At 46.5% G+C, this 72,089-nt stretch overlaps 1 protein-coding gene, 1 long non-coding RNA gene and 1 pseudogene across 2 annotated transcripts; 1 reads left to right on the top strand and 2 right to left on the bottom strand.

The window, feature by feature from the left end:
- Positions 1 to 18,282: 18,282 nt before the first annotated feature.
- Positions 18,283 to 23,057, bottom strand: LOC118654071. The gene is made up of 3 exons (XR_004966963.1): positions 22,722 to 23,057; positions 18,966 to 19,704; positions 18,283 to 18,858 (listed from the first exon to the last, which is right to left on the bottom strand). It is a non-coding gene; the product is annotated as an uncharacterized LOC118654071 (long non-coding RNA).
- A 22,326-nt stretch (positions 23,058 to 45,383) lies between these two features.
- LOC118654070 lies at positions 45,384 to 45,971 on the top strand (annotated as a pseudogene).
- Positions 45,972 to 63,870: 17,899 nt separating this feature from the next.
- On the bottom strand, positions 63,871 to 64,660 carry LOC118654182 (ER membrane protein complex subunit 10-like). Its single transcript, XM_036305489.1, has one exon. The coding sequence runs from the start codon at positions 64,654 to 64,656 to the stop codon at positions 63,871 to 63,873; it is 786 nt and encodes a 261-aa protein (XP_036161382.1). The 5' UTR covers positions 64,657 to 64,660.
- Positions 64,661 to 72,089: the final 7,429 nt, after the last annotated feature.

Below are 72,089 nucleotides of genomic sequence, written 5' to 3'. Positions count from 1 at the left end.
CAAAGAACCAACCCAAATATGAAAGAAAAACAGGCATCATCAGAAAAGGAAGTAAACGAAATGGAGGCAATGGAGGCAAGCAACCTGTCAGAGAAAGAATTCCGAGTAATGGCCAAAAGGTGGATGAAAAGAATGGAAGACCAATTCAACAATATGTGTAGGAACCAAGAGGAAATGAAGAAGAACCAAGAGGAAATGAAGAGAAACCAAGAAGAAATGAAAAACGACATCACTGCCATAAAGAACTCAATAGAGAGAAACCAAGATGGCGGCATAGGTTAACGCCGGAGATCGCTGCCTCAAACAACCACTTCAGAGATATAACTAAAGGACAGAACGGACATCACCCAGAACCACGGGAAGGCTGGCTGAGTGGAAATTCTACAACTAGGAGGAAAGAGAATATCATACCCAGACTCAGAGGAGGCGCAGTGCTGAAGTGAAATACTCAGGTGCGGAGTGTGCGCGCGGAGCGTGCTGGCGGCGGAGGGCGCGGTTGTTGTTTTCAATCGGGAGGGAGTTTCAGACTCTGAGCTCCAGATCCGGGCGAGTCTCTGGGGACCGAGACTCAAACGGGAGAAACGGGACTGTCTGGCTTCGGTCGGAACTCGAAGGCAGCTTTCTCTCCGAGGTTTGCAGCCATTGCTGGGGCTCTGAGAGGCAGAGCCCCTGGGGAAGGAACTGAGAGTCGCCATAACTGCTTGTTCCGCCCGCCCTGTAGATCCCCGGGGACCCGCCCCGCCCAAGCCCTGCTCAGAGCCATTTGCCGGATAGCCTCAGGCAAATGCTAGATTAGCACCGGCCTAGAGATCCAGCACAGAAGCCCTCCCACTACAGACACAGCCGACTCTCATAGCCAGTTAGCCTGGAGGCCAAATCACCCCGGTATTGCCGACATCAATCAAGGCTTAAAGGCAACAAGACTGCGGACAAAGACCACTAGGGGGTGCACCAAGAAAACATAAAAAATGCGGAGACAAAGAAACAGGACAAAACTGTCAATGGAGGATATTGAGTTCAGAACCACACTTTTAAGGTCTCTTAAGAACTGTCTAGAAGCTGCCGATAAACTTAGTAAGGCCCTCGAAAAGACTGGTGAGACCGCCGATAAATGTAGTGAGATCCTCAAGAAATCTAATGAGACCCTCGATGTTGTGATAAAGAACCAACTAGAAATTAAGCATACACTGACTGAAATAAAGAATATTATACAGACACCCAACAGCAGACTAGAGGAGCGCAAGAATCAAGTAAAAGATTCGAAATGCGAAGAAGCAAAAAACACCCAACTGGAAAAGCAAAATGAAAAAAGAATCCGAAAATATGAAGATAGTGTAAGGAGCCTCTGGGACAGCTTCAAGCGCACCAACATCAGAATTATAGGGGTGCCAGAGGATGAGAGAGAGCAAGATATTGAAAACCTATTTAAAGAAATAATGACAGAAAACGTCCCCCACCTGGTGAAAGAAATAGACCTACAGGTCCAGGAAGCGCAGAGAACCCCAAACAAAAGGAATCCAAAGAGGATCACACCAAGACACATCATAATTAAAATGCCAAGAGCAAAAGACAAAGAGAGAATCTTAAAAGCAGCAAGAGAAAGAAACCCAGTTACCTACAAGGGAATACCCATCTGACTGTCAGCTGATTTCTCAACAGAAACTTTGCAGGCCAGAAGGGAATGGCAAGAAATATTCAAAGTGATGAATACCAAGAACCTACAACCAAGATTACTTTATCCAGCAAAGCTATCATTCAGAACTGAAGGTCAGATAAAGAGCTTCACAGATAAGGAAAAGCTAAAGGAGTTCATCACCACCAAACCAGTATTATATGAAATGCTGAAAGGTATCCTTTAAGAAGAGGAAGAAGAAAAAAAAAAGGTAAAGATACAAATTATGAACAACAAATATGCATCTATCAACAAGTGAATCTAAGAATCAAGTGAATAAATAATCTGGTGATCATAATAGAATCAGGGACATAGAAAGGGAATGGACTGACTATTCTTGGGGGGGAAAGGGGTGTGGGAGATGCGGGAAGAGACTGGACAAAAATCGTGCACCTATGGAAGAGGACAGTGGGTGGGGAGTGAGGGCGGAGGGTGGGGCGGGAGCTGGGAGGAGGGGAGTTATGGGGGGAAAAAAAGAGGAACAAATGTAATAATTTGAACAATAAAGATTTAATTAAAAAAAAATTAAATGAAACCAACAAGGAGGAAAAAATCTAAATACAAACAAAAAAGTGAAACCATCTGCAATCACACACACACACACACACACACACACACACAAAAAGAACTCAATAGAAAGCATCAACAGTAGACTAGAAGAAGCAGAGGAACGCATCAGCGAGCTAGAAGACAAGGTAGAAAAAAATACCCAAACAGAACAGCTTCTAGAAAAAAAAATTAAAAAGCAGGAGGAGAGCCTAAGAGAACTATGGGACAATGCTAAACGAAACAACATCCGAATAATAGGGGTGCCAGAAGGAGAGGAAACTGAGCAAGGAATAGAAAACCTGTTTGAAAAAATAGTAACAGAAAATTTCCCTGATATAGGGAGGAAAAAACTCACACAAATCCAAGAAGCTCACAGAGTCCCAAACAAAATGAACCCGAAAAGACCGACACCAAGGCACATAATAATTAAACTGGCAAACACCAATGACAAAGCAAGAATCTTAAAAGCAGCTAGAGAGAGTCAGAAAGTTACCTACAAAGGATCCCCCATCAGACTAGCGACCGATTTCTCAACAGAAACACATCAGGCAAGAAGGGAATGGAATGAAATATACAAAGTCATGCAAAGGAAGGGTCTGAATCCAAGAATACTATACCCAGCGAGGCTATCAATCAAAATTGAGGGTCAAATCAGGAGCTTCACAGGCAAAAACGGTCTACGGGAGTTTATTACAACCAAACCAGCAATGCAAGAAATGCTAAAGGGTCTGCTGTAAATAGAAAAAACAGGAAACAAAGAAGGAACGCAGCGGTAAAGAACAAAAATGGCGACTAACAAGTTTCTATCAATAATAACTTTAAATGTAAATGGATTAAATTCCCCAGTCAAAAGGCATAGGGTAAATGAGTGGATAAGAAAACATGACCCATATATCTGCTGTCTACAGAAAACCCACCTCAGAAAAAAAGACGCACACAGACTGATGGTGAAGGGAAGGAAAAAGGTTTTTCAGGCCAATGGAAGTGAAAAAAAAGCCGGGGTAGCAATACTTATATCTGACAAATTAGATCTCAAAGTGAAGGACATAAAAAGAGATCAAGAAGGCCACTTCATAGTACTAAAGGGAGCAGTCCAACAAGAAGAAATAACTCTGGTAAATATATATGCACCCAATATAGGAGCACCCAAATATGTAAGAAATCTTCTGGAGAAGATCAAGGAAGAGATTGACAGCAATACAATCATAGTAGGGGATCTTAACACCCCATTATCTCCACTGGACAAATCCTCTAAACAGAAACTCAGCAAAGAAACAACAATCCTAAATAACTCACTAGATCAGATGGAATTAATTGACATCTTCAGAACATTTCACCCCAAAGTCACAGAATATACATTCTCCTCGGGTGCACATTTGTCATCTTCAAAGATAGACCATATATTGGGTCACAGGCAAAGTCTCTTCAAATTCAAGAAAATTGAAATCATATCAAGTATTTTCTCAGACCACAAAGGCATAAAATTGGAAATCAACTACAACAAAAACAATCCAAAAAAATCAAACACATGGAGACTAAATAGCATGCTATTAAACAACGACTGGGTCACCAGTGAGATCAAAGAAGAAATAAAAAACATCATGGCAACAAATGACAACGAAAACACAACAATCCAAAACCTATGGGACACAGCAAAAGCAGTCTTGAGAGGGAAGTTCATAGCTCTACAAACCTATTGCAAGAAACAAGAAACAATGAGAATAAATGACCTAACTCTACAACTCGAAGAATTAGAAAGAGAGCAACAAAAAAAGCCCACTGTAAGCAGAAGGAAGGAAATAACAATGATCAGAGCGGAGATGAACGACATAGAGTCCAAAAAAACAATACAAAAGATCAACAAAACCAAGAGCTGGTTCTTTGAAAGGATAAACAAGATTGATACACCTCTAGCCAGGCTCACCAAGAAACAAAGAGAGAGGACCCAAATAAACAAAATCAGAAATGAAAGAGGAGAAATAACAACAGACCCCATAGAAATACAAAGGATTGTTAGAAAATACTATGAACAACTCTACTCCAACACACTAGACAACCTGGAGGAAATGGACATATTCCTAGATAAATCCAACCTTCCAAAACTTAACCAGGAAGAATCTAAAAATCTCAATAGGCCAATAACTATGGAGGAAATCGAAGCAGTAATCAAAAAGCTTCCAGCAAACAAAAGCCCGGAGCCAGATGGCTTCACAGGGGAGTTTTACCAAACATTCAAGGAAGACCTAAAACCTATCCTCCTCAGACTATGTCAAAAGATCCAAGAGGAAGGAGCACTTCCCAGCTCATTCTATGAAGCCAACATCACCCTAATCCCAAAACCAGATAAAGACGATACAATGAAAGAGATTATAGGCCAATATCTCTCATGAACATAGATGCCAAAATCCTCAACAAAATCCTAGCAAATCGGATCCAGCAGTACATCAAAAAGATCATACACCATAACCAAGTAGGATTTATCCCAGGGATGCAAGGATGGTACAATATCCGCAAATCAATAAATGTGATACATCACATAAACAAATTGAGAGAGAAAAACCACATAGTCATATCAATTGATGCGGAAAAAGCATTTGACAAAATCCAACACCCTTTCTTGATAAAAACTCTCAGCAAGATAGGAATTGAGGGATCATACCTCAACATAATAAAAGCCATATATGACAAACCCACAGCCAACATCATAATCAATGGGCAAAAACTAAAACCATTCCCCCTAAAAACAGGAACAAGACAGGGATGCCCCCTCTCACCACTCCTGTTCAACATAGTACTGGAAGTACTAGCCATTGCGATCAGACACGAAGAAGAAATAAAAGGCATCCAGATTGGAAAAGAAGAAGTAAAACTGTCCTTATTTGCAGATGACATGATACTGTACATACAGAACCCTAAAGACTCCATCAAAAAATTATTAGACTTAATAAATGAATTCGGCAATGTAGCAGGATACAAAATTAATGCTAAGAAATCCATGGCATTTCTTTACACCAATAGTGAACTTACAGAAAGTGAAACTACAGAAGCAATCCCATTTACCATTGCACCAAAAAAATGAAAATACCTAGGAATAAACTTAACTGAGGAGGTAAAAGACTTATATGCTGAAAACTACAGGACACTGAAAAAAGAGATAGAGGAAGACATAAACAGATGGAAGACCATACCGTGTTCATGGATTGATAGAATCAACATCATCAAAATGTCCATACTACCCAAAGCAATTTATAGATTTAAGGCAATCCCCATTAAATTACCAACAGCATATTTCACGGATCTAGAACGAACGTTCCAAAAATTCATCTGGAATAAAAAAAGACCCCAAATAGCTGCAGCAATCCTGAGAAAGAACAAAGTAGGTGGGATCTCAATACCAGATATCAAACTGTATTACAAAGCCACTGTTCTTAAAACAGCTTGGTACTGGCACAAGAACAGACATATAGATCAATGGAATAGAATAGAGACCCCAGAAATCAACCCAAACCACTATGCCCAATTAATATTCGACAAAGGAGGCAAGAGCATACAATGGAGTCAAGACAGTCTTTTCAATAAATGGTGTTGGGAAAATTGGACAGATACATGCAAAAGGATGAAACTAGATCACCAACTCACACCATACACAAAAATAAACTCAAAATGGATAAAAGACTTAAACGTAAGACGGGAAACCATAAAAATACTAGAGGAATCCACAGGCATAGAAATCGCAAACATATGCCGAAGAAATTTCTTCTCTGATAATGCTCCTAGGGCAATGGAAACTAAAGAGAAAATAAACAAATGGGACTACATCAAAATAAAAAGCTTTTGCACAGCAAAGGAAACCATCAACAAAACAACAAGAAGACCCACTACATGGGAGAACATATTTGCCAATGATACCACCGATAAGGGTTTAATTTCCAACATTTACAGGGAACTCATGAAACTTAACAAAAGGAAGATAAACAATCCAATAAAAAAATGGGCAACGGACCTAGATAGACACTTTTCGAAAGAGGACATACAGAAGGCCGAAAGACATATGAAAACTTGCTCAAAGTCACTACTTATACGAGAGATGCAAATCAAAACGACAATGCGTTATCATCTCACACCTGTCAGAATGGCTATCATCAACAAATCAACAAACAACAAGTGTTGGAGAGGATGTGGAGAAAAAGGAACCCTTCTGCACTGCTGGTGGGAATGCAGACTGGTGCAGCCACTGTGGAGAACAGTATGGAGCTACCTCAGAAGACTAAAAATGGAACTCCCATTTGACCCAGTGATTCCACTACTAGGAATATATCCCAAGAAACCAGAAACGCCAATAAGAAAGGATATATGCACCCCCATGTTCATAGCAGCACAATTCACCATAGCTAAGATTTGGAAACAGCCTAAGTGCCCATCAGCAGATGAGTGGATTAGAAAACTGTGGTACATATACACAATGGAATACTATGCTGCGGTAAAAAAAAAAAAAGGAACTCTTGCCTTTTGCAACAGCATGGATGGAACTGGAGAGCATTATGCTAAGTGAAATAAGCCAGTCAGAGAGATAAATACCACATGATCTCACTCATTTGTGGATTATAGAGAACAACATAGACTGATGAAAAGGGACAGACCCAAAGACTGAGAAACAGCAATCAGGCTATCAATCCCCAGAAGGAAAGTAGGGGAGGGCGGGGGTAAGGGGAAGAGATCAACTGAAGGACTTGTATACATGTATATAAGCCAAACCAATGGACATGGACAACAGGGGGATGGGAGCATGAGTTTGTGTGTGTGGGGGGAGGTTGGGGGTTAATGGGGGGGGATGAGGACACATTTGTAATACCTTAACTAATAATAAAAAATAATAAAAAATAAAAAAAATAAATAAAAATAAAAATAAAAAATAAAAATAAAAATAAAACAGACATTGCCTATACCTCTACAGACTTTAAAAACTTATGCTCTGCATTTGGCATCACACATACTACAGGAATATCCTACAATCCTCAAGGCCAAGCAATAGTAGAAAAGGGCTCACCAAACTTTAAAAACACAACTTAAAAAATTACAAGAAAATGAGTTTAAATATTCCTTTCCTCATCATGTTCTACAACATACTCTATTTGTAATTAATAAACTAAATGTAGATTCTGAGGGAAATTCCCCGATGTATAGACAGTGGAACACTGATGTAACTAAACCTAAAGCCCTTGTCAAATGGAGAGACTTACTTACAGGAGCCTGGAAGGGTCCTGATGTACTTTTAACCTGGGGGAGAGGATATGCTTGTATATTTCCACAGGATGCAGACTCACCTGTGTGGATTCCAGACCATCTAGTCCGACCTTATGTCACACCACCCTCTGTCTCCGCCTCCTCCTCCTCCTCCCTGGTATCATCCATATCAGCCGACCCAGAGGGGACAGCTGACTCCTCCCCGGAAGCCGACACCACCATCAAGCACGGCCCTGATGGACCAGTTGATCCAGCCGTTCAATGCGTTGACGCTTCAGGAAGCCCGTCGCCAGCGACGCCACCCACTAGCCAGATCAAAGAGGACAACCAAACCACTGACTTGGGGACAGTTGAAACCCTTGACTGAAGAGGCCAGCAACCTTCTACAGGAACAAGGCTCCGTGTGCACTCCATCCACTATGTTTATTGCTATGCTCGCTATCATTGCTTGTCAGGTACCTTTAACTTTCGCTTTACCGCAAACTCATTGGGCTTATATACCATAGCCTCCAATATTAGAGCTAGTATACTCAGCATCACTTGTGGAGAGCAATTGCCGCCACGGCGCCTATAACTCTTTATAGACCCCAGTCCCCGCCTAATGGCAAAAACCTTATCATATTAGAGCTTGTCTACCATCCCCATATGTCTTTCTACGAAAAGATTCTCACAGTAACCTAGGTATGACCACAATGAAACCATCTTCACTGTTTCCTGTCACAAGTGTATTTTGACCACATGTATTGATTCTAGCTTATCTATTCAGACAATTTTATTGTAAAGCAGCCTCTTTATCTAATGTTACCTGTACAATTGCATACGCCATGGTATGATGATTCTGGGTTACAAGCTATTAGAAAAATTACTGCTTTAACATGCTCAAAAAAAATTGTAGAATTAGTCTTAGGCATAACTGCACTCATTACAATTAGAGGATCACTTGCTATTGCAACAACAGCCTTAGTACAGGAAGTCCATACAGCTCAGCATGTAGATCAATTAGCAAAGAATATTTTTCTCACTCTAACTACCCAAGAAATAATAGACAAAAAATTAGAAGCCAAGGTTAATGCTCTTGAAGAAGCCCTTACAAGGATACATCTCTAAACAAAGCATTATCCCCATGCTTTTAAGCGCAGGGCTATTTTTATTCATAACTTTAATAATTATTTGTCTTTTTTCCCAGTCTTCTTCCGAGTCTTTTTTTTTAGTTTCTTTTTTTTAAAAAAAATCTTTATTTTTCTGATTATTACAGTTGTTCCTTTTTTTCCCCCCATAGCTCCCCTCCACCCAGTTCCCACCCCACCCTCTGTCATTACCCCCATCCCCACTGTCCTCATCCATAGGTGTACGATTTTTGTCCAGTCTCTTCCCGCACCCCCACACCCCTTTCCACCCGAGAATTGCCAATCCACTCCCTTTCTATGCCCTGATTCTATTATATTCACCAGTTTATTCTGTTCATCAGATTTTTAAAAAATATATTTCTTTATTGATTTCAGAGAGGAAGGGAGAGGGAGAGAGAGATAGAAACACCAATGATGAGAGAGCATCATTGATCGGCTGCCTCCTGCACACCCCCTACTGGGGATCGAGCCCACAACCCAGGCATGTGCCCTTGGCCAGAATCAAACCTGGGACCCTTCAGTCTTCAGGCTGACACTCTACCCACTGAGCCAAGCCGGCTAGGGCTGTTCATCAGATTTTTTATTCACTTGATTTTTAGATTCACTTGTTGATAGATGTGTATTTGTTGTTCATAATTTTTATCTTTACCTTTTTCTTCTTCCTCCTCTTCTTTTTTTCTTTATTGAATAAGATATTACAAATGTGTCCTTGTCCCCCCCAATGTCCCCTCATCCCCCCAATCCTGCCTTCCCCCTCCACCCTGTTGTCCACATCCATCACTTGTGCTTATATGCATGCATACAAGTCCTTTGGTTGATCTCTCCCCCTCACCCCACCCTCCCCTGCCTTACCTCTGAGTTTTGAGCATCTGATCGATGCTTCTCTGTCTCTACATCTGTTTTTGTTCATCAGTTTATGTTGTTCATTATAATCCACAAATGAGTGAGAGCATGTGATATTTATCTTTCTCTGACTGACTTATTTCACTTAGCATAATGCTCTCCAGCTCCATCCATGCTGTTGCAAATGGTAGGAGTTCCTTCCTTTTTACAGCTGCATAGTATTCCATAGTGTAGATGTGCCAGGGTTTTTTTAATCCACTCATGATGGGCACTTAGGCTGATTCCAAATCTTAGCTATGGTGAATTGTGCTGCTATGAACATAAGGATGCATATATATCCTTTCTGATTGGTGTTTCTGGTTTCTTGGGATATATTCCCAGAAGTGAGATCACTGGGACAAACAGAAGTTCTATTTTTAGTTTTTTGAGGAAACTCCATACTGTTCTCCACAGTGGCTGCACCAGTCTGCATTCCCACCAGCAGTACAGAAGGGTGCCTTTGTCTCCGCATCCTCGCCAGCATTTGTCATTTGTTGATTTGTTGATGATAGCCATTCTGATAGGTGTGAGATGGTACCTCATTGTCATTTTGATTTGCATCTCTCGGATGATAAGTGACTTTGAGCATGTTTTCATATGTCTCTTAGCCTTATGTCCTCTTTCAAAAAGTGTCTATTTAGGTCCGTTGCCCATTTTTTGATTGGGTTGTTTATCTTCCTTTTGTTGAGTTGTATGAGTTCCCTATAAATGTTGGAGATTAAACCTTTATCGGAGATATCACTGTCAAATATGTTCTCCCATGCTGTGGGTCTTCTTGTTGTTTTGTTGATGGTTTGTTTTGCTGTGCAGAAGCTTTTTATTTTGATATAGTCCCATTTGTATATTTTCCCTTTAGTTTCCATTGCCCTAGGAGCTGTGTCAGTGAAGAAATTCCTGCGGCATATGTCTGAGATTTTGCTGCCTGTGGAGTCCTCTAATAATCTTATGGTTTCCCATCTTACGTTTAAGTCCTTTATCCATTTTGAGTTTATTTTTGTGTATGGTGTAAGTTGGTGGTCTAGTTTCATTTTTTGCATGTATCTGTCCAATTTTCCCAACACCATTTATTGAAGAGACTGTCTTGAGTCCATTGTATGTTCTTGCCTCCATTGTCAAATATTAATTGAGCATATAGGTTCAGGTTGATTTCTGGGCTCTCTATTCTATTCCATTGATCTATATGTCTGTTCTTGTGCCAGTACCAGGTTGTTTTGAGAACAGTGGCATTGTAATACAGCTTGATATATGGTACTGAGATCCCACCTACTTTGTTCTTTCTCAGGATTGCTGCAGTTATTTGGCGTCTTTTTTTTTTTAATTGCAGATGAATTTTTGGAGAGTTCGTTCTTGGTCTGTGAAATATGCAGTTGGTATTTTAACGGGAATTGCATTGAATCTATAGATTGCTTTGGGTATTATGGACATTTTGATGATGTTGATTCTACCAATCCATGAACATGGTATGTTCTTCTATCTGTTTATGTCTTCCTAAATCTTATTTTTTCAGTGTCCTGTTGTTTCCTGCGTATAGTTCTTTTAACTCCTTAGTTAAGTTTATTCATAGGTATCTTAATTTTTTGTCGCAAAGGTAAATGAGATTGCTTTTTAAGTCTTTCTGTAAGTTTACTATTGGTGTATAGAAATGCCATAGATTTCTTGGCGTTAATTATGTATCCTATTACATTGCCGAATGCATTTATTAAGTCTAATAATTTTTGATGGCGACTTTGGGGTTTTCAATGTACAATATCATGTCATCTGTGAATAAGGGCAACTTTACTTGTCCTTTTCCAATTTGGTTGATTTTATTTCTTCTTCTCTGATCCCAGTGGCTAGTACTTCCAGTACTATGTCGAACAGGAGTGCTGACAGTGGGCATGCCTGTCTTGTTCCTGTCCTTAAGAGAAATGGTTTTAGTTTTTCCCATTGAGTATGATGTTGGCTGTGGTTTGTCATATATGGCTTTTAATATGTTAAAGTATGATTCTTCTATTCCCACCTTGCTGAGAGTTTTTATCAAGAAAGGGTATTGTATTTTGTCAAATGTTTTTTCTGCATCAATGGATATGATTATATGGTTTTTTATCTCTGTTTGTTTATATGGCGTATCACATTTATTGATTTGTGGATACTGTACCATCCTTGCATCTCTGGAATAAATCCCACTTGGTCATGGTATATTATCTTTCTAATGTAATGCTTGATTTGAGTCGCTAGAATTTTGTTGAGAAATTTTGCATCTATGTCCATGACGGATATTGGCCTGTAATTCTCTTTCTTTGTGTCGTATTTATCTGGTTTTGGGATTAGGGTAATGTTGGCTTCGTAGAAAGAGCTTGGAAGTGTGCCTTCCCATTGAATGTTTTTGGAATAGTCTGAGGAAGAGAGGTTTTATTTCTTCTTTAAATGTTTGATAAAACTCCCCTGTGAAGCTGTTTGGTCCCAGACTTTTGTTTGTTGGAATTTTTTTGATTACTGCTTCAATGTCCTCCATACTTACCAGCCTATTCAGATTTTCAGATTTTTTGATTCCTCTTGGTTGAGTTTTGGAAGGTTGTATTTTTCTAAGAATATGTCCATTTCTTATAGGTTGAGCAGTTTGTTGGAGTAGAGTTGCTCATAGTATTTTTTTTTTTTTCATGATTCATCATATTTCTCTGGGGTCTGATGTTATTTCACCTCTTTTGTTTCTGATTTTGTTTATTTGGGTTCTCTCTCTTTGCTTCTTGGTGAGCCTGGCTAGAGGTTCATCAATCTTGTTTATCCTTTCAAAGAATCAGCTCTCGGTTTCATTGACTTTTGTATTGTTTTTTGGTCTCTATGTCATTTATTTCTGCTCTTTATTATTTCCTTCCTTCTGCTCACACTGGGCTTTTCTTTTTTTAAAAAAAATAAATATTATTGATTTTTTACAGAGAGGAAGGGAGACGGATAGAGAGTTAGAAACATCAATGAGGGAGAAACATCGATCAGCTGCCTCCTGCACACCTCCTACTGGGGATGTGCCCGCAACCAAAGTACATGCCCTTGACTGGAATCGAACCTGGGACCTTTCAGTCTGCAGGCCTATGCTCTATCCACTGAGCCAAACTGGTCAGGGCTTGTTGCTCTCTTTCTAATTCAAGTGGCAGAGTTAGTTTATTACCAGTTTTTCTTTTTTTTTGAGATAGACCTGTAATGCTATGAACTTTCCTCTCAGGATTGCTTTCACTGTGTCCCAAAGATTTTGGACTGTTGTGTTTTCATTGTCGTTTGTTTCCAGGATATTTTTAATTTCTTCTTTAATCTCTTTGGTAACCCACTCATTGTTTAATAGCATGCTATTCAACCTCCAAGTGTTTGAACTTTTGTGAATCTTTTTACGGTAGTTGATTTCTAATTTTATGCCATTGTGGTCTGAGAAGATTCTTGATATGATTTCAATCTTTTTTAATTTGGCGAGACTTTGCCATTGACCCAATATGTGGTCTTTCTTTGAAAATGTCCCATGTGCACTTGAGAAGAATGTATATTCTATAGTTTTGGGGTGGAATGTTCTGACAATTTTGATTAAGTCCATCTGATCTAGTGAGTCGTTTAAGATTGAAGTTTCCTTGCTAATTTTTTGTCTAGAGGATTTATCCAGTGATGTTACTGGGATATCAAAGTCTCCTACTATGACTGTGTTGCTGTCAATCTCTTCCCTGATATCTTCTAGAAGCATTTTTATGTATTTGGGTGCTCCTGCATTGGGCACATAAAAGTTTACTAGAGCTATATCCTCTTGATGTATTGATCCCTATAGAATTATGAAGTGGCCTTTCTTGGCTTCTGTTGTGGTCTTCACCTTGAGGTCTATTTTGTCAGATATAAGTATTACTACCCCTGCTTTTTTTTCATTTCTATTTGTCTGATTAAATATTTTTCTATGCCTTCACTTTCAGTCTGTGTGAGTCCCTTGTTCTGAGGTGAGTCTCCTGTGCAGAGCATATAAACTGAGTGGCCAGATTATCATGACGTTTGTAGGCAAATTAGCTGTAAACTGCATTGTATGGGATATGGAAGCTGAAGGCCTGTTCGAATACCTTTGCTGTCTGCAGTTACCAAGATAAAACGTCTCCAATTTACATAGGATCACAAGGATTGGACAGTCAAGCATTGGAAAAAAAGTCATGTGGTCCAATGAATCACATTTCCAGTTGCATCATGCAGATGGCAGAGTGAGAATTTGGCAGAAACAGCATGAAAGCATGCACCCCACATGCATGAGTACCACCCTTCAAGCTGGTGGGAGCAGTATTATGGTTTGGGGCATGTTTTCCTGGCATAATTTGGGCCCTTTAATTTGTGTGGAACAACGTCTCAATAGCACAACATACCTAAGTATTGTTGCTGATCAAGTTCATCCTATCATGTTGATGGCATATCCCAATGGAGATGGCTTCTTCCAACAAGACAATGCGCCATGCCACGGTGCTTGTATTGTGCAGGAGTGGTTTCAAGAACATGAGGGAGACTTTCTCTTGCTTAGGTGGCCCCCGCAATCACCAGATCTCAATCCAATTGAGCATTTGTGGGACGGAAGTTAAAGAGCCATCAGGCAGCTGGTTCCACAACCATAAAATCTCACAGAACTGGACAGTGCTATTCATCAGGCATGGTGTCAAATTCCTCGCATCACCTTTCAACATCTCGTGGAATCAATGCCAAGAAGGATCGCCACAGTATTGAAGGCAAAAGGTGGCCCAATGAAGTCCTGATGGGGTGGTCATAATAACCTGGCCACTCAGTGTATATGAGTCATGTCTTCTTTTTTCTTTTTCTATTTTCTTTATCTTGCTCTTTTTTTTTAAATTTAATTTTTCTACCTAGATTATACATTGATATGATTTAAAAATTGAAATAAAATAATAAGCCATGCAGAATACATACATATAGCTAAACAGAATTCTGTTTCAAGAGCCAATGCACAAAATCTCATTCACAGCCACTCACCCTGGGCTCTGGCAGAGGGAAGGCAAAGTGGACTAGAGTCATGTGAGGAGAGACTGGGGTTTGTGGCTCTGGAGAGAGAGCTGAAGTGCTGGGGTCCAACCCCAGCAGGTCCAGGGGTCCCCAAAGGTGTGGATGGAGTCAGTGAAGAAGGAATGACATGGAGACAATGTTCAGTTGATCAGCAGCCTAGCCAGGATCTCCAGCCAAGTTCTGCCCGGTCATATTTTCTTATCCATTCAGTCACTCGATGTCTTTTGATTGGAACATTAATCCATTTATGTTTAATGTTATTATTGATAGGTACTTGTTTGTAGCCATTTCTGTACTTTATGCCTATGATCCTTCCTCCCTTTCTATTTTTTCTTTTTACAGCATTCCCTTTAGCATTTCCTGCATAGCTGGCTTGGTACTGATATACTCCCCTAGCACGTTTTTGTCTGTGAAGCTCCTGATTCCTCTTCAATTTTGATTGATAGTCTTGCTGGATAGAGTATTCTTGGATTCAGTCCTTTGCTTTGCATCACTTTGTATACTTCATTCCATTATTTTCTGGCTTGGTGTGTTTCTGGTACAGTGTTTCCTTGAACAACTTGGGCTAGAACCAAATTGTTTGATATTAGAGATATTAGAGAATTGAGGTTGGATTGCAACTGTTTCCCTGGTGGTTCACTACATGTTACAATTACACCATAACAATGTAAGATATTAATAATAAGGGAAATTGGATATAGGGCATACGGCTACAATCTTCACAATTTTTCTGTAAATCTAAAACTATTCTAAAATAAAACACCCATTAAAACAACACACAAAATACTAGGTAATGATAATATCTGGGGGATAATAGAATGGACCACTGAATGAATGGGGGCAGGGGAGGGTATGGGAAATGGCATAGAGAAAACACCACCTCCCTGCCAAATGCTGGACAATCATTGAACTAGAGGAAATGAGGGAGTGAGAGGTACGTTTGGGAAACATTTTAGGAGGTATTGTGGAAGCTCCCCTTTCTCTCACCAGAGCACCTGAGTCTTCTGTGTCCTCTACCAGCTACCCCTCCTGGATGGTCAAGCTGAGACTTTGTGATGTCAAGCCACACTGTGAAGACCACTGACTGTTGGCCAATCAGAGCTCAAGGGTGTAGCTTCTCATTTTTCTGCAGGGTATATATAGAGGCCAGGAGCCTTGGAATAGGGTCTGTTGCTACAACAAAGCCAAAGTTACTAAGAAAATACTGTGGCCTAGTTTAGATAAGGAATCAGACCCCAACTGCAAGGATGGACCAAGAAACTTCAAGTACTAAAGTGAATTGGAAGACCGTTTCCCAACTCTATGACAAAGAAAAGGATAAGGTCAGGCTACCCTACTCATATGCTTCCTCTTATTCCCCAATAATCCCTCACCCAAGACACTGGCCTTGTTCTTTTTTGGCACAGAAACTTCCTCAATCAATCCATTCTCATTCTATTACATGCCCCCTTTCCAACCATTGTCCAATTTCTGTCAAAGGCACATGTCTGGGTTGTGCTCTCAATCTGAGTAGGGGTCGTGTAGGAGGCAGCCGATCAAGTTTTCTCTAACATCACTGATGTTTCTATCTTTCTTTCCCTCTGCCTTCACTTTTTAAAATCTATAGAAATATAAAAAAAAAAAAACAAAGGATTTTTACCATTAGATATATACTGAGTGGCCAGATTATTATGACTACCTGATGTTTGTAAGCAAATTAGCTATAATTTCACGCTGAAGTTGCTAGAGGGCCAGACCGTTATAAACGTCTGAATAGCACAACATACCTAAGTATTGTTGCTGATCAACTTCATCGTATCATGTTGATGGCCTATCCCAATGGAGATGGCTTCTTCCAACAAGACAATGAGCCATGCCTCGTTGTCGTATTGTGCAGGAGTGGATTCAAGAACATGAGGGAGACTTTACCTTGCTTAGATGGCCCCCACAATCACCAGATATTAATGCAATTGAGCATTTGTGGGACGAAGTTAAAAGAGCCATCAGGCAGCCAGTTCCACAACCATCAAATCTCACAGAACTGGACAGTGCTATTCATCAGGCATGGTGTCAGATTCCTCGCATCACCTTTCAACATCTTGTGGAATCAATGCCAAGAAGAATCTTTGCAGTACTGAAGGCAAAAGGTGGCCCAACGAAGTACTGATGTGGTGGTCATAATAATCTGGCCACTCACGGTCAACATATCCCATGTTCAAAGGCTGTTAAGTCACGTTGTTTACCCATATCTTCAGAAAAAAATCACTTCTACTGTCGTAATAAACAACCTGCTTCCCTATTTATAATGGTTTGGCCCTCTAGCAACTTTAGCACGAAACTATAGCTAATTTCTACAAACGTCATGTGGTCATAATAATCTGACCACTCAGTGTATATATCTGCACTAATACAAGAGCAAGATGCAAATTGACCATACCTCAGTGATAACCACCAGCCAATCAGGAGTGAGCATGCAAATCAATACAACAAAGATGGTGGGTTAATTTGCATATGCAGGTGGCAAGTGGCCCAGGGCCAGGCAGGATGCTTGCATCATCGCCATGGCAATGACGCAGGCATTCCACACCACCCCTGCCGCTCTAGGCCTTTGGGCAGCATGGGAAGGAGGAAAGGTGGCTCTGGGCCAGAACGAAGGCAGAAAGGAGGCTCCAGCCATAGCAAAGGTGGTGCCAGCAGCCAGAGGAAGGAAGACACATTCTTACACGAATCTTCCTGCATCATGCCTCTCTCTCTCTCTCTCTCTATATATATATATATATATTTGACATGATATATTTGACAAAGCTTGATATATTTGACAAAGCTTCCCACATGATTTCAAGCAAGTACATTAGACTAATAAATGCTTGAATCATTCCAGGGTCCTTGAAATGTCCCAAAACTATCTCTCAGTTAAAGTCTTGAAATTTAACGTGGAAAGTCTATCAAATATACATAACCCAAAGATTATATTACACATTTTTTGTAATTACTCTAAAAGCCATTAATTGAATTTAAACTGGTTTTAATATTAAAAATTTGGTTCAGACCACAGATTTAATCCTTTTTATTAATCAGGCCAATAATATTATATCCTAGTTTAAAATTTTACCACACATAGTATACAGACACACATATGCCTAAAGGCTATAATGTACTTCAAGCTACTAATTTTTCAGAGAAAATCAAGAATTATTTTTCTCAAAAATGAATTTCCATATTTCATGTATTCTATTATCACAACTATATAATTTCTCCCAACTTAATTTGAACTTCTAACTCTTAGAAGCCTCAAATTTTAGGTGGCAAGTTAAATACTTAGCATTTCTCAGATTAGTAATATATTCATATTTTAAGAGATATTTCAGGGATAAAGGGAGAGATACACAGGGATAAAGGGAGAGATTAAGAGATATTTCAAATAAAATATAAGACATATTTAATTAATAGATTCAAATCTATCCTCTAGATTTTTTATGAGGCAACTCAGCAGTATCTTGTTATTTCAAAATATCTAGATATTTAATAATTTTTATTATTTAATTCAGCAAACTCCAAAGTTTTTTTTTATCCCCCCAAAGTTTTAAGTTATCAAAGACTTTGGAAAACTACATTTAGGCATATATACTAGGCAATTATCACTGAAAAAGATTTACCAGATACCCTTTATTTTAGATATATATTTTTTGCCTTAACAACTTTGAGACTTTAAAGCCAATTATTATTACCCAAGGCATTTTTTCGGGGGGCAAATTCTGTAACAGAGATAACTCACTGGCTTTCAGTGGCTTTAATGTTAAAGTATTATTTTATTTCATTTTCCTTTATAAAACAAGAGTGCCCCCAGGACCTGGGAGGCAACCTTGGAATGTGGTTCATCGTTATTCAAGAACTGCCCATTATCATGGAAACATTAATTTTGTTTCCAAAACCCAGCCTGTATATTTTCCTTGTGTCATTTTTGCCATCCAAAGAAAAAAAAAAAAGACTAGTCTTGGGCTTAGGCCAAGAGGCCACCCAAAATCAGGTGGCACGCACCTTCTCTTGAGCTAGCCCTTTTCTGTTCATGGGTATAGAAGTCCCGGATGTGTCCCCAGATTGTGAGAAATGACTCATCTTACTTAAATTTCAAATGATGGACTGGGAAACAAAAACATGGTGAAAATGAGACTTTTAATAACACTCCCGAGAGCGGGTGTCCATTTTACAGGATCACCAAGAGACCTAGTAATTAATGTGCTGGGGCCATTTTTAGTTAACTTTACCTACCTTTATCTAGGGGAATTATCCTAGGGCCTGTGTTATCAGCCATGTGTACTGCTCGTATTCTTTCTCCCCACCACCACATCCTGTTTGGTCTGGGGAAAGTCAGTAATGGTCTGGCTAGCTACTGATTCTTTTCTATGAAGATAAATCAGAGGCATACTTAATAGACTAACAATAAACAAATTAAACCAAACAACAAGGACAGATAAAACAACAACCAACACACAAGCATCATAACTCACAGGCAAGACTGAATAAATCAGAGTTCTTTTCATGGATCTTTCAGATGTTTTATAGTGCCCAGGAATTACAGCCAGAATGAGGCCCAGAGGGCTCTCAGGTGGTTTCCAGTGAACACCCACAAAGAGCCTGTTTACAGGTCTTATCATATTCTGCTCTCCATAGCATTGACTGGCATCTGAAGTCATTTTAGCTAAAATCTGCCAGTCCCAAGGAGTCATGTGGTATTTTCAGACAAAGAATTAAAGAGTGCTTTTATAAAAGGACTGTTGGCCCCATTTTCTCTAGTTGATGAGCCTTCCCACACCAGAGGTGGAGGATCCAGGGCCTTAGGTTTTGTAGGCTTTTGATCCTCAATACGAAGTGGCCATGTAGTAGTTCAAACAAGAGCCCACATAGTTAAAGATGACAAAGGCACTCATTAACCTTGAGCCTGATTTAAGACAGTATCTTTTGACACCTCAATTCTTTTATCCTTGAGCATGCAAGCTAAAAACTTACAATGATGTTTTTGCCTTTTACTCGAATTCTTCCCCATTATAACTTGGCTGATTACTGAAATGTCCCCATCCCACTTATGGTTGCGACTCTGAAGCTGGACTGGGCTTTGTGCACAGTGAATTTCCACCTTTCTGGTGAGTTTTCACTTTTTCTTTTTCACTCTGTTTTTCACTCAGGAGAATCTTCTCTTGTTGCTGTTCGAACATCAATTACTGTGACCTTCGCAGCTGTGTTCCGAATCTGAAGGAGGGGCCAACACACAAATGAAAATGCTATACAAGAAATATGAATTTAGAGAGAAACCAAGATGGCCGCATAGGTAAACAATGGAAATTGCTGCCTCGCACAACCACTTCAAAAATACAAATAAAGACAAAACGGATATCATACAGAACCACAGGAAGGCTAGCTGAGTGGAAATTCTACAACTAGAAGGAAAGAGAAAAGCACACTGAGACTCAGAGGAGGTGCGGAAGTAAAGTGCAGAGGTACCAAGGTGCACGTGGAAAGGGCTGGCAACTGAGGATGCGGTTGTCTTTTTCAAATGGGAGGGAGTCTCAAGCTCCCGACTGCTCCAAACTCCACTTCCGGGCAAGTCTCTGGGGACCCAGAGTCATACAGGGAGAAACTGGACTTTCTGACATCAGTCGGAACTCGAGGGCGGCTTTCTCTCAGAGGTGCTTGCAGTGATTACCGTGGAACACTGAGACCCAGGGCCTCTTAGGGCTGGACTGAGGATCAACCATAGCTGCTTGCTCCGCCCTGTTGATTCCCTGAGACCCTCTCCCCACCCAAGCTGTGAGCAGAGGCTTCTGCATATGAATGGCCTGGTCCTTTGCAATCTAAAATAACCTAACAAACTGCAGCTGGGTCAGAGAGACCCAGAACATCCAAAATAAGGCCCAAGGCCCCACAGCAGCTTGCATTGCTTCACAGCTGGACGTCAACTGGGCACTTCCAAACCCCAAACAAAGAAGAGGAATCTGAAGATCTCTACCTAGCTCCTGGTGGACAGCCTCAGGCAGAGGCTAAATTAGCACCTCCTTAAATATCCAAGAGCCAGTGTACCCAGTGGTCAGAGTGGGACCATCCAGATTACAACTCCTCAGATCCATAAGGGACACACTCAGTGAGCACCAAAGCCCCACTGAAGCAAGTCTTGCCCCAGAAGGGTGTCTCCAGCACAGAAGTTCTCCCACTGCAGACACAGCTGATTCTCACAGCCAATTGATCTGGAGGTCAATTCCTCCCAGTGATACCAACAACAGTCAAAGCTTAACTACAACAAGACTGTGAACACAGCCCACAAAGGGGAGCACTAAGAGTGTCCACCTCAGGTAATTGGGGAGGCTGAGCCACTGGGCCCTATAGGACACCTAGCACACAAAGCCACTCTATCAACACAGGGAAGCAGCCAAAATGTGGAGACAAAGAAACAGATCACAAATGACAGAATTGGAGGACAGCAAACTACTGGATATAGAGTTCAAAACCACGATTATAAGTTTTTCCAAGAATTTTCTAGAAACCGCTGATAAATTTAGTGAGACCCTTGAGGATATGAAAAAGGACCAACTAGAAATTAAGCATACACTGACTGAAATAAAGAATAATATACAGAGATCCAACAGCAGACAAAAGGATCCCAAGAATCAAGTGAAAGATTTGAAATATGAAGAAGCAAAAAATACCCAACCAAAAAAGCAAAAAAAACCCTAGAATCCAAAAATATCAAGATAGTGTAAGGAGCCTCTGGGACAACTTCAAGCGTACCAACATCTGAATTATAGGGGTGCCAGAAGAAGAGAGAGATCAAGATATTGAAAACCTATTTGAAGAAATAATGACAGAAAACTTCCCCTACCTGGTGAAAGAAATAGACTTACAAGTCCAGGAAGCGCAGAGAACCCCAAACAAAAGGAATCCAAAGAGGACCACACATCATAATTAAAATGCCAAGAGCAAAAGACAAAGAGAGAATCTTAAAAGCAGCAAGAGAAAAACAGTCTATTACCTACAAGGGAGTACCCATATGACTTCCAGCTGATTTCTCAACAGAAACTATGCAGGCCAGAAGGGAGTGGCAAGAAATATTCAAAGTGATGAATAGCAAGAATCTACAACCAAGATTACTTTACCCAGCAAAGCTATCATTCAGAATTGAAGGTCAGATAAAGAGCTTCACAGATAAGAAAAAGCTAAAGGAGTTCATCACCACCAATCCAGTATTATATGAAATGCTGAAAGAGAAAAGAAAGAAGGAAAGCGAAAAGCACACTGAAAAGGTAAATATACAAATTATGAACAACAAATACACATCTATCAACAACTGAATCTAAAAATCAAGTGAATAAATAATCTGATGAACAGAATAAACTGGTGAATATAATAGAATCAGGGGCATAGAAAAGGAGTCGACTGACTATTCTCGCGGGGAAAGGGGTGTGGGGGGTGCGGGAAGAAACTGGACAAAAATTGTACACCTATGGATGAGGACAGTGGGGGGGGGGTAAGGGCAGAGGGTGGGGTGGGAACCGGGTGGAGGGGAGCTATGGGGGGGAAAAAGGAACCTCTTTGATAATCTGGACAATAAAGATTTAAAAAAAGTCAGTATGGCCCATGGACACAGAAAATGGGGTGGTGAGATCCAGGGAGTTGTGTGGGGACGGGCTAGAGGGGGTCAATGGGGGGAAAAGGAGACATAAGTAATACTTTCAACAATAAAGAATTTTTTTTTTAAAAAAAGTGAGGCAGTCTGGTCACATGAAACAACATGGATGAACTTGAGGACAATATGCAAGTGAAATAGGCCAGTCACATAAAAAATACTATTAGTATTCCACATACATATGGTTATGTCAAGTGGCCAAATTAATAATAAAAAAACTAAATAAAATGTCGAATACCAGTAACTGGGATGATTGAAAACAGGGACTTGTTGTTTAAACTATATAGAGATCACTTTTGAAAGATGGAAACTGTCCCATGTACATCCTGGGAAAGGATCTGGGGTGTTTATCTAAGGCATCCCTTGAGATGAACTTGAACTGTGCAGGTGTGGGACATTCAAGTAGTTGCTAGCGAAGAGGCTACTCTACGTAAGCAGGACCAAGGGCAGGCCTAGGACCGAAAAGACCAGAAGCTTTAATTTAAACTTTAAGCATACACAAAACAATTTAATTAACTGCCGGATTTACAGTTAATTACAGCACATGAAACACATGCAGTTGCAAATCACACAGCACTTTATTACTTACACAAGTTCCTGATGCTACGGGTGCAGGCTTAATGGGGGATCCCGGTGGTGCCGTCCCAGTCCGGATGTACAGGGCCAGCCTTCCTCACCCGAGAGCTTGGTCGCGTCTCAATCAGGAGGTACTGGCCATTCTTCTGTCCTCTGGCAGGAAGAGGAGCGTGGAGTGGCATCGCTTGCCCGACTGACAAGAGGACGTGCCTTTGTGGCTGTCTCAACACAGGAGCATTTGGTTGGTCAGGATCCCCATTTTTAAAGCGTGTACCACACCCGCAGCAGTTCAGGTGGCTATCAATGAATTAAGCCAATGCACATATGTTAATCTCAAACAGGACGAGGGGCTACATATGGTTATCTAGGTAGAGTACATCACTCACTCAAGTGGTTATCTTGATAAATCACTCTGAATCAGTTACTGAAGTTCAAATCATTATCTATGAGGGACACACGCTTCAGGGCAGTGGGGAATGTGTCCTTAATATCATGCTTTAAGTTTCAAGGAAAGTTACCTCAAACATTTAAAAACATTCTTAGACATTTTCAAAGCATTTTTAAACATTTCTATATATTACTACAACAGAAACATTTTAGAGATCTATAGCATAACAGATACTTAACACTATTGACCAGTACAGTAAAACCTGGTTATATGGTAAGTTGTATTTTCCAATATTATTTTTAAAATGTCTGAGTAGATTTTCCACATAATACTAATTAAGTTTCAGGGGCGGGGGGATCCAGAAAGAGAAAACACAATAACGGTATTTATTTCTAACTGCCAAGATTAAGGTACAAGTATAACTATATGGGCTTTCTTTAAACTTACTCCTAATAAGAACTTTGGATTTTTGTTGTAAAATATAAAAATACAAATAAAATTTTCTGTGGTTATGATTTAATGGTGTTTGGGAGCAATAGCACATGTGTCGCAAATTTGGATAAAACAAACTGATCCTTAAGTACACTGTGATAAGTAATATTTTAAAGAAAGGGAAAAATGAATGGCCCTTGTTCCTCTACAAATCATTGGACTATGACACAGCAATTCCTACACCACATTATATTCACCTTGACCACATGGAACTATATAGCCAGGCTCCCTACTCTATGGATAAAGACAACAGACCCAATTACTGTAATGGAATTACCATTAAATTCACCATAGACTAGAACAAGTATTAGGAACACTGCCCATCAAAGATGAACCTACTTCTGCTCCTAGAGGAAGTGACTCAACAAAATGCCTAAAGTCTGAGACCAGGACTCCTTTGGCAACACAAGGCAGCCATGAGGGTCCTAAGCACATGAACTGGCACTTATACTATACCAACCAGTTAGGCCTAGGTTCTTTCTGGCATCTTTCTCTAGTACTACCCAGACATGGTGACAGCCATGGTCCTGAGTCTTGGCTTTCTGTGAGGAGGTGGACATGTACCCCCACCATGCGTCTTTCCACATGACACCCGGTGATTGACTCTACAGCTACTTTGACACAGCCAGGACCTGGACAATCTCTTGAACGACAGATTCATAGCCCCTGTTCATGACTTCACGTCCTTTTAGGTCTCCTATGCTGGAAAGGATAGTGCAAGATTGGTGGGAGGAACAAATCTATACTGTTTGATGGCAGTACTGCACCTCTAAAGTGAATCAGGCACTTCCCTGGCACCGTCCAAATACTCTCACTCTGACCATCACTACCAAATAAAAGGTACATAGGTATCATATCTGAACAACAGTTGAAGACTCACCAAACTGGCCACTCTGAGATGATCAGGAAGAATACAGACACTGCCAAGTGAACTTTCCTGAAAGGGCTACTGAACAAATGACCTTTACGGAGAGCTTCTGAATCAACTGTCTGCCGGTCCACTGGATTTGCTGATGACAAACAAAGTGCTGCCACCAAGATTGGACTGACCACATGAAACCGGTGTATGTGGGTAGAGGCTGGCCGCCTGAGCCCTGAAACTTGACTCAGGCCACCTGATGAGATTAGGAGACAGGCCAGGGTGCCAGGAGAAGAGGGGACCCCCAATGTCCCTCTGCCCATAGCCAGCTGTGACTCCATGTCGCATGGGACTGGAGCGCTTGGGCATGGTTGGAGAAGACCCGGAGCATACCCAGAGAAGACCCCTGACCATACCGTTCATGAGTGGGTAGAGAGGACAAGGTTCCGGCTCCTTCGATGGGGGAATTTGGTGGCCCAGAGAGATGAGGAGAGGGATACGAGATGCCAGGTCTGCTTTGGTGGCCTTTCAAGGCCCTTTCCTGCTGGGAAAAAGACCCCAAATGCTCCCCAACACCCCAAGAAAAGCAGAGGGGCTGGGTAGACTTGTAAGGCTCTGGCGCCTCCTTGCACCCTCTTCTTTTAAAAAATATAATTTTATTGATTTTTTACAGAGAGGAAGGGAGAGGCATAGAGAGTTAGAAACATCGATGAGAGAAACATCAACCAGCTGCCTCCTGCACACCTCCTATTGGGGATGTGCCCATAACCAAGGTACATGCCCTTGACCAGAATCGAACCTGAGACCTCTCAGTCCGCAGGCCAATGCTCCATCCACTTAGCCAAACCAGTCAGGGCTCCTTGCACCTTTTTTGATCCACAAAAAGCAGAGGGAGAGGCCAGGCTCCCGGAAGGATAGATCTGTGGAACCACAGTGCCATCCAGCGGAACACTTTTCCAGCCGCACCTGCAGCACAGGGACCCTGTGCCAGAGGACCCCCTTGAGAAGGCCTGTGGCGGTCCCCAGGCGGGCTGGGTTTGGGGACCACAGAGCATTGTGGGGCTGGTATGGGTCCCCAGCACACCTGCACAGTGGACAAGGAAGCCACAGGGTGGGCTCTAGAGGCAGCCATTCCAGCCCAGCTGGGATCCTGGGCTTCCCTAGCCTGAAGGGGCATGGCCTCAGGGGCAGCCATGTTCTCAGCTCAGCAGCTCCAGCACCTACTGAGGCCTGGGGCTTGGGGGATTGTGCTGGTTCCGGGAGCCAGGTCTACCTGTGGGCTCCATGTTGGGAGCGCCCTCCAGAGGCCTGGGACCCGACCAACAGGGATTCCGGGAAAGGAGAGGAGGCGGGATCCCACTGAGGACTCCCTGTTCTTGACCCTCTGGAGCATTTCCCCTAGGCTGTTGCGCGTGTGCGCACTCACAGGGGTGCTGGTCCCAGACAAGGCAGAGTCCAGATGAGCAACGCAGGTTAGAGTGAAGAGGTGTGTGTGGCATCCTTGGGCTCGCGCCTAAAAGTGATTCTGCATCCCTGGCCACACAGTGTCCAACACGGGCCCGTTCCCTGGGACAAAGAGTTCCCACACCCATTCTGCACTGTCTGCTTACCCTCGGATCAGGTCATAGGCGGCAAAGATGCCTATTTGGATAGGAAATCATCCTCTGGATTAAGGTGATAGACATCAGGTCCCTCACTTCACCACCAGAACGCCCCGTGCCTAAGCGCTCCATGCACTGCCCCCCTCGGAAGACACCCCTCCTCCAAGAGCGCCCTTGGACATCCCCCCCCCCCCCACACACACACAGAGGCTCATGCGCTCAGCAGGTTCTTGAACTACAATGGTGTGCCCTGACTAGAGGGTTAGTCTGAGACCACTTGGGGCTGAGGTCCAATCCGAATCTCCAGCTCAGAACCTGGCTGTAGGACTTGGTAATGACTCTGACACGGACCTCAGGAAGGACTCAGAGCACTTGAAGGGGCACCAGTACCAAATCCACAAGACAGGCCAATGGTCTTTCTGGCAGCTTTCTCTAATCCCGCCCAGATATGGCGGCCGCCAGGGTTCTGAGTCTTGGGGGACAGGTGCCCGAGAGCCCTATACCTTGTGGTCAGAAGCCCGTCTCTACATCTTCCTAGGTTGGCCAGCACCTGGCCAACGTCTTCACCTTCGGGACCCGGACTCAAAGACTCTGTGCATGTCTTCACGCCTCTGTCGATCTCCTAGGCTGTAAAGGAGCTTGCAGTGTTCCCGATGAGCAAAGCGAGACCACTTGATGGCAGTATGGTACCGCTGATGTGACTCTCAGGATTTCCGGACACCATCCCCTTGTACTCCCTCCGCCCTTCGCTACCACAAAAAAAGATACACAGGTATCACATCTGAACCACAGGCCAGGGCTCACCCAATTGGCTACTCTGAGGGTGATTGGGAAGAGTACACACACTGCCGAGTGAACTTTCCTTGAATGGGCTACTGAACAAATGAACGTCACAGAGTCGTTGTGAACAGCCTTTCGCGGGTCCACTGGATTTCGTGCTGCACACGATAATTAAAGTGCTGCGTCAAGGTTGGCCTGAGCGCCCGAAAGCCCTGGATGTAGCGGGGCCGGCCCTCTGAGCCCTGAAAGCCAACGAAGTCACCTGAGGAGAGCAGAAGACAGGCCAGGGTGCCAGGAGAAGAGGGGACCTCCAGATCCCTCTGCCCAGAACGAGGCTTGACTCCATGTCTCATTGGACTGGAGCGTAAGGGCAAGTTTGGGGAAGACCCCTGAGGATACCCAGAGAAGACCCCTGAAGATACCGTTCACTAGTGGGCTGAGAGGACAAGGTTCCGGCTTCTTGGGTGGGAGAATTTGGTGGCCAAGAGATGAGGAGAGGGATGCGAGATGCCAGAACTACTTTGGTGGCCTTTCCAGGCCCCTTCCTGCTGGGGACAAGACCCCAAATGCACCCAAAACCCCAAGACAAGCCAAGGGGCTGGGTACACTTGTAAGGCTCTGGCATCTCCTTGCCCGTTTATTGATCCTCAAAGGGCAGAGGGAGAGGCCAGGCTCCCAGAAGGACGGATCTGTGGAGCCACAGTGCCATCCAGCGGAATGCTATTCCAGTCGCAGCAGCAGCGCAGGACCCCTGCGCCTGGGATTCCGCTGTGGAAGGCCTATGGCTGTTGCCAGGCGGGCTGGGTCTGGGGACCACACAACATTGTGGGCCGGGTCTGGGTGGCAGGCACACCTGCACAGTGGCCAAGGAAGCCACAGGGTGGACTCTGGAAGCAGGGGTGCTCGCCCTACTGGGCGCCAGGGCTGCCCGGCACTGAGGGGCGTGGCATCAGCGGCAGCCATGTTCTCAGCTCAGCTGCTCCAGCTCCTACTGAGGACTATAGCCTGGGGGCTTGCGCTGGTTGCGAGAAATAGGTCCGCCCGTGGGCTCCAATATTGGAGGGGCCTCCGGAGGCCTGTGACCCGACCACCACGGAGACGGGGAAAGGGGAGGTGGCTGGAGAGCCATGAGCACACCCTCTTCCTGAGCCGCTGGAGCATTTCCCCCGCGCTTGAGTGCACATTCCCGCTCTCCTTAGGGTGCTGGTCCTAGACAAGGAGAGTCCAGCATGAGCAGGGCAGGTTAGAGTGAAGAGATGTGTGTGGCATCCTTGGGCTCGCGCCTAAAAGGGATCAGGCGTCCCAGGACACAGTGTCCCACAGGGGCCCTTACTGTTCCATGGGACAGAGAGTGCCCACGCCCACTGGGCACTGCGTGTGAACGTTCAGATCAGGTCACAGGAGGCAAGGATGCCTAATTGGAGAGGAAATCATCCTCTGGATTAAGGTGATAGACATCAGTTCCCTCACTTCACCTCCAGAATGCCCAGTGCCTAAGCGCTCCGTGCACTGCCCCCTCCGAAGACACCCATCCTCCAAGGGCGCCCATGGAGACACACATACACAGGCTCATGTGCTCACCAGGTTCTACAATGGTGTGCCCTGACTAGAGGGTCAGTCTGAGACCACTTGGGGCTGAGGTCCAATCCGAATCTCCACCTCAGCACCTGCCTGTAGGACTTGGCACACGACTCTGGCACAGACCTCAGGAAGGACTCAGAGCACTTGAAGGGGCACCTCTACCAAACCCACAAGACAGGCCAATGGTCTTTCTGGCAGCTTTCTCTAACCCCGCCCAGACATGGCTGCTGCCATGGTCCTGACTCTTGGCTTCCTATGGGGGAAAGGGGACGGAGAGCCCTATGCTTTGTGGTCAGAAGCCCATCTCTATAGGTTCCTCGGCCTGGAAGAACCTGGCCAACCTGTTCAACTTCGGGAACCGGAACCATAGACCTTGTGCATGTCTTCATGCCCCTGTCAGTCTCCTTGGCTGTAAAGGACCTTGCAGCATTCGCGAGGAGCAAAGCCAGACCACTTGATGGCAGTATGGTACCGCTGATGTGAATGTCGCCTTTTCCTGGCAAAGTCCCCTTGTACTCCCTCCGCCCTTCCTTACCAGAAAAAAGGATACACAGGTATCATATCTGAACCACAGGCCAGGGCTCACCCAATTGGCCACTCTGAGGGTGATTGGGTAGAGTACACACACTGCCAAGTGAACTTTCCTTGAATGGGCTACTGAACAAATGGACGTCACAGAGGCTTTGTGACTCGGCTTTCTATGGGTCTCTTGGGTTTCGTGCTGCACGCGATAATGAAAACGTTGTGCTAAGGTTGGCCTGAGCGCCGGAAACCCCTGGATGTGGCGGGGGCGGGCCCTCTGAGCCCCGAAAGCCAACCAAGTCACCGGAGGAGAGCAGAAGACAGGCCAGGGTGCCAGGAGAAGAGAGGACCTCCAGATCCCTCTGCCCAGAATGAGCCGTGATTCCATGTCACATGGGACTGGAGCGCTGGGGCAAGTTCGGAGAAGACCCCTAAAAATACCCAGAGAAGACCCCTGAGGATACCCAGAGAAGACCCCTGAAGATACCTTTCACTAGTGGGCTGAGAGGACAAAGTTCCCGCTCCCTGGGTGGGAGAATATGGTGGCCCAGAGACATGAAGAGAGGGATCCGAGATGCCAGTACTGCTTTGGTGGCCTTTCCAAGCCCGTTTCCCCTGGGGAGAAGACCCCAAGTGCTCCCCAACAACCCAAGTCAAACAAAGGTGCTGGGTAGACTTGTAAGGCTCTGGCGCCTCTTTGCACCTTTTTTGATCCACAAAGGGCGGAGGGAGAGGCCAGGCTCCCCGAAGGATGGATCTGTGGAGCCACAGTGCCATCCAGCGGAATCCCTTTCCAGTTGCAGCAGCAGCGCAGGGCCCCTGCACCTGGGGATCCTCTGCGGAAGGCCTATGGCGTCGCCCGGCGGGCTGGGTCTGGGGACCACACAGCACTGTGGGCCGGGTCTGGGTGGCCGGCACGCCTGCACAGTGGCCAAGGAAGCCACAGGGTGGGCTCTGGAAGCAGGGGTGCTCGCCCTACTGGGCGCCTGGGCTGCCCTGGGGCCAGGGGCGTGGCCTCTGCGGCAGCCATGTTCTCAGCTCAGCAGCTCCAGCTCCTCCTGAGGCCTGTGGCCTAGGGACATGAGCTGGTTGTGAGAGCCAGGTCTACCTATGGGCTCCAAGTTGGGAGCGCTCTCCAGAGGCCTGTGACCCGACCAACAGGGATTCAGGGAAAGGAGAGGAGGCGGGAACCCAGTGAGGACACCCTATATTTGAGCCTCTGGAGTCCTGTGCTGTTGCGCGCGTGCGCACTCACGAGGGTGCTGGTCCCAGACAGGGCAGAGTCCAGCATGTGCCGGGCAGGTTAGAGTGAAGAGTTGTGTGTGGCATCCTTGGCTCGCGCCTAAAAGAGAGCCTGTGTCCCAGGCCACACAGTGTCCCAGGCCACACAGTGTCCCACAGAGGTCCTTCCTATTCCCTGGGACAGAGTGCCCACGCCCACTGGGCACTGCCTGCTTTCCCTCAGATCAGGTCACAGGCAGCAAGAATGCCTATTTGGAGTGGGAATCATCCTCTGGCTTAAGGTGATAGACATCAGTTCCCTCACTTCACCGCCAGAACGCCCGTGCCTATGCGCTCAGCACACATCCCCCATTGGAAGACACCCCTCCTCCAAGGACTCCCATGTAGACACACACATGCAGGCTCATGTGCTCACTAGGTTCTTGATCTACAATGGTGTGCCCTGACTAGAGGGTCAGTCTGACACCACTTGGGGCTGAGGTCCAATTCGAATCTGCAGCTCAGCACCTAGCTGTAGGACTTGGCACATGACTCTGGCACAGACCTCAGGGAGGACTCAGAGCACTTGAAGGGGCACCTCTACCAAACCCACAAGACAGCCAATGATCTTTCTGGCAGCTTTCTCTAATCCCGCCCAGACATGGCGGCCGCCATGGTCCTGAGTCTTGGATTCCTATGGGGGACAGGGGACCGAGAGCCCTACGCCTTGTGGTCAGAAGCCCGTATCTATAGCTCCCTCGGCCAGGAAGAACCTGGCCAACCTCTTTACCTCCGGGAACCGGAACCATAGACCTTGTGCATGTCTTCATGCCCCTGTCAGTCTCCTAGGATACGAAGGACCTTGCAGCACTCGCAAGGAGGAAAACGAGACCACTTGATGGCAGTATGGTACCGTTGATGTGAATGTCGCCTTTTCCTGGCACCATCCCCTTGTACTCCCTCCGCCCTTCGCTGCCACAAAAAAAGATACACGGGTATCATATCTGAACCACAGGCCAGGGCTCACCCAATTGGCCACTCTGAGGGTGACTGGGAAGAGTACAGACACTGCCAAGTGAACTTCTCTGGAATGAGTTACTGAAGAAATGAATGTCTGGGAGACCTTGTGACTCAGCTGTCTGCGGGTCCATTGGATTTCGAGCTGCATGCTATAATTAAAGTGCCCCGCCAAGGTTGGCCTGACCGTGCGAAACCCATGGGGACCACAGAGCACTGTGGGCCGGGCATGGGTGGACGGCACGTCTGCACAGTAGCCAAGGAAGCCACATGGTGGGCTCTGGAAGCAGGGATGCTCCCCCTGCTGGGCACCTGGGCTGCCCTGGGCTGGGGGGCGTGGCCTCAACAGCAGCCATGTTTTGAACTCAGCTGCTCCAGCTCCTACTGAGGACTGTAGCCTGGGTGCTTGCCTTGGTTGCAAGAACTAGGTCCGCCCGTGGGCTCCAAGTTGGGAGAGCCCCCCGGAGGCCTGTGACCCAACCACCATGGAGACGGGAAAGAGGAGGTGGCTGGAGCCCCATGAGGACACCCTCTTCCTGAGCCTCTGGAGCATTTCCCCGTGCTCCTGAAGGGTGCTGGTCCCAGACAAGGTAGAGTCCTGCAGGAGCAGGGCAGGTTAGAGTGAAGAGGTGTGTGTGGCATCCTTGGGCTCGCGCCTAAAAGGGATCCTGCTTACCGGTCCACACAGTGTCCCACAGGGGCCCTTCCTGTTCCAAGGTCAGAGAATGCCTACGCCCACTGGGCACTGCCTGCTTACCCTCGGATCAGGTCACAGGCGGCAAGGATGCTTATTTGGAGTGGAAATCATCATCTGGATCGAGGTGATAGACATCAGTGTCCCTCACTTCCCCTCCAGAACGCCCTGTGCCTAAGCACTCCGGGCACCGCCCCCCTGGGAAGACACCCCTCCTCCAAGGGCGCCCTTGGACACACACACACACACACACACACACACACACACACACACACACGCAGGCTCCGCAGGTTCTTGATCTACAATGGTGTGCCCTGACTAGAGGGTCAGTCTGACACCACTTGGGGCTGAGGTCCAATCCGAATCTGCAGCTCAGCACCTGTCTGTAGGACTTGGTAATGACTCCGGCACAGACCTCAGGAAGGACTTAGAGCACTTGACAGGGCACATGTACCAAACCCACAAGACAGGCCAATGGCCTTTCTGGCAGCTTTCTCTAATCCCGCCCAGACATGGCGACCGCCATGGTCCTGAGTCTTGGCTTCCTATGGAGGACAGGCGCCTGAGAGCCCTACGCCTTGTGGTCAGAAGCCCATCTCTACATCTTTCTATGTTGGTCAGCACCTTGCCAACCTCTTGACCTCCCGGATCCGGACCCATAGTCCCTGTGCATGTCTTCACGCCCCTGTCAGTCTCCTAGGATACGAAGGACCTTGCAGCATTCGCGAGGAACAAAGGGAGACCACTTGATGGCAGTATGGTACCGCTGATGTGAATGTTGCCTTCTCCTGGCACCATCCCCTTGTACTCCCTCCGCCCTTCGCTGCCACAAAAAAAGATACACGGGTATCATATCTGAACCACAGGCCAGGGCCCCACCCGATTGGCCACTCTGAGGGTGATTGGGAAGAGTACACACACTGCCAAGTGAAGTTCTCTCAAATGAGCTACTAAAGAAATGGACGTCAGGGAGACCTTGTGACTCAGCTGTGTGCGGGTCCATTGGATTTCGAGCTGCACGCCATAATTAAAGTGCTCCGCCAAGGTTGGCCTGACCGTGAGAAACCCATGGGGACCACAGAGCACTGTGGGCCGGGTATGGGTGGCCGGCACACCTGCACAGTGGCCAAGGAAGCCACATGGTGGACTCTGGAAGCAGGGGTGCTCGCCCTGCTGGGCGCCTGGGCTGCCCTGGGCTGAGGGGCGTGGCCTCGGCAGCAGCCATGTTCTCAGCTGAGCTGCTCCAGCTCCTACTGAGGACTGTAGCCTGGGTGCTTGCCTTGGTTGCAAGAACTAGGTCCGCCTGTGGGCTCCAAGTTGGGAGCGCCCTCCGGAGGCCTGTGACCCGACCACCATGGAGATGGGGAAAGGAGAGGTGGATGGAGCCCCATGAGGACACCCTCTTCCTGAGCCTCTGGAGCATTTCCCCGTGCTCCTGAATGGTGCTGGTCCCAGACAAGGCAGAGTCCTCCAGGAGCAGGGCAGGTTATAGTGAAGAGGTGTGTGTGGCATCCTTGGGCTCGCGCCTAAAAGGGATCCTGTGTCCCAGGACACACAGTGTCCCACAGGGGCCCTTCCTGTTCCAAGGGACAGAGAGTGCCCATGCCCACTTGGCACTGCCTGCTTACCCTCGGATCAGGTCACAGGGAGCAAGGATGCCTATTTGGAGAGGAAATCATCGTCTGGATTAAGTTGATAGACATCAGTTTCCGTCACTTCACCTCCAGAACGCTCCGTACCTAAGCGCTCCGCGCACCAAACCCCCCCGTAAGACACCCCTCCTCTAAGGGCGCCCTTGGACACACACACCCACACTCCCACACAAACACACATACGCTCAGCAAGATATTGGTCTAGGCCCTAACCGGTTTGGCCCAGTGGATAGAGCGCAACCTGTGGACTGAAAGGTCCCAGGTTCTATTCCAGTCAAGGGCATGTACCTTGGTTGCGGGCACATCCCCTAGTGGGAGTTGTGCAGGAGGCAGCTGATTGATGTTTCTCTCCCATCGATGTTTCTTAACTCTCTATCCTTCTCCCTTCCTCTCTGTAAAAAATCAATAAAAAAAAATATATATATAAAAAATGATCTTGATCTACAGTGGTATGCCCTGACTAGAGGGTCAGTATGAGATCACTTGAATCTGGAGCTCGGCACCTGGCTGTAGGACTTCGCACATGACTCTGGCACAGACCTCAGGAAGGACTCAGAGCACTTGACAGGCCAATGGTCTTTCTTGCAGCTATCTCTAATCCCGCCCAGACATGGCGGCCGCCATGGTCCTGAGTCTTGGCTTCCTATGGGGGACAGGGGCCCCAGAGCCCTATGCCTTGTGGTCAGAAGCCCGTCTCTACATCTTTCTATGTTGGCCAGCACCTGGCCAACCTCTTCACCTCTGGGACCCGGACCCATAGACTCTGTGCATGTCTTCACGCCCCTGTGGGTCTCCTAGGCTGTAAAGGACCTTGCAGGGTCCGCGAGGAGCAAAGCGCGACCACTTGATGGCAGTATGGTACCGCTGATGTGAACGTCGCCTTTTCCTGGCACCATCCCCTTATACTCCCTCCGCCCATCCTTACCAGAAAAAAGGGTACACAGGTATCATATCTGAACCACAGGCCAGGGATCATCCAGTTGGCCACTCTGAGGGTCATTGGGAAGAGTACACACACTGCCAAGTGAACTTTCCTTGAATAGGCTACTGAAGAAATGAATGTCTGGGAGACCTTCTGACTCAGCTGTCTGCGGGTCCAATGCATTTCGCGCTGCATGCGATAATTAAAGTGCTGCGCCAACGTTGTCGTGAGCGCCCGAAACCCCTGGATGTGGGCAGGAGCCGGCCCTCTGAGCCCGGAAAGCTGACCGAGGTCAACTAAGGAGAGCAGAAGACAGGCCAGGGTGCCAGGAGAAGAGAGGACCTCCAGATCCCTCTGCCCAGAATGAGCTGTGACTCCATGTTGCATGGAACTGGATATCTGGGGCAAGTTCGGAGAAGACCCCTGAGGATACCGTTCACCAGTGGGCAGAGAGGACAAGTTTCTGGCTTCTTGGGTGGGAGAACTTGGTGGCCCAGGGAGATGAGCAGAGGGATGCGAGTAGCCAGAACTGCTTTGGTGGCCTTTCCAGGCCCCTTCCTGCTGGGGACAAGACCCCAAATGCTCCCCAACACCCCAAGACAAGCAAAGGCGCTGGGTAGACTTGTAAGGCTCTGGCGCCTCCTTGCACCTTTTTTGATCCACAAAGGGCGGAGGGAGAGGCCAGGCTCCCAGAAGGACGGATCTGTGGAGCCACAGTGCCATCCAGGGGAATCCTATTCCAGGTGCAGCAGCAGCCCAGGGCCCTTGTGCGTGGGGATAAACTGAGGAAGGCCTATGGTGGTCACCAGGCGGGCTGGGTCTGGGGACCACAGAGCACTGTGGGCCGGGTATGGGTGCCCGGCACACCTGCACAGTGCCCAAGGGAGCCACGGGGTGGGCTCTGGAAGCATTGGTACTGCCCAGCTGGGCGCCTGCGCTGCCCTGAGCCGAGGGGCGTGGCCTTGGCGGCCGCCATGTTCTCAACTCAGCTGCTCCAGCTCCTACTGGAGCCTGTGGTCCTTGGGACTCCTGCTGTTTCAGGGAGCCAGGTCCACCCGTGGGCTCCCCGTGGGGAGCACCCTCCGGAGGCCTGGGACCCTACCACCAGGGAGACGGAAAAAGGGAAGGGGGAGGGAGCCCTGTGAGGACACCCTCTTCCTGAGCCTCTGGAGCATTTCCCCTAAGCTTGTGCGCTGGCGTATGGTCAGGAGGGTGCTGGTCCCAGACAAGGCAGAGTCAAGCAGGCGCAGGGTAGGTTAGAGTGAAGAGGTGTGTGTGTCATCCTTGGGCTCGCGCCTAAAAGGGATCCTGCATCCCAGGCCACAGAGTGTCCCAGAAGGGCCCTTCCTTTTTCTTGGACATAGTGTCCATGTCTATGGGAACTGTGTTTGTACCCTCGGATCAGGTCACAGGGGGCTAGTATCGCTATGTGGAGAGGGACCTCATTCTCTGGATGGAGGTGATTGAGGTCCATTTCCCTCACTTCTCCTTCACAAGGCGGAGTGCCTCAGCACTCCATGTCCCTCAGAGGCACTCTAACACACAAATATAGGGGCACACGCAAACAGCGACACTGACTTGGGCAGTGGGTCCTTGTTTCGTCCGGCGGGTCCTTGATCTGGGGATGCAGCAGTTGGTCCTGGCCAGAGGGGTACACTAACACCCCCGGGGCTGAAGGCCAATTTGAACACTTAGGTCAGGACCTGGCAGGGCTTGGCTCTGGACGCTGGCCTCCAGGGCCTCTGCCTGCACAAGGACTAAGTCCGCTTGGCAAAAGGTCAGGGGACTCAAAACTGAGAAAACAAGGGACAGGGAACAAGGGAGCTCATTTTGGCACCCTTCCTGGAGACATGAATGCAAAGGGTGTGATCTCAGCCAGGAGGTCAGCCTGGAGATGAGCTCCCAGATACCAGCTGACCCCCAGCAGGGAAGAGCTCGCCAGGGGCCACAAAAGAGCCACCCCAGGAGTTCTTCCCTGCAGAGGCTCTTCGGACCCTTGGGGTCCAGATGGAAATACTCCTCATTCCTGGCTTTGGCAGACAGGTTGTCCCTGTGGTGGGCAGGTGGACAAAGGGGGTGAGCAGGGTGAGGGGTTCCTTTCTGTCAACCCAGCTGCTTTGAGCTGGAGGCAGCATCTTCACACTTCATCTGGCTTTAATGGAGACCTGGAGAGTCAGTGGTGAGTGCAAGCCAGGGCCTTTCCTTCTCTTCGCCCAAGTGCTGCTCAGGGCCTCTTGATGGAAGGTGGCCAAGAACACCCAAGTCTTAAAATCAATGTATGGCCGGTCGTCTGTTCCCTCAGCTTGGGTCCGCTGCCAGGTTTACCAAAAGGTCCTCTCCCTTCAGGAAGGTGCATCCAGGTTCCTTCTGGGCTGGCCTGGGTTGGAATCCTGGAAACCCTGAGGATTGGCACCATGCCTGCCTCACTTCGATTCTCAGGGGTGGGGGTGGGGGGCAGGAGGGCAGGGGGAAGAGGGTTGAAACGGGTGGCAAAGGACTCCTTCTGCCCTGCCTCCTTCGTCTGGGTGAGGGCCTTGGTGAGGGGCACTATCTTATGCGCCCTCTAGCTGGGTTTCTGGGTCTCCTGGCTCCGGGAAGGCGGGGTTCCACGGGTGCTCCCTGAGAATGTCACTGGCCTGCCTCTCAGGCCTCCAACTTCCAAGGAACTCCTGTGCCCACTTTGGAGGGGGCTGGAGGGTGGGGAGGTGTCCCTGACCAGGCCGCACCTGCTGTCGCTCCCAAGGAGAAGGGGAACCAGGCCAAATGCCCAAAGGCCCCGGCCTAGGCTCAGTCGCAGCAGCTGCAGCTTCCTTTGTCCCTTCCAGTCATGGCGGCCACCATAGTTCCCAGAGTGTCTTGGCTTCCTGTGAGCTAGAGGCCGAGCGCCCTGTCCTCAAGAAGCCCATCTCAACAGCTTCCTTGGGAACCACCAATACCTTGCCAAGCTCTTGACTTCCCAGGATCCCGATACCTGTCTCCCTGTCGGAAGTCTCACAGTCTCGTCACTCTCCTCAGCTGGAAGGGACATCACAGGGCTCATGAGAGCACAAAGCCATTCCGCTTGATGGCAGTATTGCATCACAAATGCCAACCTGTCCTCTTCCCTCCTCCCTTCAAGAAGGAAAAAACTGTCAACTGGTGTCCCAATGGCATAACAGGGCCAAGCTGGCTCAGGCTTCTCAGGCCCAAAAAGGGAGAGTGGCCTTTCTTGAGCATCCATTCCAATGGAGAAATTCTGGAAGAAATGGGTCCACAATCCATTCATGGCACGCCACGGGAAAGGGTAGGCCTTCAAAATAAAAACAACACAAGAAAGTGGTGTATTTCTCCACACTACCAGTGTGGCCATAGCCGGGTATATTGACAAGGTGAACTGGAGGGCCTCAGTAAAAGCAAAGGCACTCAGAGTCCCAGGCAATGAATGGGTTGGCATGAGGGCACCACTCTAATAAAAGGAACCCCAAACAAACAGGCCAAGGCTCACCCACTGGGCCACTGTGAGGGTAGCAGTGTGCCTCCAGGTCTGGGGCTCCAGCCTGCAGGGACTCCCTCCTCTTGGTTGGGTTCCTCTAAGGCCCCTTCCTGACCCCAAAGCAGCAACTCCCCATCCAGGGGCCTTAAGGGCAGACCTGATGGTACCCGCAGCTCTAACTTTAGCAGTCCAGGTCCCCCCCACCCCCAGACCAGGGGGAACTGGCAGACACAGTCCGCCAAGCAACCCCAACTAGTGTGTGTGTGGTTGCAGGTGCGGGGAGTTGGTGGGGGAGGAATGAGGCACCTTCTGAAGAGGGCATGCTTGACAATCACCTAAGGGCCAGCCCTTCTGCCTGGTCTCAAGCAGTGGGATGTAAATGGTAGCCACATATCAGCTTCATCCCCCCCCCACACACACACACACACATCTACTACCTCCACCTCACCCCCACAAGCAGCACACCCTCACAATATTCCTGCATCAGCAGTGCCCAAGTGTTCCCCAGCCTGGTGAAGGCGCAAGGTTCAGTGAGCAGGGCCCAAGAGCGAACGGGAGCCTACAGGACGAGACCAATGTGTACAGAGGGTAGCATTCATGCAACAGGAGGCTAAAGGCCTCCAGGGCCTGGCCTTCCTTGACAGAGCAGCTACCCTGACAGGGAAGGTTTCGCCTGGGGCCAGGACTGCTGCTTCTCCTGGACCAGGTGGGGAGACTCAAAAGGTCATGTCAGCGAAGGCTGGCTTGATGGAGCTGAGGCCTGAAACAGGCCCGGACCCAGACCCTCAACCCACCTGCAGCTGGTCTGACTGGCAGGTCAACAGGCACCAGCCATCTCCTCTCTGGCTCCACACACAGTTCCACGGGACTCACCGACCATCTGTCTTGGGAGGAGGGCATCTGTCCCAGGATGGGCCCACGTGACAATGCAGCAACCTTTTCCTCTGGGCAGACACAGGTCACGCACACTGACACTGTGGTCCCTATAGGTCTGAAGGCCACCTCCTCACCAGGTGGGCCAAAGACAGAAGAGAGGAGAGCAAGAGAGCAAGGGGAACCTGATGTCCCAGGAGAAGGGACACATGAAATGCTGTAGGCTCCTACCCCGAGGCAGGGACAAGGCCAGCCCAGCCGGCTAGCTGTCACCAAAGAGACGGAGAAAATCAGGCGGTGGGACCAGAGGCCCACTCTGCACACATTTATCACCGCCAGGGGAACCATATACTTTGACTGAGGCCCAATGGAGAGGGCCCTCAGACCCTGCCTGTTGGCTTTCATTTGCACTCAACCCCAGAAGCACCCGGATAAAGCAACACGGAACTGCGGTGGGCGCTGCAGGGTGCCTGTGGGAAAACGCAGCTGCAAGGTGGGTGCCCTCACGGTGAGGGGCTTCTGTGTTCCTGGGGAGGAACTCTTTATCTACAGAGGCATGGCTGGGGCCACAAGGAACGGGAGGGAGACAGGAAACGGCCTACGCGTGTGCGCATGCATGCACACTCGCGATGCACATGTGTGCAGTGACTGCTACATTGGTATTCATGAACGAATGGATGGATTAAGATGAGCAAGAATGAATACTTGCACCAATGGATGCACTGGACGAATGACTGACAGCATGAATGAAAACGGGGGGTGGGGGGGGTTGGTGGTGGTGTGATACCTGTAGAGTGCACACACACTGCCAAAGTGAACTCCCAGGAAGGGGCTACTGAACTGATGGCCCTCGCCTAGGTCTTTTGACCGTGTGGGTGGAACTGCTGGTGTCTCCACCGGGTCCGTGGACCACACCGCCACCCGCCACCTTTCCACTGGGCACCCAAGGTTGGAGTGACCGCCTGAAATCCCTGGAGGTGAGCAGGGGCCGGCCGCCTAAGCCCTGGAACCTGACCCAGGGGCCCCGAGGAGAGCAGAAGAGAGACCAGGGTGCCAGGAGAAGAGGGGAAGTCCAGATCCCGGTGTCCAGGGCCAGCTGTGAACCCGTGTCCCTTGTGTCTGGAGCACTTGGACGGATGAGGTCTGGCTGGTCGGACAGAGAAGACCCCTGGTAGAGAGGACAAGATCTCTGCTAGCTGTTTAGGGGGACAGGAAGGTCCAGAGAGAGGTAGAGAGGGATCCCAGATGTGAGAATTACTTTGGTGGCATTTGCAGGCCCCTTCCTCCTGGCTACAAGAAAGCCAAAGGCAAAGATATGGGCTCCCCAACACCCCAGCCCAGGCAATGGGGCTGCTTGTGCTTGGAAGGTTTCTGGTGCCTCCTTGCACCTTTTTTGATCCACAAAGGGCAGAGGGAGGCCAGGTTCATGGGGACAGACAGATCTGTGGAGCCACAGTACCATCCAGTGGAATCCTTTTCCAGCTGCACCGGCAGCACAGGTTCCCTGCGCCTGGGGATCCGCTGGGAAATGCCTGTGGTGGTTGGCAGGTGGGCTGGGTCTAGAGACCACAGAGCATTGTGGGGCGGGACTGGGTGGCCAGCACACCTGCACAGTGGCCAAGGAAGCCACAGGGTGGGCTCTGGAAACAGCCGTACTGCCCAGCTGAGTGCCCAGGGCTCTAGGACTGAGAGGCATGGCCTCGGCGGCAGCCATGTTCTCAGCTCAGTAGCTCCAGCTCCTACTGGGGCCTGTGCCCCTGAGGGCAGGCTCTGCCCATGGAAGCCAGGTCCACCCGTGGGCTCCCTGCAGGGAGTGCCCTCTGGAGGCCTGGGACCCGACCATGAGAGATGGGGAAAGGGCATGAGGCGGCAGCCCGGTGAGGGACAGCCTCTTCCTGAACCCCTGGAGCTTTTGCCCTGCGCTTGCGTGTGTGCTCACGAGGGTGCTGGTCCCAGACAAGGCAGAGTCCAGCAGGAGCAGGGCAGGTTAGAGTGAAGAGGTGTGTGTGGCATCCTTGGGCTCACGCCTAAAAGAGAGCCTGTGTCCCAGGCCACACAGTGTTCCACAACAGGCCCTTCCTGTTCCATGGGACAGGGTGCCCATGCCCACTGGGCACTTCGTGCGTACCCTTGAATCAGGACACAGGGGACTAGGATGCCTATGTGGAAAGGACATCATCCTCTGGATTGAGGTGACAGAGATCAGTTTCCCTCACTTCACCTTCAGAATGCCCCATGCCTAAGCGCTCCACGCACCGCCCCCCCTAGGAAGACACCCCTCCTCCAAGGGCGCCCATAGACACACACACACACACACACACACACACACACACACACACACACGCAGGCTCCTACGCTCTGCAGGATCTTGATCTACAATGGTGTGCCCTGACTAGAGGGTCAGTCTGAGACCACTTGGGGCTGAGGGCCAATCCAAATCTGGAGCTCAGCGCCTGGCTGTAGGACTTGGCACATGACTCTGGCACAGACCTCAGGGAGGACTCAGAGCACTTGAAGGGGCACCTGTACCAAACCCACAAGACAGGCCAATGGTCTTTCTGGCAGCTTTCTCTAATCCCGCCCAGACATGGCTGCTGCCATATTCCTGAGTCTTGGCTTCCTATGGGGGACAGGGGCCCGAGAGCCCTATGCCTTGTGGTCAGAAGCCCGTCTATACAGCTTCCTTGGCCCGGCCAGCACCTGGCCATCCTCTTGACCTCTGGGACCTGGACCCTTAGTCCCTGTGCATGTCTTCACGCCCCTGTCGGTCTCCTAGGCTGAGAAGGACCTTGCAGGGTTCGCGAGAAGCAAAGCGAGACCACTTGATGGCAGTATGGTACCGCTGATGTGAATCTCGCCTTTTCCTGGCACCTTCCCCTTATACTCCCTCCACCCTTCAACACCACAAAAAAAGATACACAGGTATCATATCTGAACCACAGGCTAGGGCTCACCCAATTGGTCACTCTGAGGGTTATTGGGAAGAGTACACACACTGCCAAGTGAACTTTCCTTGAATGGGCTACTGAAGAAATGAATGTCTGGGAGACCTTCTGACTCAGCTGTCTGTGGGTTCATTGGATTTCGCGCTGCACGCAATAATTAAACTGCTGTGCCCAAGGTTGGCCTGACTGCCTGAAACCCTTGGATGTGGGCAGGGCCTGGCCCCCTGAGCCCTTAAAGCTGACCCAGGTCTCCTGAGAGCAGAAGACACTCCAAAGTGTCAGGAGAACAGGGGACCTCCAGATCCCTCTGCCCAGAGCGAGCTGTGACTCCATGTCGCATGGGACTGGAGCGTTCAGGCAAGGTCGGAGAAGACCCCTGAGGATACCCAGAGAAGACCCCTGAAGATACCGTTCACTAGTGGGCAGAGAGGACAAGGTTCCGGCTTCTTGGGTGGGGGAATTTGGTGGCCCAGAGAGATGAGGAGAGGGACCCGAGATGCCAGAACTGCTTTGGTGGCCTTTCCAGGCCCCTTCCTGCCGGGGACAAGACCCCAAATGCTCCCCAACACCCCAAGACAGGCAAAGCGGCTGGGTAGACTTGTAAGGCTCTGGCGCCTACCTGCACCTTTTTTGGATGCACAAAGGTAGGAGGGAGAGGCCAGGCTTGTGGGTTTGGAGGGTTCTTTGGAGCTGCAGTGCCATCATGTTCACAGCTCAGCAGCTCCAGCTCCTACTTTGGCCTTTCGGTCTGTGGCACAGCAGTGCCATTCAGTGGATTTGTTTTTTATTAGGGCCTGCAGCACAGGGCCTTTTGCCTGGGGAATCCATGGGGCAGATCTGTGGTTGGCAGGCGGGCTGGTTCTTGAGCCCAGAGTGTATTCTGTGGAGAGTTCAAGGCTGGATACATGTTGAGGAACATGAGGACACATCACCTTCTCCTGACAGAGCATACACCTGTGAACCGCTAGAGTACTTCAAGTACCTATTTTTATTTTCAGAAACCAGAATGCCTTTAACATGCCAAATATGTGTGAGTAATCTCCTTTGTCAATTACCCTTTTATTACTTCACTCTGGCCAGCAAGAACAGTGCCTGCCAATTGGCAATCTCACTGCTGATGCTTTACAATTCAATATCACCTGCTGGCTTAGTTTCTAATCTTGCAACTGGGGATATATAAAACCTTTATCTCTCTGGAATTGCGGAATACTTCCTAGTGATCTACCTTAACACACTTTTCTAATGCATGGAGTACCTCACTTCTTCCAACCTAAAGAAGTGTCAGACAACACTGATGGATCTTCTTGCTCACCCCTTCACCCAAAACTCTAGCCAGACACTCACAGGCACACTCTTCTCTTACCTGGCTAATTACGAAATTTTGGCTTCCCTTTGCTGTGCCCATATATTTTCATACTACTATTAATATTTGGACGCATAGTAATTTATTAAAACAATTCATTCTCGTATAGCATCCATACAGCTATAAATGGTACTGTCTGAAGGACACCAAGCCCTCAGTCTTACAGAACAAACTTGTTATTTTGGGCCCTTGGACAGACATCGGCAGCAATCTTCGTCAGGAAGGAACAAGTATGGGAGCTACCAATTTCTTGGAAGGCGCCTTAGAGCAGCAGTCCCCAACCTTTAGGACCTCATGGGTCACCAGTGGTCTGCAGACCAGCGGCTGGTGATCGCTGCCTTAGAGCAAGCATGCCAAACTCGTGGCCCACGTGCCGCATGCGGCACACAATGAGTATTTTTGCAGCCCAGCCAATATAACGGTATATAAGAAACATTTTAATAAAAATTTCGTAACTTAATTTTTACAATATCCTGTAATATATAATTATTAATAATGAACTACAATGTTCGCTAATGACTCATTAATGCTGTTGCATGCACTTCCCTTTCGCGGCTTACTCACTCCTCCCTAGCCCCTGGCTCCTCCCAAGCGCCGCCGTACGCGCCTCCGCGCCGTACGCGCCTCCGCGCCGTACGCGCCTCCGCGCCGTACGCGCCTCCGCGCCGTACGCGCCTCCGCGCCGTACGCGCCTCCGCGCCGTACGCGCCTCCGCGCCGTACGCGCCTCCGCGCCGTACGCGCCATATGCGCACCGTTTCTCTCCACTAATACTAGCAACGAATATTTTAGCAGTCGATTGCCATGTCATTAGTCTTGGACTGACTTGTTTGGTGTGCGCAACAGGAAATATTTTGCTTTTGGAGTATAAGAAAAATAGGTTTATTTGGGTTACGCTTATTAATTTGTGCAGTTATTCAGTGTCTGGTAAGTTAATGTTCAAGAAAAAATATTCATTTTTATTAAAATGTTCTATTATTTTATGTTAACGATGATTCATTTATTTCAGCCCTTTGTATTCAGTATGTCTCTATCGAAATAAACCTACGTTTCTATGAAAAGTGAGGGGTTTTTTTTGTGGCCCAGATAAACTTAAACCTTGTTTATTTAGTCCGTGTTAGCCTTTGAGTTTAACATGCTTGCCTTAGAGCAGCGGTCGCCAACCGGTGGTCGCCAACCGGTGGTCCGTGGACCACTGGGGGTCCGTGTGGTCCGAAAGGTTGGCGACCGCTGCCGTAGAGCAGTGGTCGGCAAACTCATTAGTCAACAGAGCCAAATATCAACAGTACAATGACTGAAATTTCTTTTGAGAGACAAATTTTTTAAACTTACACTATATAGGTAGGTACATTGTTACTATCTTAATTAGGGTACTCCTAAGGCTTAGGAAGAGCCACACTCAAGGGGCGAAAGAGCCGCATGTGGTTCGCGAGCTGCAGTTTGCCGACCACGGCCTTAGAGGATCCTACCCAGAGGAGGGAGGCCCTGCAGTTAACTCCAACACATACGAATATGAGAGTTAACAAGTATGGGAACCCAAAGCCCCACAAAGATCCGATCAGCTTGAAAGCGGTCAGAGTGGTCTTCGCCCAGAAGTCCCCAAAGAATTGGGTTTCCATATATTGAGAGGGGTGACTATTAGGTAGGAAGTTAGCCATGAGTGGCTGATAATGAAGCCCGCCCTGGGGTCCTGAACATGGGTTGGGCCAACATTGCCTTCAGTCCGCCTCTCTTACGGGCTGCTCAGCTGAGCGCCAGGAAACCGCCAGCAGGCAAATTTGGAGCCAGCCAATTCTTGGCGCAAGCTCAGAGGAGGAAAAGAATATGACCTCATTGCCAATGTGACCACACTAGGACCCTGGGCTAATTAAAATGAAATTTGCATTTCAGCATGCCCAGAAGAAATATTGTTTCTATCAATCATGCCTGAATGCAGATGAAAGGCTCCATCAAGAAAATCCCCCTTTAAACCCAGGAATTTGGGATCTCTCTCTCTCTCTCCCCATACCTCCCTCCCTCCCTCCCTCCCGCCCTTTGGACAGGCCCACTCCTTATTTGGCAGGGATCTTCAATAACCCCCATTTTATACTACTTGTATTTTTGTTGACCGTGAAAACTTTTCTGCATCGATAAAAAGAACCGAGGTCCCAGCCAGTAACTCCAGTCAATAACACCTGCACTACTCTTTGCTCTGCTGCCGCCCAGCTCCCACATCAATGGCCGCCATGGGTTTCGGAGACCTGAAAAGACCTGGCAGCCTCGCTTCCAGATGCCCGGCGACTACTAGGTGCTACATGGAGCGGTATGTGCACCACCAGCAGATGTGGCAGTATTTGAAGCAGTCCTCGACCCACCACTTGCCGACTCGTATCATCCCCCACGTTGGTATAACCGTCACATCACGTCTTATGAAAAGGAAAGGTCAGCCTGCCAGGAGTGAGGAAAGCTTTGGGCAAGTGTGGCCCTTGCTCATGTGGACGATGCCACAGGAAGTGCAGCTACAGAGAGTAAAGAGGTAGTTGACATTGCTCTCTTTGGAGATGTTGAGGAGGAAAGCAGAGGCTAAGAGGAGAACGCCTTGCACAGCCTGAGTCAAAGAAATCCAAAAAACCTACACTTGTTGCCAAGTCTTCCATCTTATTGGATGTGTAAGCTTGGGATGAGACACAGATATGGCAAAATTAGGGGAGCTCCACGGGAGCATTCAAGCAGACTGCTTGGTCTGGGGCTCTTCTAAACAGGATTGGGTGTGATATGGAATTAAATTCAGATACAGTGTGTAATAGAACAATAAAATTGGAACAGATATGCTAGAGGCGCGGATCACTGCTTTGGAGGACTCTGTGCAGTCCATGCACGTGGCTGCTTTCAACAAGGTTTAAAGTCCACCACACACACACACACACACACACACACACACACAAATAAATAAATAAATAAATAAATAGTAGCAAGCCAACAGAAAAAGACATCAACAGTTCACAGAAAATAACAATAAATACATATCTATCATCCATATTCATTGCAGCATTATTTATAATAGCCAAAATATGTAAGCAATCTAAGCGTCCGTCAATAGATGGAGAAAAAAGTGGTGTATACATACAATTTGTGAATAAGACTCAGGAATAAAAAAAAAAATAAAACACTGCTATCAGCAGCAACATAAATAGAACTAGAGGGTATTGTGCTGAGTGAAATAAATCAGAGAAAGACCAGTAGTAGCCACCACAGGCCCAGGTCAATGGGCTGCCCCCTCGCTGCAGAACGGGCAAGTTCCGTCCGTGCCCAGCCCCCGCGTCCACCCCGCATCACGGAAAAGCTGGGAAAGGCAAAGTGAAGAGGGCGGAGCGGACCCACCTGGCTGAGGGTACGCTGCATGGAAAGACCTGGTCAGCACTGCTCCTCGCGCGGGCCGGCGGGCCTCCACTGCGACCCCGGCTGCTCCACCCGACCAGTTCTTAGGTTCCGTGGGATGGGTGGGGGTGAAGTGGGGATTGCAGGTAAGGTGAGGAGCCAGTGAGGTTCCCGCGGCGTTGGCCCCGCCCCGGGGAGGGGTGGGAGGGCCTCAGACCGTCCACAGCGCGAGAAGGGGCGGGGAGAAGTGGGCTTGGGAAAGTCGGAGGGGAAACCTCTCGTCCTGGGCCATTTCCTCAGGAGAACCTAGTTGTCCCCCTTGTAGGTTCCCTGCGGGCAAGGGGGCAGACGGCGAATGCGAAAGAAGGAACAGCACAACGGAAAGTTTACCGCTCGATAGTCGCAAAACTGGAGGGAAAACTGTTTAAACAAGTGATGCTTTCAAACGATGTTGATGTTGCAAGTTTGCATCATTCATTTGTCCGAGGGCATCAGGCTTTCACCGTTCCCTCCTCAGGTGAGAGGCAGGTTCCCAAGAGCAGCACTCCCGGCGCCCCGCCACCGCCTGCTCTTCCCCAAGGACCTGCTGGGGAGCCCCCGCCCCGTCCTCGGTTTTCCGGCGGCTGCAGCCCTGGACGTCCACACCGCCTGGCGGGGGGCGGGGAGGTGCTGGGTCCGAAGTCAGAGCCGCTCGCAGGTTTCTCCCGCCTGACTGGGGCCTGGATTTACTCCTTCCCTCCGATTGAGAAAAGAACGCGGTCCTCTTGCAAAATCGTGTTCACATGAGGGAGCCGCGTGTGGGGCAGAGAGGGAGGGGAAGACCGCAGCACCACGGGCCTGCTGGCCCCCGACTCCTGGAATCTCCCGCGGCTCCTCTCCTGGCCACAAAGGACCTGCTCGAGCCCAGGCTTCCCCAGCCACTGCTGTTGGCTGCTCCCAGCCGTGGGCTCGGGCTCCTTTGCCACTCATTCCCTTGCAGTTTGGGCAGCGGTGGGTGGGATTATTCAGGGCAGGAGGGAGGAGGACAGTGAGGACCCCGAGGTGCTTTGTCCGGGCCAGGTGGCTGCCTTTTTGCATTTCAGGTCAACACAGGAAATCGCACAAAACACAACTGCCTTCAACTCCCAGGGGGTGAAGGGACGGCTTAAGGCTCTGCCACAACTTCCCTACCTTCAAAGTGGAGCCTGAAAGAGCCTCCGCCTCCTTCCAGGTGGAATTACCTGACCAATCCCAGGGCCCTGGATCTCAGTTGCCCTGCTGGATTCCTCCCAGTGTTTCTTGTCGTTCACTTTAGGGAGTAGTGGCCACTTCCCCATGCAGAGATCCACGTCAAAGCCCCTTTTCTGTCCCCATTTCCTGGACTGACACAGGTTTAATAACTGCTCATTGTGCCAGGACACCAAAGTCTAAATGGCGTAGGCATTGTGAAGCAGGCGGGCACAGGATGGAGTCACACACAAGGGTGCTCCTGCTTGCAACTAGCCAATATTCTGTGGCAGAATGCATGGGAGAAGGATCAGCCAGAATTCTGAGGGAGGAAAGTTTAACCTTTATTTCGCAGATCTGCTAGTCCAGGGGAATTCCAGTTCCAAAGCCTGAATTGAACTCATGGGGAGGCTCTGACATATATATCTTCTCCTGTGGTGGCCCCTGAGTGTCCTGGCAGCTCCACCCAAGTCAGTCTTGGCGGGGCCCTGGGGTTAGGCTCTGCATATCCACCCAAGTCAGTCAGAGTGGGGAAGTAAGACTACAGTTTTAACCTGATGCTGAACTAGGTTGCAAGCCCCCCCATTTTCCTTTTCAAATAGGAACATCAAAAAGATGCCCAAATCCATAGTCATTGCTAAATCAAAATCATGGGACTACTAAAATTAAAAAAATGCAAAATAACATGTAAGAAACATGCCTCTGATTTATCTTCATAGAAAAGAAACGGCATGTGGCCAGGCAGCTACTGAATTTTCCCAGAACAAACAGGATGTGGGGGTGGGGAGGGGGTATGAGAGATGTACACCTGGCTGATAGCACATGTCCTAGGAAGATTTCCCTAGACCAGTGATGGCGAACCTTTTGAGCTCCGCGTGTCAGCATTTTGAAAAACCCTAACTTAACTCTGGTGCCGTGTCACATATAGAAATTTTTTGATATTTGCAACCATAGTAAAACAAAGATTTATATATATATATATATTTTAAAATATATTTTATTGATTTTCTACAGAGAGGAAGGGAGAGAGATAGAGAGTTAGAAACATCGATGAGAGAGAAACATCGATCAGCTGCCTCCTGCACATCTCCTACCGGGGATATGGCCGCAACCCAGGTACATGCCCTTGACCGGAATCGAACCTGGGACCTTTCAGTCCGCAGGCCGACGCTCTATCCACTGAGCCAAACCGGTTTCAGCAAGATTTATATTTTTGATATTTATTTTATATATTTAAATGCCATTTAACAAAGAAAAATCAACCCAAAAAATGAGTTCTCGTGTCATCTCTGACACGCGTGTCATAGGTTTGCCATCACTGCCCTAGACAAAGGGAGGTGGCCTCTTGGCCTGAGCCCCATCTCCCCTTGGATGCCATAAAATTGGCCCTAGACTATTTTTCTTAGGAAGATGGTGAAAACAACACAAGGGGGATATACTAACATTTGCCAACCAGGCAAGCCACATGCATGGGCCAAAATGGTAAATTGGACTAAGTGACGTTTTGGTGGTTGGGTATCCCTGGAGATCGGGTATATGTGACTGGGAAAGGTCTGGGGCATAAAGTGAGTGTGGAGTTCTGATATGTGGTTCTGTTTTCCGACAAAGGAAATGGCCAGAGAGGGGCAAAGTGGATCTCAGGGAGTGTGAGACATCTCCAATATGGGGGGTGGGGGTTGAGCACAAATGTACAGTCACTACGGACCTGCCGAGGATGGGAAACGGAAATTCTAGGTCTAGGGAATACATTCTCCCATAGTCTACTGGGGAGAATGCTGAGGTTGTGGGGAGGGTAGTTCCTGTACCAGGGGTAGGAGACATTGTTCTGCTGTGTTGTTGTTTTTAATGCAGCACGTTCTGTGGTGTGATTTTAGTACATTGTGCACGCCTGTATAAGAGTGTTTCTGTTGATGTTTTGTGTCTCTGTTGTTTGTTTAAAGATGGGGCAAGTCCCGCTTTGGGGAAGCCCAGTTATGTGTGGTGAGGCTGAACACGTGACAGAGATGGCAGGAATGTCTTAGCAGCAGCCAAGAATTCTTAATCTTGGGGACTCTTCCTGCTCTACCTCTCAGGGCGTCAGCCACCGGAAACTCTTAGCTACTGAGATTTCTGTCTGTGTTGTACTTTTGCCTTTCTATCTTTTGGGGACTTTAGTTTGCTCTTCCCTGCTTTATGAATATAGGGACAAAGATTAAATGGGAAGTAGGAATTACAGGCAGGGAGAAGTAAGCAATGCAGGCTGGGTTGGGACTCCATTGTTTGGGCAACAAGATTAATGTTTCCCTGATAATGGGCAGTTCTTGAATGAGAATGGACCGCATCCCAAGGTTGACTCCCAGGTACAGAGGGCATATGACTCCCAGCCATGTTGGTATGTCCACAAAAAGCAATCATGGCTAACAGAGCATGATTGATATTTGCCATAACTGTAACTAGTCCCCAATGTTCTATTTTTGCCCATAACACTGGAAGGAACAGATCAGTGGAAATACCCTCCAGCCGGCTGCAAAATAGCAGTGGTGGTGGGGGGGCACTCCTGTTTTTATAAAGGAAAATAAAATAAAATGGTACTTTCACATCAAAGCCACTGAAGGCCGATGAGTTATCCCTGTTACAAAATTTGCCAAGAAAATGCCTGGGATAATAAAAATTGGCTTCAAAATCTCAAGGTTGTTATAAATATAACAAAAGTAAAGGTTATATGATAAAGCTTTTTCAGAGTTTTCCAAAATTTTTGGTAACCTAAAACTGAAGTTTGCCAGTGAAACGTGGTGTTTAGGGTGCAGATTTTCTTCCTGTGGGTTCTTGTCCTCAGGAAGTTTGAAGAATAACTCGAGGACAAAAAGGCTTCTTTAATAAAAAAAAATGTAGAAATATATTGGAAGCATATACAAACTCCATCTGGGCAAGGGTGTCCCAACCCACACGCACATGCCCACTGCCCACACAGCATTTTGGTGATTGCTCATTGTGGTGTGAGGGCGTCACAGCTTGAGGACACCGTGACCACATAGGCTTTTATTATATACTAGAGGCCCGGTGCACAAAAATTTGTGCACTGGTGGGGGGGGGCCCTCAGCTTGGTCTGTGCCCTCTCACAGTCTCCCCGGGTCACGGATCAGAGGCCTGGATTCCGCGGGCAGTGTCTTACGCTGCCCGCCCCACCTGCAGTATGCAAATTTAACGGCCATCTTTGTTGGGTTAATTTGCATACTCTTCTGATTAGTGGATGGGTGAAGCGAAGGTACAGTCAATTAGCATCTTTGTCTTTTATTAGTGTAGACTAGTAGCCTGGTGCACGAAATTCGTGCACATTGAAAGGGAATTAATTAGAGGAACGTAATTTGGACTCACTAATATAAATAATATGTGAGTGTGAGGCAGTCCGTGTTTCTGAAATTCAATGACATGAATTTTAGCTATTACTTTGCCAAATAAATGGAATTTACAGATATCATTTAAAAGAGCATTCAGCTTAATATTAAAAACTCTGGCTACCAAGTCAGGTCTGTTTTCAACTTTTTGCCAGCGTTGTAAACTGTTTGCAATATCTGCCCATTTGGGATTGCATGTCATGGTTAGGAATAAATTGGGCTTGTCATACTTTGTTACAATTACCATAGCATCCTGATATTGTTGCTGCATATTTCCGGGACTACCCTCAGAAGATGACGGCAAATTGTCATTTTTAGATCTAGATTTGAGATAATCCATCAAACCACTATATTTCTCAACTCTCAACTTAGATTGGTTTGCTTTGATGAAATTTATCCGATTGGCCTCCATTTTTGAATATGAATCCACGATAAACTGGTGAGTTAATTTTCCTGCATTTAAAATAGGATTAAACGTGTCTCGCACAGAGAGATGAAATCCATAATACTGCATTTGTGTGACTCGTGTCCTTATATTTTGTCTAGTATTATTGTTGATTACACTGTTGTCTCTGAGTCTTAATGCAATATCTGTTCCCCAGACTTTTTCACCATGTGGAAAAAGAATAGGATATGTCATTGCATCTAATGTAGGAAGCAGGATATTGATTTGTTTCATTTTAGTGGCATTTGGATTATTGGGATCTGGTTTACAATGAATGAGCAAGTGCCTTTCAAAAGGAGGTTCTCCAACTTCATTTCGGAATATGACAGCAACCTCAGTTATACGGGGAGAATTATATCTACCTGGGTCACTGTTACGATCGTATTTAATTGCCATTGTTACTTCTGTGGGAGCAATACCTTTTGCTGTTGCTTCAGATTGGGTTTCCTTTTCTACCTTATGTAGCATCTTGTATGATTTTGTTAATTCATTTCTTTCATGCATCGGGTTGTTGATGTTGATCATGAGTCTTTCTGAGCAGCCCTGGTTTTCTGGCATTGCTAATCTTTTACTTGTAGCTGTATCCAAAATATAGAGTTGAGCAAACTTCCAAGAAACACCATCCGAAGGATGTAAAGTTCCAGTATGGTGATAAACTTGTCCGTGTATTCTAAAACAGTATGGCCCATATCCTGATGGTGATGCAATATTTGCACCCATGGAAGCAAAAGCAAAAGAACTATTTATGGGGAAAATATTTTCCATGAAATTTTTACTGTCAGAATCTTTGTCATTAATCTTTTTAAATATGCTGGGTAATCTGGAAAATGTATATCATTTGGACAGACTTTCTCTTTGCTACAACATCGAGTAAATTTCCCATTGGATGGTTTTTCACCAGAGAAATTTAGTGATAGGCAAAATTCACATTGAACAGTCACTCCACCACAACTATGTTCGAGAATTGCATCCTCATGTACTCCATTTTTGCTGAGAAGGCAGTTCCTACCAGTATTGGTAGTACCTGTTGATGACTGTTCTCTAGACAAATCAAAACAACAATGCAGTGTCATCTCACACCTGTCAGAATGGCTATCATCACCAAGTCAACAAATGACAAGTGCTGGAGAGGATGCGGAGAAAAAGGAACACTCGTGCACTGCTGGTGGGAATGCAGACTGGCGAAGCCACTGTGGAAAACACTATGGAGTTTCCTCAAAAAAATAAAAATGGAACTCCCATTTGACCCAGTGATCCCACTTTTAGGAATATATCCCAAGAAAACAGAAACACTAATTAGAAAGGATATATGCACTCCTATGTTCATAGCTGCACAATTCACCATAGCTAAGATTTGGAAACAGCCTAAGTGCCCATCAATAGATGAGCAGATTAAAAACTCTGGTACATCTACACAATGGAATACTATGCTGCTGTAAAAAAGAAGGAACTCTTACCATTTGCAGTGGCATGGATGGAACTGGAGAGCATTATGCTAAGTGAAATAAGCCAGTCAATGAAGGAAAAATACCACATGATCTCACTCATTCATGGATAATAGAGACCATTATAAACTTTTGAACAATAATAGATACAGAGGGAGAGCTGCCTCAAACAGATTGTCAAACTGCAGCGGGAGGGCTGGGGAGGGTTGGGGGGCAGGAGGGAGGGGGCTAAGAGATCAACCGAAGGACTTTTATGCATGTATATAAGCATAACCAATGGACATAAGACACTGGGGGGTAGGGGAGGCCAGGGGATTGTCAAGGGCGGGGAAAAAAAAGAGACACATATGTAATACCCTTTGTAATACTTTAAGCAATAAAAAAAATTAAAAAATAAAATAAAAAATAAAATAAAATTCATCTGTCAGCCCTAAAAAAATAAAAATAAAAAATAAACAAACAAATAAATAAATTCTCACACTCTAAAAAAAAAAGAAATAGCCCTAACCGGTTTGGTTCAGTGGATAGAACGTCAGCCTGCAGACTCAAGGGTCCCAGGTTTGATTCAGGTCAAGGGCATGTACCTTGGTTGCGGGCACATCACCAGTAGGGGGTGTGCAGGAGGCAGCTGATCGATATTTCTCTCTCATCGATGTTTCTAACTCTCTATCCCTCTTCCTTCCTCTCTGTAAAAAATCAATAAATATATATATATATAAAAGAAATGAAAGGCATCCAAATTGGCAAGGAGGAAGTAAAACTGTCACTATTCACAGATGACATGATACTGTACATAGAAAACCCCAAAGACTCCATCGAAAAAACTACTAGACTTATTAAATGAATACAGCAATGTAGTAGGATACAAAATTAACATCCAGAATCTATGGCTTTTTTTATACACCAATAATGAACTCACAGAAAGAGAAACAAACAAACAAAAACCAATCCAATTTACCACTGTATCAAAAAAAATTAAGATACCCATGTATAAATTTAACTATGGAGGTAAAAACCTGTATTTTGAAAACTATAGGATGTTGACAAAAGAGATAGAAGAAGATATAAACAAGTTGAATAATATATCATTTTCATGGATTGGTAGAATTAACATAATTAACATAATTAAAATGTCCATACTACCCAAAGCAATCTATATATCCAATGCAATCCCTATTAGCATATATGACAGATCTAGAACAAATACTCCAAAAATTTATATGGAACCAAAAAGACCCCCATTAGTAGCAGCTATTCTGAGAAATAAGAACATAGTTGAAGGGACCACAAAATCATATATTAAATTATACTACAAAGTCACTGTAACCAAAACAGCTTGGTACTGACACAAGGATATGCATATAGATCAATGGAACACAACAATGAATCCAGAAATTGATCCAAGCCATTACTCAATTAATATTTGACAAAGGAGGCAAGAACATATAATGTAGTCAAGACAGTTTCTTCAATAAATCATGCTTGGAAAATTGACAGATACATGCAAAAATATGAAACTAAACCACCAACTTACACCCTACACAAGAATAAACTCAAAATGAATACAATATTTAAATGTAAGTTGTGAAACTATAAAATTCCTAGAAGAAATTGCCAGAAGCCGGTCCACCCTTGCTGCTTGACACAGTCACTGCAGGGAATAAACATCTGCACAGCTTATCTTTCAAGAGACCTGGTGTATATGGCATATGTTTGCTCCCCCTCTCAGCGCTATGTGTTTTAACCAGGGCCACCTCCCCGAGAAAGGTTGTTTCCCCAGGTAGGGATTTTTCTGTGGAGTTAGGAATTAACAAGACTAAGGAAGGGAATGAATCAGTAAGATCCCCTAGTGTTACAGAAATACCATGTACTACTTATGAAGTACTTGGACTAAAACTGTTGGCAATAAATTAGGGACTTGTTGGGCCCAGGGGTCTGCCCACCAGGGAAAGCACCAAAGCCTATACCCCTGGAGACCCACTGACACAGGGCAGTCCCAGGGAAGGCAAGCAGCGAGGCTGGGAGGACATAACCTTTACTGAGTAGGATAATCTCCTTTAGTCACTTCCTTGTAGCTTATCAGTAGAGCAGTGACCTTGGAATAGCCCTTATAATGGAACACAGAGATTAACCAAACAGGACTAAACTCAACAGAACTAGATTAACAAACCCCCTAACCTTTGGAATAGAATGGATAGGATTAAAATCAACTGATATAAATACAGATGTAACACGACAATAAAGACAGAACTTGGTTGAAGAACCTAGCTAGAGAACCTGGCGAGAGAACCTGGACAGAACCTGGCTGGAGACCCTGACTAGATAACCTGGCTAAGCTGCTGATAAACTGAACGCTGCCTCCGTGTCATTCCTTCTTCACCGACTCCGTCCACACCTTTGGGGAACCCCTGGACCTGCTGAGGCTGTACCCCAACAAGAAATCATAGGCACCAGTATCTCAGACATCTCTCATAGCAATATGCTTACCGATACATCTCCTAGGGCAGTGGTTCTCAACCTTGGCTGCACATTAGAATCACCTGGGAATCTTTTTAAAATCCTGATTTCTGGGCCTCATCCTCCGGAAATTCTGTTTCTTTGTTATTCGGTGGGGCCATAACATTAGTAACAAAGAAACAGAATTTCCGGAGGATGAGGCCCAGAAATCAGGATTTTATTTTTTAAAAATATATTTTATTGATTTTTTACAGAGAGGAAGGGAGAGGGATAGAGAGTCAGAAACATTGATGAGAGAGAAACATCGATCAGCTACCTCAGGCAACCAAGGTACATGCCCTTGACCGGAATCGAACCTGTGACCCTTGAGTCTGCAGGCCAATGCTCTATCCACTGAACCAAACCGGTTAGGGCAGAAATCAGGATTTTAAAAAGATTCCCAGGTGATTCTAATGTGCAGTCAAGGTTGAGAACCACTGTCCTAGGGCAAAGGAAACTAAGGAGAAAATAAACCAATGGGACTACATCAAAATAATAAGCTTCTGCACAGCAAAAGAAACCATCACCAAAATGAAAAGGGACCCAACTATATGGGAGAACAGATTTGGCAATGATATATCTGGTTAATATTCAAAATATATAAGGAACTCCTACAACTTAACAACCTGGCTGGGAGTTGCACCTGGGACCTGGGAGCTCACTTGGAAAAGTGGCCCTTCCTCCCCATCTGGGAGCTGCCTATTATCATGGAAAGATGAACAAACCTTGTTGCAGAAACCAGAGCCGCCAGCCCTTTGAAGACCCCCCCAGCCTTTGCACACCCGAAGGCCTAAGCAGATCTCCAGCCTGCATTACCTATAAACTGCCCATTTGGCATACCCTTTTGCTTACTTCCCCTTGTAATCTTTGTCCTGCTACCCGATATAAGCAGTTGGCTTATGGGGGGGGGGGGGGGCGTAGAGCAGATTTTTGTGGATGACCTGCTGCTCTCCCATACTGCCGGCAGTAGTGGAATAAACGCTCATATATGATTCAACCCTGTGTCTGCTTAATTGGCTCAAGTATTAACAAGCAGTGCAGACCCATTGATTGATTACGTAACGGCATCAGTAAGCAGCACAGGATATTCGCTCTCATAGCAACTTTCATCCCCACACCTCCACAGGGCAATCCCTTCCCCTCACTTCCTTTAGGTCCTTATTTCAACTTCTCAGTGGGACTTTTGCTGCACAACACACCTGAAGGTGCAAATCCCCACACCTTCCCCATGCCCTGTTCCACCCCTTGCCTTTGGTTTCCTGCATAGCACATATCATTATCTACCATGATATTCATGTCTTATTGGTCTTATTTTTCTGTCTCTCCCACTAGAATGTGAGCCCATCTGAACAGGTACGTTTTTGTCTTTCATGGTTGTATTTCCAGCATTAAGAAAGTGTTTGGGTGCTGTCCCGTCCCCTCCCCTCCCCCCAGGCACGCTACCATTAGCTTCCTCACTCACAAGCTTCAAGGGCCCTTCCTTTACCTCCATAACTTGTTTCCTAAGCCTATTTCTTCTGGGAATTACTTTTTCTACGTCTGTAATTTACCCAATAAATGTTCTCTTAGTTTGGGTCTTGCTCTGATTCTTTCCTAGCGAGAATTCAAGTACGGAGGTTACTGAACCCAGGTTTCACCTGACTCCACCAGTCAGCCATGTGGTGCCTGTTTTCACTGCCTACAAAAAATTGGGTGCTGCATGACTCGGAGTGTTCTTGTTCGTTTCCTCAATGGTAAGCCAGTTGTCCTCGCCACCTTGGCTTGAATGACATGACTGCGTTCTATTTCCTCCTGCGTCTTTTCCTCTGGCCATGGCTTTTTTTTTTTTTTTTTCTCAATCTCTGTGTATGGCTGCACTGTGAGGGCATGGGTTGAGCATTTAAAAGCCATTATGGTGCTTGCGAATAGAAGACTCCCATGACAGGATGAGTTGGTCATGCACCTGGGAAGTTTGCACTAGGCACCCCACCCTCTGCAAGACACTGTCCATGCACCCAGGAGCACTGTGAAATCACACAAGGCCCTTCCCTGCGGCTGTTCCCTGTCAGGTTACTAGTTACAAGGGAGAGAGAGAGGGGGGCAGGGAGAGAGGGAGTGAGGGGGAGAGAGAGGGAGGGAGGGGGAGAGAGAGAGAGAGAGAGAGGGAGGGAGGGGGAGAGAGAGATTCTTGCCTTTTGACTGGAAGGATGTTCTTTTCTTCCCTTTCTTTTCCTTTGTGCCTTGGTTAAGTTCAGGCTGATTTTCTTGGAGCTTTTTGAAATCCCCAAGGTTAAGAGTTGAGACCCTAGGCCAGGGGTGGGCAAACTTTTTGACTCGAGGGCCACAATGGGTTCTTAAACTGGACCGGAGGGCCGGAACAAAAGCATGGATGGAGTGTTTGTGTGAACTAATATAAATTCAAAGTAAACATCATTACATAAAAGGGTACGGTCTTTTTTTTTTTTAGTTTTATTCATTTCAAACTGGCCGGATCCGGATCCGGCCCACAGGCCATAGTTTGCCCACGGCTGCCCTAGGCTATAGATAAGGGTCAAGGTAACTAAGGACAGAAAACAGAAAGAAAAATGGGTGGCTGCTTTTTTTGCTTTGGCTTTTTAATTGGGATTGCTTTCTGAGGATCTGAGGAGGACCTTTTGCTAGATCAGTGGTTCTCAACCTTGGCTGCACATTAGGATCACCTGGGAATCTTTTTAAAATCCTGATTTCTGGGCCTCATCCTCCGGAAATTCTGTTTCTTTGTTATTCGGTGGGGCCATAACATTAGTAACAAAGAAACAGAATTTCCGGAGGATGAGGCCCAGAAATCAGGATTTTAAAAAGATTCCCAGGTGATCCTAATGTGCAGCCAAGGTTGAGAACCACTGTGCTAGATAAATGAGAGCCTAAACTCATCCAGCTGGGAAAATAAGGGACACCTGACAGTTTCCAATTTTCCTAAAGAAGGCCAACAAAATTTTCCCTCAAAGCCTGAGGTGCTGCCTATGTCTGGCTGGCCCAGACACAGGTCACTAGGAATCTTTTCTGATCCCTGTAGGCCTCTCATCTTTTTTTTTAAAAATGCATATTTTATTGATTTTGTAGAGGAAGTGAGAGGGAGGGAGAGATAGAAACACCAATGATGAGAGAGAATCATTGATAGGCTGCCTCCTGCACGCCCCACACTGGGGACTGAGCCTGCAACCTGGGCATGTGCTCTGACTGGGAATCCAACCGTGACCTCCTGGTTCATAGGTAGACTCTCAACCACTGAGCCACGCTGGCTGGGCAAGGGCTCCTATCTTTTAATACACCTTTTCTGTATACTCCTTAAGGTCCCTGAAACCAGGAAGGGGACCACTCTCAACTTCTACACTCTTTTAACCACCCTTTCTTTATTTCCAACTTCTATGAGAACCTCAGGGATAACTTAATAGCGACTCTTTCTTCCCTTTGAGGGACAGCTGCTCTCCTAGGCCTCTTAAGGGATCAGGATTTTGGGGATATGAAAGGCAGGACTACAGATCACTAGCCCAACAATTGCAAACTAGAGTTGTAGGACGAGTGTTCCATCCAAGACCATGGAGATATTAGGTACCCCTTGTACTGACAGATACCATAGGGGGGACCTCCAGTAAGGCTAACTAAGTCCGGAGGCCGGCAAGCAGGAATGCCTCGCTTGGGATTTTTGTAGAGTGGAGTCCACATGTCTGAGCAGAATAAGTCCATTGTTCCTGTGTCCAGCCATCACTGCAACCATAGGTAAGTCTGTCCTCAGGACACAGGGAAAACCTATACGGCTGGGTGGCACCCGAATGCCAGGATATCCCCGTGGAGTGGAGTCCACTTGACTGAACGGAGTGAGTCCATCCTCCCCATGACTGGCCATCATGGGGAGTGTTGGCAAGTCTGCCCTCAGGACACAGGGTAAAATTTCATACCCCAGGTACTGTATTTGCCAGGTGAAAAGGGGCCTGGGCTACTGTGGTATTCAGACCATAAGACAACAATGACCCAGGACAGCCCAGAGGCTAGCTGGGCCACTTCTAACTCTCCACTGGGAATTTATATGTCTACATAGATGGGGAACCGGTGCACAGTGCCTTGAAATGCCCCTTTGGGTGAAATTTGACCCTGAATCCCTCAAGCTTCTTTTGCAACATAGCCTGGCCCCACTATAATGTGGGCAAAGGAGAGGTTTGGCCAGTTAGTGGCACCATTAAGTTTCATGCTATCCTGCAGTTAGACCTGTTTTGCTTTTTCCCAGGGGAAGTGAATGGAGAATGAGGCCTCCTTAGAGCAGTGTCTTTTCCACACTTGCAAGCCATTTGGATGCTCAGAAATGACCCTCAGTTATTTGCTATGTGTAAACTAGACCTCTCTGTAATTGCTACAGAGCCTGAAAGAAAATACATCCAAAAGGAAAGAAACATTCCAAAAACTGGATGAATGAATTTTAGTCCTTTGCCAATATTTGCCTATCCTTAAGTTACTGGAAATGACTTCCCTTGTTTTACAGATAAAATCTTCACAGGGTCAGAGGTGTGGCTCCAGAAACAATTCAAGCCAGCAAATGCTTTTACCTTTCTAAAACATTCCTATGGGGCTCAAAATGCTTATAGATAATTGACTTTATGAAACCAAATTCCTAGGATCTTTGAAATGCAAGTACCTGGTCTAAAACTTTTATCTAGGCTATCTTTTAAATTGCAAGTTTTGGGGAGGTAACCCTTATTGAAAGGAAAAAACAAAACAGAAAACCCTTAGCCATGTGAGCAAATAAAATTAACTCACTTCAGCTATTAAACATTAAGTGTACCTACTTTGAGCTTCTTAATACAAAAAAGCTAGAAAACAGATTTGGAACTCTTGGTATATTCTTTCTATTTGGTTGAAAATGTGTTGCTTGAAAATAAGAGCATGTTTAATCCATTGTGCGCCATAAGCGTCTGTAGACACAAGCAGCAGACCTTCCCAGCATGCCATGCGCGTCTATTAAAAAAAAGTTTTCTCTAAGTGGCAGCCCTGACCAACTTTAACATCATTTTTCGTGAGACTTTTTAGCTGAAAATATTCAAATACACCGAATTGTGAGTAATATATTAATTTTTATAATATTCATTGCAAATTGATTTTTTAAATTAAATTCAAAATATCATGGTGTGTGGGGATGGTTTCCGTTTTGGACACGTGGCAGTAATGTGCTCATAGCCCTAGCTGGTTTGGCTCTGTAGATACATTGTCGGCTGGTGGACCAAATGGTTCCGGGTTCGAGTCCAGTCAAAGGCACATACCTTGGTTGCAGTCTACTCCCTGGCTTGGGGCCTGGTTGGGGGCTCATGTAGGTGGCAACCATTCGATGTGTTTCTCACACATGGATGTTTCTCTCTCCCATCGATGTTTCTCTCTGTCTTTCCCTCTCTCTTCCATTCTCCATAAAAATCAATGGAGCCCTGGCTGGTTTGGCTCAGTAGATAGAGCATCAGCCTGTGGACCAAAGGGTCCTGGGTTTGATTCCAGTCAGGGCATATGCCTGGGGTTGCCTGCTCTATCCCCAGTAGGGGTTGTGCAGGAGGCAGCCGATCAATAATTCTCTCATCACTGATGTTTCTAGCTCTCTTTCCCTGTTGCTTCCTCTCTGAAATCAATAAAAATATATTTTAAAAAAATCAATGGAAAAATATCCTTGAGTGAGGCTTGACATAAATAAATAAATAAATAAATAAATAAATAAATAAATTGTGCTCATTAAAGTCAATCTAAGGAATGCTGGTCATTTACTTTGGTTATTATTGGAAATTGAGGTTTCTAAGAGTTAAAAGTTCAAATTAGTTGTGTGGACAAAAGGGCCACATGACCTGACAAGCTCAGGGAAGGCCTGCATAGCAGTTTAACCACAAGGATGGTCAGAAATGAAAACTTTTAACTAAAAGCAGTTATGGTAGGTAGTCATCTCCTAGGCCTGTATTGTTTTTTGGCAAGGTCAATCTTAACTGAGCTCTTTATCTTTTTGCATCTATGATAACATATCATTGAAATATCAGGGTAACTTGTAACTTCCTTTTTTTTGGACCCCTCAGGGCAAAAGCAATGCCCTGGGCAACAGGACAGATACTACAAATTCCTTCATTGTTATTGTTATCATGTTTTTTTTTCAGGTGTTGTTTTAAAATTATTTTTTTGTTTAGATGCTGGGTTTTTAATTTTTTTTATTGTTTATTTATTTTTCTTTATTGATTAAGGTATTGCATAAATGTCCTTATCCCCCCCATTGCCACCCCCACCCCACTCCCGTTCATGTCCTCACACCCCTGGTGTCTGCGTCCATTGGTTATGCTTATATGCATGCCTACAAGTCCTTTGGTTGATCTCTCCCCCTTACCCTCACCCTCCTCTACGTTCCCTCTGAGGTTTAAGCACCTGATCAATGCTTCTCTGTCTCTGGATCTGTTTTTTTTTTTATTCATCAGTTTATGTTGTTCATTATATTCCATAAATGAATGAAATCATGTGATATTTATCTTTCTCTGACTGGCTTATTTCACTTAGCATAATGCTCTCCAGTTCCACCCATGCTGTTGAAAATGGTAAGAATTCCTTCTTTTTTACAGCAGTGTAGTATTCCATTGTGTAGATGTACCACAGTTTTCTAATCCACTCATCTGCTGATGGGCATTTAGGCTGATTCCAAATCTTAGCTATGGTAAATTGTGCTGCTATGAACATAGGGATGCATATATCCTTTCTGATTGGTGTTTCCAGCTTTTTGGGATATATTCCTAGAAGTGGGATCACTGTGTCAAATGGAAGTTTCGTTTTTAGTTGTTTGAGGAAACTCCATACTGTTCTCCACAGTAGCTGCACCAGTCTGCATTTCCACCAACAGTGCACGAGTGTTCCTTTTTCTCCGCATCCTCACCAACACTTGCCATTTGTTGATTTGTTGATGATAGCCATTCTGACAGGTGTGAGATGGTACCTCATTGTTGTATTGATTTGCATCTCTTGGATAATTAGTGACTTTGAACATGTTTTCATATGTCTTTTGGCCTTCCTTCTGTCTTCTTTCGAAAAGTATCTATTTAGGTCCATTGCCCATTTTTTGATTGGGGTGTTTATTTTCCTTTTGTTAAGTTGTATGAGTTCCCTGTAAATGTTGGAGATTAAACCCTTATCAGTGATAACATTGGCAAATATGTTCTCCCATGCAGTGGGCTTTCTTGTTGTTTTGTTGATGGTTTCCTTTGCTGTGCAAAAGCTTTTTATTTTGACATGGTCCCATTTGTTCATTTTCCCTTTAGTTTCCATTGCCCTAGGAGCAGTATCAGTGAAGAAATTACTTCGGCATATGTCTGAGATTTAGCTGCCTGTGGATTCCTCTAGTATTTTTATGGTTTCCCATCTTATGTTTAAGTCCTTTATCCATTTTGAGTTTATTTTTGTGTATGGTGTAAGTTGGTGGTCTAGTTTCATTTTTTTGCATGTATCTGTCCAATTTTCCCAACACCATTTATTGAAGAGACTATCTTGACTCCATTGTATGTTCATGCCTCCTTTGTTGAATATTAATTGTGCATATTGGTTTAGGTCGATTTCTGGGTTCTCTATCCATTGATCTATATGTCTGTTTTTTTTTTGTTTTTGTTTTTGTTTTTTTTTAACATTGGGGACCAGTTCAATCAACTGCCACACAGCATGGAGGAGTGTCCTGCAGCCATGACAACAACAAGGGCCATCTTCTGGGGTTTCTGCATAATTCACAACGTGAACATGGAGATTCAGCAATGCTACACACTTTCTACTGTAAGATCCTACAGTATCTAGGAGTGTATACACACACATGCACCAGGAGTCAAGTCCACAGTGCACTTGGCTGCTGGAAGTGGTAACTTTCAAACCTTCAAATATTTCAGTACATTCTCTCAATGGTTTTAACTAGATAAGCTGGGGGGGGGGGTGTAAAGGCAGAGGCCCAGCGTCCTCACCCGGAGCCCGCGGCGGGAGTGACGGCCGGGCCTGCACACACGGAAGCCGTCTGCTCTATGCTGACATAGACACGGGGCCTGGCATCCTGGGCAGAAAAGGGGCAGAGCAGGCCCGAGGGCAGTGCCAGGGAGGAGCGGAGCCAGGCACCCACACCCACGCCAGCCTGTCCTGCTGTGCCCTCAGGGTACAGGGACAGGCGTGTGGCCGATGAGGTAGGGGCCATGGAGCCCAGCGGGAATCAGGGTGAGAACAATGGCGCGGAGCTGGAGAGCTCCCGGACTGCAGGGCTTGGGGGCGCTGGGGGTGATGGGACACGGGGTCAGAGGGAAGCCTTGGGGCCACGGGGTCAGGCAGGGGGCAGCAGGGCCAAGAACCCCACCGCCCTCCAGACAGGAACACAGGGGCCCCTGGGGAGAGGCTCTGGGGGAGGGGCCAGCGAATCCTTTTGGGATGAGCATGGCCCGGCTCTCTGGGCAGGAGGGAAGCCCCGCGCCCCTCACCGGCCACTGCCACCTCCGCCACCCCCACCCCCACTGCCCCCCTGGCCCCCGGCATCCGGTGCTCCCGACATCATGAGGAACAGGACGACAGGAATGATGTATATCCAATATTTGGCGAAAAAGGACTTCAGCTCCTGCCGGTTCTTGGCCTTCTGGGCCTGCTCCATCTCCAGAAGCTCGATGAAGGAGGCCGTCTCCGGGCCTGGGGCCGTGACCGGCGGCTGCAGCTGCACAGACGTGTTGAACAGCTCCAGGTCCACGTCCTCCACCTCCTGGCCCCGGCAGCCCCCGAGGTGCGTCACCACCGACAGGCCCACCACGTTGCCGGCCACATCCACATGCAGCATCAGCTGATCCGAGAGGTGCAACTCCACCAGGGAGCACGCAGGGACGAAGGAGGAGACGTAGCAGCCAGCTTCTGGGCCGTCAGGGGCGCAAGGCCGCCTCGGAACCCGGACCCGGTACAGGCCGTTGAGGGCTGCCGCATCCCGGAGTCGGCACGGCTCCTCCTCGTTGAGCTGCAGCTGCGACAGTGACAAGGTGCTGTCCCGCTGGTTCCAGAGTATGGAGCCGCGCATCCGGAAGTGGGTCCTGTGATCGATCTCAAATGAGTGCTCCATCAGCAGCCCCACGGTGCCACAGGCCTCGTCTCGACCTTCCACCCCGGCCTCCCACGCAGCGGCCCGGGACCCGCAACCACTGCCCCGCGCCGGGCTGGGGGCTGCGGCCGCCATGAGCAAGAGCAGGAGCAGCCGAGTGGCCCTGGCGCCGGCCGCCGCCATTTTGGCCCCTTCCCACCAGCCCACGGGCCAGAGTGCGCCAAGCGCCATGGAGCATTCTGGGAGTAACGGACCGCATCCAGCACGCGTGCGCCTGCGCCTGCGCCAGCTCCCCAGTCTGCGCACTCTAAATGTCTGTTCTTGTGCCAGTACCAGGAAGTTTTGAGAACAGTGGCTTTGTAATACTGCTTGATATCTGGCATTGAGATCCCACCTACTTTGTTCTTCTTTCTCAGGATTGCTGTAGCTATTCGGGGTCTTTTTTTATTCCAGATGAATTTTTGGAGAGTTTGTTCTAGGAGTGTGAAATATGCCGTTGGTATTTTAATGGGGAGTGCATTGAATTTATAGATTGCTTTGGTTAGTATGGACATTTTAATGATGTTGATTCTACCAATCCAAGAACATGGTATGTTCTTCCATCTGTTTATGTCTTCCTCTATCTCTTTTTTCAACGTCCTGTAGTTTTCTGAGTAGAGGTTTTTTGCCTCCTTAGTTAAGTTTATTCCTAGGCATCTTAATTTTTTGGTGCGATGGTAAATGGGATTGCTTTTTTAGTATCTCTTTCTGTACTTTCACTATTGGTGTATAGAAATGCCATAGATTTCTTGGCATTAATTTTGTATCCTGCTACATTGCCGAATTCATTTATTAAGTCTAATAATTTTTTGATGGAGTCTTTACGGTTTTCTATGTACAGTATCATGTCATCTGGGAGTAAGATAAGTTTTACTTCTTCTTTTCCAATTTGGATGCCTTTTATTCCTTCTTTTTGTCTAATTGCAATGGCTAATACTTCCAGTACTATGTAGAACAGGAATGGCGAGAGTGGGCTTCCCTGTCTTGTTCCTGTTCTTAGTGGAAATGGTTTTAGTTTTTGCCCATTGAGTATGATGTTGGTTGTGGGTTTGTAATATATAGCTTTTATTATGTTGAAGTATGATCCTTCTATTCCCACCTTGCTGAACGATTTTATCAAGAAAGGGTGTTGGATTTTGTCTAATGCTTTTTCTGCATCAATTGATATGACTATGTGATTTTTATCCCTCAATTTGTTTATGTGATGTATCACGTTTATTAATTTGCGGATATTGTACCATCCTTGCATTCCCAGGATAAATCCTACGTGGTCATGGTGTATGATCTTTCTGATGTACTGCTGAATCTGATTTGCTAGAATTTTGTTGAGGATTTTGGCATCTATGTTCATGAGGGATATTGGCCTGTGATTCTCTTTCATTGTGTTGTGTTTATCAAATTTTGGTATTAGGGTGATGCTGGCTTTATAGAATGAGCTTGGAATTGTTCTTCCTCTTGAATTTTTAAAAATAGTTTGAGGAGAATAGGTTTTCTTTCTTCCTTGAATGTTTGATAAAACTTCCCGTGAAGCTGTCTGGCCCCGGGTTTTGTTTGCTGGAAGCTTTTCGATGACTGCTTCAATTTCTTCCAACGTTATCGGCCTATTCAGGTTTTTAGATTTTTCCTGATTGAGTTTTGGAGGGTTATCTTTTTCTAGGAATATGTCCATTTCCTCCAGGTTGTCTAGATTGTTGGAATAGAATTGTTCATAGTATTTTTTAACAATCCTTTGTATTTCGGTGGGGTCTATTATTATTTTGCCTGTTTAATTTCTGGTTTTGTTTATTTGGGTCGTCTCTCTTTGCTTCTTGGTGAGCCTGGCTAGAAATTCATCAATCTTGTTCATCCTTTGGAAGATCCAGCTCTTGGTTTCATGGATCTTTTGTATTTTTTTCTCTATTTCATTTATTTCTGCTCTGATCTTTAGTCTCTCATTCCTTCTGCTCATCTGGACTTTTCTTGTTCTACCACTTGTTTAAGCTGTAAAGCTAGACAATTTATTACAATTTTTTTTGAGGTAGGCCTGTAGAGCTATGAACTTCCCTCTGAGGACTGCTTTTATTGTGTCTCATAGATTTTGGATTGTTGCGTTTTCATTGTCATTCATTTCCAGGATGTTTTTGTTTAAAAATATATTTTATTGATTTTTTACAGAGAGGAAGGGAGAGGGATAGAGAGGTAGAAACATTGATGAGAGAGAAACATTGGTCAGCTGCCTCCTGCACACTCCCTACTGGGGATGTGCCCACAACCAAGTACATTCTCTTGACCAGAATCGAACCTGGGACCCTTGAGTCCGAAGGCCGATGCTCTATCCTCTGAGCCAAACCGGTTAGGGCTCCAGGATGTTTTTAATGTCTTCCTTGATCTCTTTGGTAACCCAATCATTGTTTAATAGCATGCTATTTTTTACTTTTATTTTTATTTTGGTAAATTGAATTTGTTGCACTTTTTTATTTGTTTTATTGCTTAAAGTATTACAAAGAATATTACATGTCTCCTTTTTTTCCCACCCTTGACAATCCCCCGGCCTCCCCAAACCCCCCCCCCCAGTGTATTATGTCCATTGGTTATGCTGATATGCATGCATACAAGTCCTTCGGGTGATCTCTTACCCTCCCCTCCTGACCCCCAACCCTCTCCGGCCTTCCCGCTGTACTTTGACAGTCTGTTTGAGGTTGCTCTGACTCTGTATCTATTTTTGTTCATAAGTATATAATGGTCTTTATTATCCATAAATGAGTAAGATCATGTGGTATTTTTCCTTCATTGACTGGCTTATTTCATTTAGCATAATGCTCTCCAGTTCCATCCATGCTGTTGCAAATGGTAAGAATTACTTCTTTTTTACAGCAGCATAGTATTCCATCATGTAGATGTACCACAGTTTTCATTTTTTTAAATTATCTACTCTGCATGTTTCATAATAGCATAATAAATTATAATACTACTTTTATAAACAGTGTAAATAAACATAATTTGGGAGTATATGCTTAAATAACATTTTAAAATTGGAGTATTACTCTGCTCAACCTTTTTTATTTATTAATTTTTTTATTGCTTAAAGTATTACAAAGGGTATGTGTCCTTTTTCCCCCCCTGCCCTTTACAGTCCCCTGGCCTCCCCTACCCCCCAATGTCTTATGTCCATTGGTTATGCTTATATGCATGCATAAAAGTCCTTCGGTTGATCTCTTACCCCCCTCCCTCCTGCCCTCCAACCCTTCCCGGCCTTCCCGCTGCAGTTTGACAATCTGTTTGAGGCAGCTCTGCCTCTGTATCTATTATTGTTCAAAAGTTTATAATGGTCTCTATTATCCATGAATGAGTGAGATCATGTGGTATTTTTCCTTCATTGATTGGCTTATTTCACTTACTATAATGCTCTCCAGTTCCATCCATGCCGTTGCAAATGGTAAGAGTTCCTTCTTTTTTACAGCAGCATAGTATTCCATCGTGTAGATGTACCACAGTTTTCTAATCCATTCATCTACTGATGGGCACTTAGGCTGTTTCCAAATCTTAGCTATGGTGAATTGTGTTGCTATGAACATAAGGGTGCATATATCCTTTCTGATTGGTGTTTCTGGTTTCTTGGGATATATTCCTAGAAGTGGGATCACAGGATCGAATGGGAGTTCCATTTTTAGTTTTTTGAGGAAACTCCATACTGTCTTCCATAGTGGCTGCACCAGTCTGCATTCCCACCAGCAGTGCACAAGTGTTCCTTTTTCTCCACATCCTCTCCAGCACTTGTCATTTGTTGATTTGTTGATAGCCATTCTGACAGGTGTGAGATGGCACCTCATTGTTGTTTTGATTTGCATCTCTCAGATGATTAGTGACTTTGAGCATGTTTTCATGTCTCTTGGCTTTCTGAATGTCCTCTTTTGAAAGGTGTCTATTTAGGTCCTTTGCCCATTTTTTGATTGGATTGTTTCTCTTCCTTTTGTTAAGTTGTATGAGTTCCCTATAAATGTTGGAGATTAAACCCTTATCGGTGATAACATTGGCAAATACATTCTCCCATGCAGTGGGCTTTCTTGTTGTTTTGTTGATGCTTTCTTTTGCTGTGCAGAAGCTTTTTATTTTGATGTAGTCCCATTTGTTTATTTTCTCTTTAGTTTCCAATGCCCTAGGAGCTGTATCAGTGAAGAAATTGCTTCGGCATATGTCTGAGATTTTGTTGCCTTTGCATTCTTCTAGTACTTTTATGGTTTCCTGTCGTATATTTTAGTCCTTTATCCATTTTGAGTTTATTTTTGTGTATGGTGTAAGTTGGTGGTTTAGTTTCATTTTCTTGCATGTATCTGTCCAATTTTCCCAACACCATTTATTGAAGAGACTATCTTGACTCCATTGTATGTTCATGCCTCCTTTGTTGAATATTAATTCAACATATTCAGCATATTGGTTGGGGCCGATTTCTGGGCTCTCTATTCTATTCCATTGATCTATATGTCTGTTCTTGTGCCACTACCAGGCCGTTTTGAGAACAGTGGCTTTGTAATACCGCTTGATATCTGGTATTGAGATCTCACCTACTTTGTTCTTTCTCATGATCGCTGCAGCTATTCGGGGTCTTTTTAAATTCCAGACTAGTGGCCCGGTGCACGAAATTCATGCATGGGAGGAGGGTGTCCCTCAGCCCAGCCTGCACCCTCTCCAATCTCGGACCCTTTGGGGGATGTCGACTACTGGTTTAGGCCTGATCCCAGGATGTCCGACTGCCAGGATCGGGTCTAATCTGGCAGTTGGACATCCCTTTCACAATCCTGGACCGCTGTCTCCTAACCACTCACCTGCGTGCCTGCCTGATTGCTCCTAATTCGTGCACGGGAGCAGGGAGTTCCTCAGCCTGGCCTGCACCCTCTCCAATTTGGGACCCCTCAGGGCTGCTGGCACCTAACTGCTCACCTGCCTGCTGGCCTGATCCCTCTAACTGCTCTCCCCTGATGGTCTGATACCCTTAACTGCTCTCCCCTGCCGTCCTGATCCTCCTAACTGCTCTCCCCTGCCTGCCTGATCACCTCTAACCGCCTCTGCCTCAGCCCTGCCACCATGGCTTTGTCCGGAAGGACGTCTGGAACCTCGTCTGGAAGATGTTCAGTCTAATTAGCATATTACCTTTTTATTAGTATAGATGCCACCTTGCCTAAAAATGCAGGTTGTTAGCTGGTTTTCCTATAGTGGAAGGGGAGCCCACAGTAGCATCCTGGGTTCTGACCAGGGCTTCTGCACTCGTGTTTTTTTCTCAGCAGATGAGATTCCTAGAAGACTCTTGGATGTACCTTGAACATTTCTATCGATTTTGCCAAATCATCCTCCAAAAATGTTGAATCACTTTAAACTCCCACCAGCAACCATGCATGTGCCCTCTGTCCTACTTTGATGCCAGTATCATTGATTTCCCCCTAGAAGCTTCCCTCCCCTCAGCTGGGACTGCTTGGCACTTGAGCCAAACTCACTGTTCAGCCCAGGACTTGATTTCCCGAGATAGAATTATGGAAGAGGAAAAATAGTTTTCCTCTACCCTTCTGAGTTCTTAGCGGAGGCCCTTGTAATGAAAGACAGATTACCAAGAGAAAAACCAAAGTTCATTAACATGTGTACCTCGTGTATATGTGGGCAATCCCAGGGAAAAATGAATAACTTCCCAAAGTGGCTTAGAATCTAGATTTAAATACCTTCTTTCTACGGAAAGGGGACCGGATATGTAGGCCTCTTAGAGAAGAGTACATGATTTTTTGGAAAGATGTATGGGGGTGGGGGAGATAGTTTGTAACAAAGTTTGGATGTGATGTCAACTTCTAGTCTCCTGTCCTGTGACAGGAGTCAGTCTTCACTGGCTGCTGGCACTTTTCCCATCAAGGGGTCCGATTTTAGGCAGATCAGGAGACTTCAGTGAAAACCTCTCCTTGCATTTGCTGTTTTTCAAGCATCTGCAGGTCAAGATCGTCAATATAACAACATGGCATATGTTGGGGTGGTCTGTTCTCTGACCTTCAGAATAAACCCAACAAAAGCTTGTTTCCTCTCTTAGATAATTTTCCACAGTAGCGTTATTCCCTGGAAACAGTATTCTGACCAGTATTCTGATCACTTCCTGGGAGTGATCATAACATACCCTGTGTTTGTAGAAAGGTGTGGGCCATATCACTAAATAATCAGGGTCAGTTTTCTCATCTTGTGGAAAGGGAGATGAAGTTATGATAGTTTATCTCCCTTTCCACAGGTTTCCTGCCGGTTTGTGTCTCTGCTGCAGCCCCAGTGGCCCCAGCGCCTCTGCGGCCTTGGGGTTATGGGCTGCTGGGTGCCGGTCCCCCTGCAGGCTGTGTCTGTGCTCCTCTGACCCCAGCGCCCAGGTGGGGCTTGAGGCTTCTGGGTGCAGGTCACCCTGAGGGCTGTGTCTCTGCTCCTCCAACACCAGCGCCAAGGCGGGGCTTGGGGCTGCTGGGTGCTGGGCCCTGCTGCAGGCTTGTGTCTCTGCTCCTCTGGCCCCAGTGTCCCCAGCAGCCCCAGCAGCCCCAGAGCCTCCTCGGCCACGGGGCTTGGGGCTGCTGGGTGCTGCCCGCCCCCCCCCCCCCACTGCAGGATGTGTCTCTGCTCCTCTGACCCCAGCCGCGAAGTGGGGCTTGAGGCTGCTGGGTGCCCGCCCCCCTGCGGGCTGTGTCTCTGCTCCTCTGACCCCAGCGCTGAGGCAGGGCTTGGGGCTACTGGCTCCAGGGACCCCTGAGGGCTGTGTCTCTGTTCCTCCAACCCCAGCGCTGAGACGGGGCTTGGGGCGGCTGGGTGCTGCACCCCTGCGGCCTGTGTCTCTGCTCCCCCAACCCCAGTGCTGAGGCGGGGCTTGGGGTTTCTGGGTGCAGCACCCCTGTGGCCTGTCTCTGCTCCCCCAACCCCCCGGCAGTGCTGACCAAGCAGGCCCAGAGGCCCTCCACCAGCGGGTTGAGGCAGAACGCCTGCGTCCTCAACAGGCTTCGCTCTGCAACTTGGAGCCTATATATGCAAATTAGCCGCCATCTTGGCTGGCAGTTAATTTGCATATCACGCTAATTAGCCAATGGGAAGGGTAGCGGTCGTATGCCAATTACCATGTTTCTCTTTTATTAGACAGGATGAATTTTTGGAGAGTTCTTTCTTGGTCTGTGAAATATGCCGTTGGTATTTTAATGGGGAGTGCATTGAATTTATAGATTGCTTTGGTTAGTATGGACATTTTAATGATGTTGATTCTACCAGTCCAAGAACATGGTATATTCTTCCATCTGTTTATGTCTTCCTCTATCTCTTTTTTCAACATCCTGTAGTTTTCTGAGTAGGGGTCTTTACCTCTTTAGTTAAGTTTATTCCTAGGTAGCTTAATTTTTATGGTGTGATGGTAAATGGGATTGTTTTCTTAGTCTTTCTTTCAGTAAATTCACTATTGGTGTATAGAAATGCCATAGATTTCTTGGTGTTAATTTTGTATCACGATACATTGCGGAATTCATTTATTAAGTCTAATAGTTTATTGATGGAGTCTTTAGGGTTTTTTAAGTATAATATCATGTCATCTGCAAATAAGGTCAGTTTTA

The sequence above is a fragment of the Myotis myotis genome, unplaced genomic scaffold, assembly GCF_014108235.1.
Source record: "Myotis myotis isolate mMyoMyo1 unplaced genomic scaffold, mMyoMyo1.p scaffold_m19_p_4, whole genome shotgun sequence".
Classification (NCBI taxonomy): Eukaryota; Metazoa; Chordata; class Mammalia; order Chiroptera; family Vespertilionidae; genus Myotis; species Myotis myotis.
This window is presented reverse-complemented; position numbering and strand designations above follow the sequence as displayed.

What these genes read in the sequence shown, in the direction of transcription:
- LOC118654182 (XM_036305489.1), bottom strand. Translation starts at nt 64,656, where the DNA reads ATGGCGGCGGCCGGCGCCAGGGCCACTCGGCTGCTCCTGCTCTTGCTC.